The 70,962-nt window shown below is 42.4% G+C and overlaps 6 protein-coding genes across 7 annotated transcripts in view; 3 read left to right on the top strand and 3 right to left on the bottom strand.

The window, feature by feature from the left end:
- igf1 (insulin-like growth factor 1) overlaps window positions 1-10,493 on the top strand; it is a 15,687-nt gene extending 5,194 nt beyond the window's left edge. The window contains 3 exon segments of the mRNA XM_084038884.1: window positions 5,790-6,046; window positions 6,959-6,994; window positions 8,147-10,493. Coding sequence (XP_083895010.1) covers window positions 5,790-6,046; window positions 6,959-6,994; window positions 8,147-8,206 — 353 coding nt within the window. The 3' untranslated portion in view covers window positions 8,207-10,493.
- Window positions 10,494-17,437: 6,944 nt separating this feature from the next.
- Window positions 17,438-19,022, top strand: pmch (pro-melanin-concentrating hormone; the record flags this gene model as incomplete). The annotated part of the gene is made up of 3 exons (XM_084038766.1): window positions 17,438-17,683; window positions 18,698-18,782; window positions 18,900-19,022. The coding sequence occupies 3 exons, from the start codon at window positions 17,438-17,440 to the stop codon at window positions 18,947-18,949; spliced, it is 381 nt and encodes a 126-aa protein (XP_083894892.1). The 3' UTR covers window positions 18,950-19,022.
- Window positions 19,023-19,337: 315 nt separating this feature from the next.
- On the bottom strand, window positions 19,338-31,676 carry parpbp (PARP1 binding protein). Its single transcript, XM_084038655.1, has 11 exons — window positions 31,631-31,676; window positions 31,019-31,174; window positions 30,128-30,364; window positions 29,908-30,012; window positions 28,628-28,798; window positions 28,331-28,485; window positions 25,766-25,949; window positions 25,425-25,606; window positions 24,550-24,631; window positions 20,851-21,037; window positions 19,338-20,331 (listed from the first exon to the last, which is right to left on the bottom strand). Exons 2-11 carry the CDS (start codon window positions 31,166-31,168, stop codon window positions 20,009-20,011), a joined length of 1,776 nt encoding a protein of 591 aa, XP_083894781.1. The 5' UTR covers window positions 31,169-31,174; window positions 31,631-31,676; the 3' UTR covers window positions 19,338-20,008.
- Window positions 31,677-31,951: 275 nt separating this feature from the next.
- nup37 (nucleoporin 37) lies at window positions 31,952-45,178 on the top strand. Of its 2 annotated transcripts, none has more exons than XM_084039015.1 (10): window positions 31,952-32,028; window positions 32,760-32,957; window positions 33,041-33,162; window positions 37,542-37,614; window positions 37,812-37,906; window positions 42,668-42,758; window positions 43,753-43,934; window positions 44,029-44,079; window positions 44,797-44,890; window positions 44,971-45,178. In XM_084039015.1, the coding sequence occupies exons 2-10, from the start codon at window positions 32,802-32,804 to the stop codon at window positions 45,082-45,084; spliced, it is 978 nt and encodes a 325-aa protein (XP_083895141.1). In that variant the 5' UTR covers window positions 31,952-32,028; window positions 32,760-32,801; the 3' UTR covers window positions 45,085-45,178. The 2 variants fall into 2 exon arrangements, with proteins under 2 accessions (XP_083895141.1, XP_083895140.1); XM_084039014.1 differs by having other exon boundaries at window positions 31,959-32,086.
- Window positions 45,179-49,474: 4,296 nt separating this feature from the next.
- On the bottom strand, window positions 49,475-54,043 carry th2 (tyrosine hydroxylase 2; the record flags this gene model as incomplete). The annotated part of the gene is made up of 12 exons (XM_084038781.1): window positions 49,475-49,682; window positions 50,201-50,334; window positions 50,428-50,523; window positions 50,898-50,954; window positions 51,040-51,109; window positions 51,200-51,335; window positions 51,920-52,065; window positions 52,162-52,212; window positions 52,297-52,364; window positions 52,456-52,544; window positions 52,700-52,874; window positions 53,813-54,043. 12 exons carry the CDS (start codon window positions 54,041-54,043, stop codon window positions 49,517-49,519), a joined length of 1,419 nt encoding a protein of 472 aa, XP_083894907.1. The 3' UTR covers window positions 49,475-49,516.
- Window positions 54,044-54,830: 787 nt separating this feature from the next.
- Window positions 54,831-69,303, bottom strand: pah (phenylalanine hydroxylase). The gene is made up of 13 exons (XM_084039211.1): window positions 69,217-69,303; window positions 67,829-67,951; window positions 62,486-62,669; window positions 60,464-60,552; window positions 59,886-59,953; window positions 58,877-59,073; window positions 58,582-58,717; window positions 58,428-58,497; window positions 58,069-58,125; window positions 57,316-57,411; window positions 56,731-56,864; window positions 56,510-56,625; window positions 54,831-55,389 (listed from the first exon to the last, which is right to left on the bottom strand). The coding sequence occupies exons 1-13, from the start codon at window positions 69,286-69,288 to the stop codon at window positions 55,346-55,348; spliced, it is 1,386 nt and encodes a 461-aa protein (XP_083895337.1). The 5' UTR covers window positions 69,289-69,303; the 3' UTR covers window positions 54,831-55,345.
- Between the last annotated feature and the right edge of the window lie 1,659 nt (window positions 69,304-70,962).

The raw sequence follows: 70,962 nt of genomic DNA, 5'->3' as shown, positions 1-70,962 counted from the left end.
CCTACCCCGACAGAAATGCTAAATAGTAGTTGGTGGAAATACTTTTTCTTTTTTTTTAGGTAATGAAACAAATTGTGGTCTATGAAACACACACAAAAAACCCTCCCCACCACTGTAGTCAGTTTTTCCAATTATTAGCCTGACCTAGAAATCCTCCGTCTTTGTAATGCTTTAGCAGGCAGGACCGTGGGGTGATTTCACTGCGATGTTCATTCCATGAATCAGATCTGTTATGGGAGTTTTTTGGCTAAAGTGTGAGTGCTAAGTGGCTCCCAGTCCTAAGTCACTTCATATTTTATCAGTTCATGCTCAAATATTCACATTTATACTAGAGTGAGTGTATATATATATATATATATATATATATATATATATATATATATATATATATATATATATAATCTCACTGTTGATTTCTGTGAAATGAATGATGCGTGGACTCGACAAGATGGAATAATCCATAATTTTTGGCAAATATGAACCGTGGTGAATGTTTTTAGGTGTTTTGGCTTGTCCTGATGGAATGTGGGTTGAAGGGGGGAGAGGGGGAATCGCTTCTAGCAGCCATTGATGAGACTTCCTCGCCAGTGTTCGTCCCTCTCAGTTTTATTCAAAGCCACTGGAGCTTGGAGAGGGGTAGAATGTGCAAACAGCACGTCACACGTGTGCACACGCACACGCACACACTCAAACACACACTTAGCTCGGCCTTGTGCCTCAGCAGCAGGGGATTATGTGGATTACAGGATGATCAGGACACCCCCCACCCCTCCCTCCCTCGTTTTACACTGGACCCGAACACACAGCGAAAAGGCACTGAGATCTGAAGAAAGACCTCCTGTGTCCTCTCCATCACTGAGAGAAAGGTGTCGTTTTCCCATTAAGACTTGAACTAAAACTCTCTGACCCTTCTGTGAATGACTGCTCTGCGAAACAAAGAGGCGTCTCATGAAAAGGACAGGCAGGCGTCCTCCAGATTTAGATCTGTGCATTAGCTGAAGTTGAGACATCTGAGGACACCATGGGACTCAACAGCTTTACGTTTGAAACTCTTCATCAGTTTAATCCAGTCACATAACGTCCTCAAAGAAAAGGACAAGGATATATAGTTGCGGGTATCAAGGTTCATGGTTGATATCCTGGGCTTTTCTGGCATTAGGCGGTCTCATAAATTCTCTTTTATGTGGCACTCCAGTGGAAATACACCAAAGAGACCTGCACCTGATCACTTACGAACATTTCAGCAAAATTATGAGCGATGACAGGGGCAACACTGTCTGAACACTGTCTGACATATCTCATGATGGATAGCTATTGGCCGCTAAATCATCTGGGCACAATTAACCTTAATTACCTTTTTACCTTCGTCAGGTATATGAGTGAGTGTGCAGGATTTCTTGGTCCCTTCAGTCAGGGGCAACCCTGTCTAGCTTGCATCGATTCTGACATTCATGAAATCAAAGAATGCCATACAGTTGTTAAGCCATCCCAATGTATTAGTTTCAGCAGATGCACGGGGATCTTCTCTTTTTGGCCTCATTTTCTTATTTCTAAATAATGTCTCATAATAAATCCATTTTAATCTATATTGATGATGCTGTGACACTTGGATGTAGTGGCGGTGCCTATGGATAGGATGCAAGTGGCACTTCAAATATACCATAAACTGGTTGTGGTACCAGTGATAAAGAGGTAGTTTCCAGTACTTTAGCAGCTCTTATAGTCCCTGCCCAGCTGTAAACTCCTTGACACTTTGCAGGAAGAGCAGAGCACAGGCTCCAAGAATCCACTGGTTTTTATTGACCATGACCAAGCTGTAAAACTCAGATACTTTCTGTGCCACTCTGGAATGGGGGAAATCCAGATTGGCGCCGTTCCTTGGAGGAATGAACGCTATGTGCGCTGAGGCCGTCAAACACCAAACCAAAAGATGCGAGGTGAAGCGGCGCAGTGGCATCTGATGAAACACTTAGTCAGCACTAAATTTGACAGGTTGATTACAGTTGGTGGTGCTGCATAGTTCTCTGGTACGAAGGATGCTGGCGCAGCGCTCCAAAGGAATGTTCTTTCGGACATCACGCACTTGGAAGGTGGTTCGGAGACGTTCGTAACCTGCTGCAGTCCGTTTGGATCGTCTGGCGCAATGCTGCGTTGGACAATCAAATGCATTCGTGTGCACATCCATGGTAGATTAATTTGTAACTTAGAACATTTTTCACCATGATAACTCTCCAAAGCTGTAAAAGCTTTTCTCATAGTATGAAAAGGCACAGTACAGTTTAGTTCTGAAAGTAATTTTGCGTGCAATAAGAACGCCAGTCTTGCTTTTTTTTTCGATGGCATTTTTCCACCATGATGTTTGTACTGTCTACAATGTAACACTGTGAACAAGTGGCGAATGTGAGACAGACCACCCATGGCAGCTGGGATAGGGGAATGGTATGTTAATGGGGCAAACAAACACAGGACTTGCAACCAGGAGACCCGTGTTTGAGACTGGTGTCCCAAAGTGTTTTCTTTATTTTTTTAAAGTTACGGTCGTGAAGTTTGTGACTTCCTGTTATGTTGTTACTGTAACCAACCCAGGATGTTGCCTAAGCCTAACTGCGATGGCGTTAAATGACACCGAAAAGCCGCTTTACAGCGTTAACCCTGTGGCTTATAATAACATCCGAACGTGTTATAATGACCCGGCGAAATGTCCCACGAGATCAGGTTGGCAAAGAAGCAAGCTATGAACCCTTTACAAACAACATTTTAACCCTGTAAAAGGCCGGTATGTTCCTTTCCGTTAACATTCTCTAGCTGGTCCACTAAAGTCTTTGATTTCTTACATATTACTGTAAATGTGCAGAAAGTGTATCTTCACCATTCCCCCCCTCAAATGAAGCTCATTTAGACATAACAGCACTCTGCATCCTTGATCCAGAGGGCCGCGAGGCAGGAAGCACTGGCAGGAAAGGTTGTTTACCCTTATTTGTTTAACAACAGTCACAGAAAACAACTCTTTATGAGGGATTACAGCAGCTATCCATGGAATTGAAGCATTTAAAATCTTCCAAAGCTTTTAGACCTGATTATTATATGCGTGTTTTTCCCAAACCTGCCCGAGCTGATTATCCTACATGTTACAACCGGTGCCAGCTGATTTTTCTCTCCCTTCCAGCTGTTTGTGCAGCAGGGTTGCAAGCTATTTTCAGAATAATAGCGGATGTTAATTTGTGAGGCTTTATTGGGAAGGATTGAAAAACAGGCCAGGCAACGAGGCACGGCCCCTCTTTTGGCTTTCAGCAGCAATTATATAATCGCCAGCCTGGCCTGGACGTCATATTTCTCTTTTTCTAAATTTCTTGACATCAGGTGTTAGAATAGCAGCCAAGGCCGGTCCCACTGATGATACACAGCGCAGGGAAGAAAAGGCTTGTTTTTTGACTGAAAGGACCAAAAAGAAAGAATTAGTAAAAAAAAAAAAAAAACGTGCCTATAAAAGGTGTAACTGAAAATAATAAAAATGTAAATGCCAGAAGTTAAATTAAGAGATTTGTCATCTACATATTTCATTCAACAAATCCCTTTTGCCAGTTTGAAATCTGGTTTGTCTGTTGCCTAAATAATACAGGTGCACGTTGTATTTTTAGCATCATTCTTACCTGATGTGCAACATGAAAGCCTCCTTATCGTCCCCACCCCCTTTTTCTGCCCTCTCATTCACACCCCCATTATCTTCCACTCTGGTTTGTGTCTGGGTGTCCGAGGAGAAAGATGCTGTTTCTGAATGAAAGCTGCTCTCTGTCCAGAACAGCATTGTCAGGACAAGGCAGACAGAGAGCAGAAGTTAATGCACTTTGTCAGCACTGGCAGGCTTCTGAGCCAAGAGCTATTAACTCTGAGAGGGAAAGGCATTTCCTCCTTGTAAATGCCATATTAAATTATTATTATTTTATTTGGTAACAGGGAAAAGCCCATCAACGCTATATTGCTCAAGTTGAGCAGGGAATTGTTAATGGAGAGACTGCGTTTTTCTAAAGGCCACCAAAAAAGGGTGGGTTTTGGGGGGTAAGGGAGATGAAAAAGGAAGTGAGTATTGGCATCATGGTAACTTGATGTGGTCACTGAGTCAACAAGCTGAGTATCACACCTTTAAATAATGTTTTACCCATTTATTCAGTGTTAATATAGACTACAACATTTCGTCCTCACGTCTACTGGCCTTACTCGCCATCGCTTCTTGGGTGCATCGTGCCGCCATCTTGAGTGTCGCTGTTCCCCAGGGTGCTCAGGCTTCGTCCTAATTGAAATGTGAATGCACAGTGGGTCATTGCCAACAGCAGTGTGGCCTCAAAGCCTGGCCATTTCTACAGGTTGATGGGGGCCCAGAGGGCCTGTGGTTTGGCCTCACCGGACGGGCCTCCGTGTAAAAGATACCTGGGCCAAAATGGCTGAGTGTGATATTCTCCACGTTTGGTTGACTGCGGCCCCATTTTTACAGGGAAGCAGCTGCCAAAAATGGTCCATAGTGTGTAATGTGATACACTGTTAATTATACACGGAAATCCATGTCATTAAGGCTGTTCATATACCATTGGAATCAGACCCATAACTTGGCCCTTATCATTGCTAACAGATTATCACATTATAACAGATAAAGCAAAGAAGAAAAATCTGATTTATATAAATTGTATTACCTCTTTACTAAACACCTCTCCCCTTAGTTACTGTCACTATGCCTGTCTAGCTTTTTGTTGTCACACTGCACATATATAGCCTACAATGATGAGATACACCACTCTAAAATCTGAGTAAAATTCAAAACAATGAGTCATTCACTTCAGAAATAGGAAGACAAAAGCAGGCTTCATGTGTAGCCATTGGTTAAAGTACCTATCTAATTGCTATCTAATGGGCTGCTGGAACAATGCTATGGCATTGGCGTAGCAGTGGATTCCCTTGTCATGACATAACCTGTAACGCCACAAAATAATGGAGTAAAGGCTGCTTTTCCTTAGAAGTAACAGTGGGTTTCTACTGTAAGCAGCATGCTAGTTAGCCTGACATGCTAATGTTTCTGGCTAATGTTAGGGCAGTTAAACACACTGTTTGATCCGCTCCTAGAACTTTTGCTCTCATATTTTTGGTTTTGAGGGCCAAAAATATTTAGAAGAAGAAGACTGTAGAATTTTAAATGCTATTTGTTTGAATAATGAAAAAGCAGCGCTGGAGGAATTTTTAACCCAGAGATTCAGCCGAGAACTGGATACAGCTACTGGGGAAGGTGCCCAGTTAATTCCTATGAAAGTTGGTCAGTGGCAACTTCTGAGTATAGATAAAATCAGATACAATTATCCAGATATTCTGGCGATCTTCCGCATCTATGGCCCCATAGAGCAAACGGACTAGTGTTTCCTTTAACCCCGCCTCTCAGCCCTCGCTTCAGCCTCTCGGCCTCTGACACATGAACGGAGGAATTGGGCTATTAGTGCATTTTACAACTGCTAGGATTATTCAAGATTTCGTATTGGGAAGTTGATTCACTCAAAATAAATTACATTTACAGACTCTTCTACATTTACAGAGATCTCTTTCCCAATGTAAGTCTATGGGGAAAAGTCTTTTTGGGCCCAATGGCGCAAAAAGTGGCCCAAAAGTGAGGGACCCAGAGGTTGTAATTCCACTCTTATGTAAAATGTCAAATCTTTTTCAAAGTCTGGCGATCTTTCTTTGGGCTTGGTAATAACCCCACGTAGTTGCCAAAACTAACTCCTCCTCCTCCTGCTGTTCCCCTTAAACAGGTAAACCAACAGGCTATGGCCCCAATGCACGGCGGTCACGTGGCATCGTGGACGAGTGCTGCTTCCAAAGCTGTGAGCTGCGTCGCCTGGAGATGTACTGTGCACCTGCCAAGACTAGCAAGGCTGCTCGCTCTGTGCGTGCACAACGCCACACAGACATGCCGAGAGCACCTAAGGTTAGTACCGCAGGGCACAAAGTGGACAAGAGCACAGAGCGTAGGACAGCACAGCAGCCAGACAAGACAAAAAACAAGAAGGTGAGCACAGCACCAAACAGATACACTCTAAAAAAGAAACAATTTACTCATCAGGAAATGTGTAAGAAAAAACAAGGGTGGGATTTGTATTTTGGTAGCTTTTGTCAGAGCATGCATGCCGAGAATGACAAAGAAGTTGTTGACATTTGTTCTCTTGCTGAGGGATTAGATGGGAAGATTGATACCACACTCATTCAGTATTAAATTAATGCAAACGTATGAAAGTAAACCTAGCATAAAGACGGGGGAATCATTTGGGGACTGTTCATTATTCCAACTGCCCATTATTCCAAAAACCTCAATAGTCCAAAAAATGTTGTGTTGGACAGAAAGCTTGTTTGTCCCGTCAGTTGAGGTCAAGAATATCAGGGTAAACCAACCAAAGACAGAGTAGATTGGGCCATGCCTTCGCTATGGTAGGGAAAAAAGGAATTGAAAGGTCCAATTATGTCATTTTGCATAATACTTAGCCATGTGTTTCGGAGAGTGTGTATTTTCGGAACAGTTGTAATTTGTTTTTGGGATAATGGGCCGTTAGAGAAAGTATCTTTCGATCCAAAGGGCCATCTTTCGACTGTTTTGGGGTGAAACAATGGCATGGCAATAATCAGACACAATATAAAATGTGTTAACTCTGTTATCATTTTGTTTGAGTTTGTTGCCTCTAGACAGAGCCCGACTAGCCAAAGCTCACCAATTAACATTGGGCACTTTCTGATAAACCAAGGCTAGAGCTTTTCCCCGAATCTTGATGCTAAGTTAAACTCACCGGCTGATAGCTGTAGATACATGGGAGTGGCCTCAAACATTTCATCCTATTAAGTTTTTTAAGGGGTCAATAGGCTAGCAGTTTACTGTATATTAAGAAAAATGTATCCATCCAACTTAAATGGCTTAATTTTCCTCCTGCAGAGACCTATACCTGGACATAGTCATTCATCCTTCAAGGTATGTATGCCAGTGACACTTTTTTATTTCAATGTATTGTCAGTTTCAGTTTTTAGTAATTAAACCTCTATAAACCATACCATCTCCACTCTGACATCCTCAAGAATTTCAAAAGCAAATTAACCTTCATTTTGTAATGAGAAATTAATTTGAAGAATCTTTGTTCTAACATCTTAATCTCTTGGCCAAAAAAAGGAAACGTAAGGTCTAAATGCAGACTCAATTTCATCCTAGTATGATCCTTTTAAGATTTGACCGTGTGCTTTTTACCCTTCTCTCAAAAAAGAAAACCATTAGCAAGAGAAGGAACTAAGTGGTTTTTGTGGTAGACCCAGTGGCACTCCTGCTCCCAGGGCAGAATCTCCACTCTGCTACTGTACATTATGTGCTGAAATTCTGGCATCTCACCATAACAGACTGACACGTGCAAGATCTGGAAATGAAGCGTTCAGTATTTCTACGTGTGCAGTGGCTTTCACATCACTAATACCATCATTAATGTGTGGTGCTATTGCTGTATCAATATTTCCATTTTCTCTATAAGTCAAATGGAAATATTAAGTCATTTGGTTCTATTTTTCTTTCACAAAAGAAGACATTTTTGGACATGCCAGCATTTTACATCAACTTGCATGTCAATAGCTTGGCCTACGAATGTTTAGAAGATGATCTCACCTATTTCAACAAGCCCACATTATTGTTAGTGATTTAATACTATCCCTTTACAATGTTTAGGATACTTTTCTGTTAAGTTTAAGTATTTAAATCTGGAAGTGGGAGCTAGCAAACTAGGCTAACTAGCATCTACTTAGCTTTCTAACTGTAGCAATGATGTCCACTTAATTGTTCATGTTATTTTAACATCTAACCATAACTAACCTCTGACGAGAGTGTGTCAAAGCCCTACAAATGTTGATACAAGATCAAATTACAATGACTGGATGATTTGGAACCAAATATTTATGCCCATTCATGCCCCATAGGGGCAGCTGTCTTTAAGTGAGTAATTACCCCTCTGACCAAGTTTTATTTTCACCATCCAAAGAACGCACATGCAGATTTCCCAAATCTGTCCCAAAACTTGCTCACTTTATCCTGTACCCTATATGTGTCTCTGCAACATGACTAAAATGTGTTTCTCTATTATTGCAGGATGTGCATCAGAAAAACTCAAGTCGAGGCAACACGGGGGGCAGAAATTACAGAATGTAGGGAAGGAGCGAATGGACAAATGCCCAGCGACTTGGGAAGAGAGAAGGGTGTGGCCTTACCTGGTACCCCTGTGGAATGGTTCACTGTAAAACAAAACAAAGAGGATGCTAACAAAGGTCCGAAAAGCTCTTCAAAATGATTGAAACCTGAGAGCTAAGTGGTGTATAAGGGTTTGATGAGGGATCTTGTGATTATTTTATACACTGCACCATTCCATATCGGGAGGAATTCTTTGTTAATGCAATGTAACAGACTAGTTTAGCTGCTAAAACACAAACAAGAGCTTATTATACCTCCGTGTGAGAGCGGCAGCATCCCCTGGCTCCAGGAAAGGTGGGAACCGATCTGGGCTTCAGCCAATCAGAATCAGAGAGCGGCAGGCTGTATTTGAGATTGAGTGGTCCATCCTGTCCCCTGGACTTTGCGGGGGTAAATCCTTTTACTCTGAGAGAGTGGATTAATTCACTCCTTTGGCAAGACAGGATACGTTGTCACCAGTCCCATACAACAGTTACTACCCCAGTTCAAATCTGATCATGTGACCTTCAGAGTTTGTTTTTATGCACCATGCATTACTGAGGATATTTGTAAAGGTTTGCTTTAAAGATCGGGTGTTTTATTATTAGAATTTAAACATTGTTTTAGATATTTTACCTTGAGCCTAGATCCAATCCCTACTTTTCATTGACACCTGAAGGCAGCGTTCTCGTGGAAGTGGAGTCCCATGAAGGTTTGAGTTCAATCCAAATCCCTCTTAAATCCCAGGAAGTGTTGATAGCCTGAGGTATGAGTCTACAACCCAAACACTTCTAAAGCAAAAGATCAAGCACCATTAGAGGGCATTTTCAGGAAGGTGGGAAGGTGGGCCAGTCAGTGCATTGGGCTTGTTTGGTTGTCAGCAATGGGTCATTCAGTGGATTCAAAGTACATTTGGCATATTTCAGTGGAATAAGACACATTGCAACAACCAGATACAATGTTGTGGCCAAATCTGATTTTTGTCAACAATCCAATCACCGGTGATCAACATTTGAGTCCGAGTGGAGGTCTGTGTTCAAGGTTGAGCGCAAGTCATGAAAGTTTAGTCATGGCAAGTCAACAGGGCTCTAGGAAAAGTCAAATATTTTTCTGATTCTCTTAAACAACTAACAATATGTTCCCAAATCTGTCACCACCGAAGTTTGAAGCGAAGGGAGAGGCTCTTACGATAGCCATGTAGAAGTTTAACGTTTGATGGATCCATCTCTGCCCATTATATTTGTTGCTTTAGGGAGGCTGAAAACTTTGCTACTTCAGTTGTCGCTTGGACTGCATTACTTGCCATCATGGCGAGAATATAACCAAAACCCCACAATAAAGTCCACCGGCAAAAGTGCAGATGAGACAATTTGGTAACTATTGCAAACCAAAAGTCTTCCTGGAGATTTTAGATAGGGCACACATGTAACAGAACACAAACACGCATACAAAGCACCCACAGTGTAAATGACAGTTGTGTAACTGTGAGCAAGGGTCAAGCACACACGTTTGATGAAAAGCCAGTTCTGAGAAGTCCTTGCATGAGGACTTGACAGTCACGGCTGTTTGTTCAAGCCTCCATGCGGATTTACATGTCATGTTAATCGCACAAACCGCCCAAGACATCTCATCTCTGCCTCTGCCTCCTCTGCCTGTGTATAATCAATCAGTACTCCCATTTATGTTAACCTATGCATTACTATCATTCATTGTACATGATGGTTTCATATAACAAAACTGTATTAAGAATCCTATCCACTGTATAATGGTGCTATTTTGTAGTTTGTTACTTGCAAGAGATGGCTAAGTCAGACAGATGGCAGGGCTTACATTGGAGGTCTTCCCTTTTGCACAGCCTTGTGGCCACCATTTTAATAGTGTTTTTATTTGTAAGCTGTTTCAATAAGGTAGTAGTGTAAGCGAGTAAATGTATCTGTGTGAAATCTGTGAATGCATGGAGATAAAACAAAAAAAAAAAAGAAAAGAAGAAAATACCATGTTTTGGTCCCAAGAAGGCAAAATGCTATTTTTTCTACTGTTTTTGAATTATTTTCACAATATAGATCCCTTATGCCAAATAACTTGACAAAAGTACTGTGAACTGTGATTCTTCCAATTGTATTGAGATTGTTGAAAGTCATGGTGTGCTCTTGTCTGTCCTGAGATGTGTGTGTACACGCACTTCGCCGGAAGCCAAGGTAATGATTATTAAACACACTTAACGCGAGACTACGTAACCTTTGCTGAACAGCGGCCACTGTGGCTACAAGTGGTAATTGAAAAAATATGGAATATTAAATTAGCAGACACCATTAGGGTTTATCAATAGCCGTGTTTCTATTCGATTGTCAGGCGAAGTTACAAAATGTGGCAAAGCAAAATACGGATTAAGGCGTTTCCAAACAAGATGCCTTGGCCATCAAAGCCACCTACAAGAGAGTTTTAAATGTTCTTTGATTTCATTAAGTATTGGCTAAGTTTCAAATTGAATAAAAATATATATCCAGGAAGAAGCCAACAGTCAAAAAACAGCTGTTCAGTCACGTGAGTTAAATAACATATTTAGCGCATCAGTACTTTTTCGACAAAGGCAAAAACCACCTCAAGTGATCATAAAATCTTCCTAAAAATATGTGAATGCAAACACGGCTTGCGACATGCTAACATGTAGTGTAGAATAATAAGGTTGGTAAAATAAATATCGCACAACATCTGACTTAAAGGAACAGTACAACATTTTGGGAAATTCACTTTCTTGGGAGTTAAATGAGAAGATACCAATAGCAATTTCATATACTTCCATTAAATACAAGAGTTTAGCCAGCAGCCAGTTAGCTTAGCTTAGCACAAAAAGCAAAAATGCAAAACAGCGTATTTCCCTAACACCTCATTTCCACTGCATGGAGCACCCTGTTTATACTCAACTCACTTCTTGGTACCAGGTACCTTTCTGAATATGTGTTCTACCACAGATAGCACCCACTCTGTTTAGGCCAGATTCTTAGCTGATTGACGTAGAGAGGCCCAGGTGCAGGATTGTGGGTGAGCCTAATGTGCCAAGGCCCGCCAATTTGATAAAATTAACATTTTAATACACAATATAAACAGAAAAATGTCCCCTTTCTAAAAAGTAAGAGAAAATATTTATTAAGTTACTATCACATGTGTATGTCTGGACCAGTCACGACAGACATCACACACTACAACGTTGGCTGAGATATTACTTCGTCAAATAAAAAAAACATTTTTTATCCTTTCATGCTTTCAGGCTTTTGCCTAGCATTCTATGTTGGCTTTAGTTTCTAGCTGTGTTAAGAATGCAATTGCGGTTGCTCTTGATGGTAGCTTGGCTATTAAAATCAATTCTGGTATCAGATAAACTAGTTTGAACTTCAACCGAGCTGGTAGGCCTACTTAAAACATACCAGGTCAAATCCAAAAAAGAGTGAGTTGAGTTTAGAAGAGGGTTGCCGTGGAAATGCAGCATAAAGGTCATACTATTTTTGGCTAACATTAGCTAACATTAGCCTGCATAAGCTACCGGTCATACCAGACCAAATAGGGCTGTAGTGATAAAAGTGTATTGAATTCATTTTTGTTGCTTATGAATTCAACTTTTCATTTGTAAGAGGACGAATGTGTCATTTCCTCCGAACGTTACATAGTCTCACTTTAAGAATAAGCCAGGAGTTTAATTTATTTTGACCAAAACAGCAGCTTTTACTTTCACCGAATAATTTAAAGTGTGCTTTTACACATATGTACTATGTCTCTTCCTTACAAATTGTATTCAGTCGACCTGGCGGCTGATTATGGAACAACGCTGGTTCTCCCAGATTTTCAGATATACAGTACAAACCAAAGACTTTTTCATGAGAACAAAGCCTAACTCAGTGTTATTATGCCATGGACTAACTCTATGACCGGATTACTGCACTTCAGCTACAAACCCCCTTCACACACTGTCTCTGGTACCTGAAATACAGCTTAGAACGTAATCGTGAGCCAGACAAAAAATCCCTCTGTGTATCTGGTATATTTGAAGAAACCTGCATTCACGACTGTGAGGTGTTTAATGAAGAAAAACATAATTTCCCGAAGCTAACTGTCCAAGAAACTGTTTGATTACAGCGCTGTTATTTATGGTGCTCGATTGCCTTCTGTAGAAAAAAAATACTGACAAATTGTTCACCATTCCTGCTGAATAAACCACTTGTCAACATCACAGAAATGGCTGGGGAGTTTTTTTTCATGCACGATCCAAACGCACTACTTTTTATTATTATTTTTTTTTTTTACTTTTTTTTGCCAATTTATAAAGAAAAAAAAAAAAAAAACACATTGACACTGTTTTCAGACCCTTTGCTGTGACGCTCAGGTGCTCTCCATCCCCCTTGATTGTCTGAGCTGTGACACCCTAAATTGGCGGCCGCCTGTGGTGAATTCAACTGATTGGGCAAGCACACACCCATTCCTATAAATGTCTCTCAGTTTTGCTTAGTTCAGCTTTCTGCAGAGCTTCAAGGCAGGATTGTTTTGAGTTAGAGATCTGGAGAATGTTTTTTGAATTATATGTACCGAGGGGAGAAACTTCAAACACAATCAAACACTCTGCTGATTGGGGACAGAGAGGCCAAGCAGAAGCTTCTTCTTTGTGAAATCCTGCTTGAAATTTGAAAAAGAAAGCTGTGCAAAGCTGGTTGTTTCTTACCCCAATACTAAATACTGAATTAAGGGTCTGAATACTGTCAATGGGTTTTTGAAACTCTTGGAAATAAATGTGCAGAAATCTGAAATGTGAAGGGGTTGACTACTTTCTGAATGAATACATTTAAAGCTACTTCTGGGGAAACCTCGTTCTATAAAGTGAACCTCTTATGCAACATTACACTGGTAAACTACACTGTTTTATGAGGAACCCTGTGGTATCAGACTAAAACTGCAGGTATCTGCAAAGCAGAGGGTTTGTCCCATAAGCACATCTTTTAATGCATTTTGAATATCGATGAAACTGAAGCTCGGTGCATAACGCAGTAGGAAACAGAGTGTGTGTGCTGAATGACAGAGTGATACTTCCCAAGAGGTGGCGGGGTCTGCCAAAACAAACGGAGCGGGGCGTGGTGCTCCCCGAGGCCGGAGCTGCATGTTCAGCTCTTTGGAGGATGCTTGCACTGACAGTGCCGAGCTCTAACTCACTCACTGTCAGCACTTTTTTAAACGGATGTACGTGGGACCACAATCAAACCCGGATAAATTGTCTCTCTGGCCGGTGTGCAGCAGACGCTGGAGATCACAATGTGCGCAGCGAATGAGCAGCAGGGAGGTTGGCGAGGTCCCGGTCAGCGCGGCCATCCTGGATGTTATTTCATCCGTCTCTATGACTAATACAGAATCAATTATCTCACCCTAATGGTCCAATTGCAGGCTGCAAGCTTGCAGGATTTAGAGTTCAAATAAATCAGAGTGGAGCTGTGTGCAGAGAGGCCCGGGCGGTGGCAGGTAACCAAGCCATCACAAATAAGCCAATTATCAAAGTGAATTCGGATGTACAGGATCATCCAGTTGTAATTATTATAAAACACTAACTTCAGGATGTCTTAAAATGCTCTGTTTATCCTCTGATATGTGCTAATTTTGGATTACATGATGACTCAGGGAGAGCAAGACGGAGATGTTTGAACAACCTCAAGAACCAGGATGGTTCTGGAAAGAACACAATCTCTTTCCCATTGATCCGCATGCACTCGGGATCCAGTGCATCTGAGGACACAGATTTTGGACTGAACCCTGAAACACAATATCTCCACACTCTTCAACTCCTCATCTAAAGCACACAATTGTCTTTTGAATTACCTTGTGGTCTGTTTTACTACACTCACCAATTTTACTACTTATTCTACTGGTTGTACAGGAAAAGTGGTTGTAAGGCTTCATCAGTCTTCAACCATTCATTTTTTTTTCCAGGAGGACACACAGGATTTCACTGTGCTGGGGCTTAACTTTTGCTCCCGCTGTTGTAAACCCATCATTCGTTGTCACTAATCCCAAATATTCTCATATCCGGAGGCTAGGATCCAGTCTTGGCTTGTGATGAGTTGATCATGACACATTTACAAGTAGCCTTGTGTCACATTTTATTGTTGCCGTGAGCCAAGGCCAGATGTAAAAGGAAATAGTGCACCATGAGCCTCGCACTACAACGGGAATGTTTGCAGTTAGATTAAAGCATATGTAAGAAAAAAAAAGAGAGGAAAAAAAAGTGTCTAAACCATTGGAGGAGATTCTCCCTCTTTCTCAATTTCAGTCGACAGTGGAAATTCACTGAGGCTTGATTATAGCAGGAGAGAGTGTTGGCTCAGCTGTGTGCTTTAAGAACCCATGATGTCAGAGCCTTATTTTCCTTGGAGAGCCTCTCATCAGCTGCATTGTTCCAGGAAACCATGGTCTGTTCTCTGGGCAACAAAAAAAAAAACTGGTTAAAACGTGGTCCCCCCCAGTTTGCACCCGCACCTCTGCTGAATGCAGCACGCCGGCCCCTGGCACAACTCGAGTCTGTGCAGCACAAACACACGGATATCAAGCGTGGAGCATCATCACATTTCCTTGGAACCGGAGCCTCCCCCCCTCCGCTGCGACACTTTCCTTTCCTTTATATTTTCTACTAGAAGACGAGTGTCGGTGATGAAAGGCAGCGCATTAATACAGGACGAGGAAATAATGTGTTGGCCCCCGGAGGATTATAAAACAATGCTGCTACTGATGTCATAGGGCCCAGACTTCTGAGGCCTCTTTATGCACAAAGCTGTAGGAGGTGTGATTGAAACACAGCACTGGCAACTGACAGGTGATGCAAGCGGCCGACAGAGCTGATGAAAAAAAATACTCCGCAGCTTCCTCGAGTTCAAAATTTAAACCGTGCACAAAGTCGAACCGAATCTGGAAGCAATTACGATTGCATACAACAAACAAGACCAAATATAAATCAATGACAGTACAGTGAGCAGTTGAATAAACTTCACTGGCTTTGGCTGGAGATTTGATTTGGTGAAAACAAAATGATTTACTAAATGTTCATGGATTTCCACTGAATCACATCTGGTCCTCATAAGATTATTTGACTCTTGACTTTTTTTGTTTTGTTGCTAATGTTCTTTGTTAGATAATTATGGTAATGATTTCTTAGAAATGCAGACCAGTGAAACAAATCCCAGTTACCAGATAAAGACCTTCACCAGGGCTCAGAGTTCACTGCAGCTTCCCAGTGAGTGCCAAGGAAGCTGACGGAGCCCAGAAGCTGTGGATCAGGTGGCATTGATTTGCAGAGTGTATACTGTCCGTAAGAGCACCTTCATGCAGCCTGTATCAGGAGGGATATGGGAAAGGGAAGAGAGAGTTTATCAGAGAGAGAGAGAGAGAGAGAGAGAGAGAGAGAGAGAGAGAGAGAGAGAGAGGTTACAACAACAGAGCATGAAGCTCACAAGTTCAGTTGTGCTTCTGCTGGAACGGCCGTGCCCCTGTGGACAAGTTCAGTCCTTCAGTAGAAGTCCTCGCCCTCCAACAATAATACTTACAAAATAAAGGCTGACCGCTCCAAGTAAAATCACTTCAGCTGAGTTCAATAGCTATTATTCATGTCCCGGCCCTCCGTACCCCGCACTACGGCTCCTGTGATGTTAATAAGGTGAGCCTTTTTGAGCCGAGAAGAGCTATGTCAACATGAAGGCCCTTTTGTGTTTGCCTCCGCCTTTTTATCGCCAGCTAATGATGGTGTGGGTGCTTGTCAATCAAACGCTCCCAGGGCCTGATCACAGAGCTGTGGCTTTCTCTTTTTAAACCAATAGTTGGGGAAATAAATGTTTATTCTCTTTCTTGTTGGGAGTTGGATGAGAAGATTCTTACCACCACTCTCATATCGTACTGTACTGTGTTGTTTCTGCTAACCATGGATACGGGTCTGAAAAGTGAAGCCAAAGCTAAAGTGCCTTAAACTTGCATTCTCTCTACTCGCCATCAGGGGGTGACTCCTCTGGTTGCAAAAAGAAGTATGACTTTAATTAAGTTCTTCAATACAACATAATGTTAATTTGAACATTTATGGTCAGTTAAATATGCCCTTTTCAGCATTTGGTTGTACTTGCCAAGATGACAACAGCCAACATGTCTAACTGAAGGTTTCAAAACGGGAGTCCACAGACAGATGTGTGATGTCATGGTGACTACTTCCATTTCTCATATACAATCTATGGTGGAATGTCAGCATTTACAATGAGTTATATCGTGAACGGTAAGTAGGAAAGGAGCTGTATATGCTGTCATTATCAATGTGGTGGTAATTAGCATATTTTCCCCAATCAATAAATATATTCAAAGTATCAAAGTGATGGTATATAATGCTCGGTTAGTGACCATCATTTAATCACTACTACAGGATGAATTGTGGGATGCTTTGAGTCCACTATATTGGATAGGGGACGATGAATTCAATAACAGCTTGAGATACTACATCACTTGCTCTGACCAAAATACAAGAAGGTCGACATTCAACATATCTGTGCGGTAATGAGTTGGAACAGCAGTGCTTTAAGCTAAATGCTAACAGCATTGCTAACACAGCCACAATGACAAATGTGCTGATGCTATTCCTCATTCACCACCGCAGTTATTAGCATGCTTACCCTCCTCACAAACACGTTTATTTCTGTCATATTACCATAACCTGAGAGTGTGTTGTTGTTCATACATGTTACTGACCTTTGTCCTTCATGACAAGCCACTGATGCCATTCAAAGCCATGACGCACGCTAACGACTCAATGGAGACCTTTCATTTCTCTGTCTTCTTACCTGCTGGGTTAATTTCAGTATGTGGATTTTGAAGCAAAAGATTCCTGACCCTTTAACCTCCTGTGAGCCTTCTCGATGCCCCTCTGTGATGTGATGGATCAAATAAAATAGAGCCATTCACCTTCCTCTGTACGAAAAGGAACATTGGTGATGGAATAACAGCTGTGACTGTAAACTTCCTGTGACCTTCGGCCTTTCAGATGGATACACCCCTGCGGGACCCATGACCCTTTCTTACATTAAGCGGTTTTAAGATGTAAGCACAATGCCCTCTCTCCGAATATATAAGACGGTCGTGATGCCCAGTCAGGACACTTTTCAGCTGAGAGCCGATCACTGGAAGACGGGAGAGCCAAACACAGTAGATATCATGGTATCGGTCTACTCCGTCCTGTATACTCTGGTGCTGTTCTCCGAGCTCAGCAGCCACTTGGTCACTGTAGCCATCCCTGCAGCTCAAGTAGAAGACGGCATCCTGGAGCAAGATGGCCTGTTTCTGGGGGACGAGCCAAGCGTGGTCGAGCCCGCTCTGGTTCCCTCTGCATACAGACGAAGCCTTGTGCTGGACACCAACGCGAGGGACGAGGACGGGAGCCCGAAATTCATCGTCATCTCGGTAAGCGTCACGTTGCAATTTATTTAGTTTGCTTAAATAACGAATACCTTGTATTCACGGTTAATAAATAATTTACTCATGCTTTATAAGCTATTAAAAATACGTTTGGGCTGCAGTCAAAACAGCATGTTTGTTTCCCCGAGGATGGAGAACGTGTCACATTTTAATGCTGTGAGCATCGTTTTCTATTGTGCCATTTGGATGAAGCAACCCTTTAAAATAGTTAGCTCCCCAACAAATTAATTCAGTCTAATGTTACCAGCTATTTGGACTACACGTAGTTACTCAATCCCAATATCTGGCTAGTCGCAGTTATCGAACTCTGCCAATAACAGTCATGCATCATAACTATTCATTGTATGAGATTTCTTTCCATAAACAACCACAGCTAACCTCGGTTCAACAACAACAAAGAGCACATTATCTCCATCCTGTGACGGAACATTTGATCCCTTTCAATTGGTCACCGTCCTCGTGTCTACTGTTAAGTCAATATTTCATACACATCTATGAAAAACTTTTACGGCAACACTGGAAAACCGGGAAATACTATTAGCGGAAAGGTCAGATGATCGCGAGCCTATAAAGATTTATTGGAATCACAGTGGGAAGAATGATGATGTATCGGTGCTCCCTTAAACGTTTGGCTGCGATGAGCAAAGAGTTTATCTGGCGGTTGCGTCTCCTGTGTGTCATGAACATGGTGGTTATCTCTGCGGTAATGGGGAACAGGCGGCCATGTTGGAGAGAACAAACCATCCGGGTGAACCCGGGGGAGGGAGGAGTGGAATAAAACGGGCCACTTTGATACAATAAAAACGTGCAAACACATTTCTTCCATCTCGGGGTTCCTGTGGCTTGGACCAGGTGGGAAAGGCAGATCCAACACCTGTGCTGCGAGTGAAAAGATATTCTTTGAACGCTGTTGCGATCCAGAGTTCAGATCCTGCCGTATGGAAAACGTATGTGGTCTCACGGCCTCGCTTGTGATCACTGATCGATACTGTGTTTCAGGATATAAGGCCGAGAGGACACGGCGCTCGTGGGCTGAATCCAGCTTTCAGCCAGAAACTTGATCGCAGAAACACCGACATCGAAAGTAAGGATCTGAAAACACGTTTCTGTATAACATTTTTCTCCGATACACACCTGACCTCTAAAGTAAATAGTATATTGACTAATGCAGGTATTCTTCTTCTTCATCCTTTCCTTCTAGTGCTGCGGTGTATGATAGGAAGAGTGTACCGGCCCTGCTGGGAAATATAAAGGTTCCCCCGATGCTGCCGTCCTGCCCTGAATGTGCTGTAAACATTTCTTCATTATAGACCCTTTTACAGCGACGTTTTGTCCCGACCATACAAACGAGTTAGCGAGCTTTTAAAAAAAGAAGTTTGTTTTTGTAGCCATTTTAAAACTCACTCTTTGTCACGGTATCCAGCATCCCAAAGAGGATGTAATTGTTAGCATCTAGTGATTTGTGTTAAGTTAGTAACCAACTACATGTATCTGGCCATCATAAAACAGACTCGCTCATGTATTGTCTCCCGTCACTAATCGCCAATCATTGTTTACAGGCTGTAAAAGGGTCTATATGTGTATGACACTGAAAAGCATTTCCTTGTAAAAAAAAGAAAAATGAGAGCTCACAACCATGTAAAACAAAATAAAAGTTTATTAAAAGTGAAAAAGTCTGGATCATATAAGTCATATTTACAGAGTTGATCATCGCTGTGGAATTTTACAGGTTGAATAGGTGAAGACAACTGATGATTAAATACATTTCAAGTCGGACTTGCCCTGATGAAAGGAAGTGTACTGACCAACTCTCCCAATGATCTGCCATGAAATCCATTCACGCTGCAGCCGTCCACATTTTCTACACTGATAAATGGCTTAATTAGTGTGGAAACAACAAATCCCATCGTTAATCAACAGAAGATTAATCTGCAATCATTATGATGAAGGGATTCACGGTTAACATTCATTTTTAAGAAAAAAAAAAGAGCCGTTTCCTGATTTTGTGCTTTTCAACCACTATCTGCTGAAATGAGATCAAGTAATTAAATGAATAGACATTTTGAGATATATTGTAGAAACGTATTCACCATCTTTGTGAGAGTTAAATGAGAACATTAATGCCACTCTCATGTGCTACATAGGAAGCTTAGCTTAGCATAAAGGCTGCAAATCAAGGTTCCCCAAACTAAGATCTACACTTTTACCAACTGGCTTAGTATATGTTGGATTGCAGAGCCAGACTAGCTGTTTAGCTTGGCTTTATGCTAAGAATAACAACATGTGTCAGTCCATCATGTGTAGAAACCCTTAGACTCTGAAGAAGCTGGTCAGCTTTCCCTGTCCAGCTATCAGCTTCTTCTTACTCGAGGCCTTGTTGGCATTCTTGCCAGGCATCTTGACCGAGACGCTGGTGAGCTGTTTCTTCTCCGGAGGCTCGTTCTCTGATCCTCCGTGTTGGTCACAATCCACCTGCTTCCTCTTGTTGCCCTTTCGCTGCGCCTGAGTGCCAGTTTTCTTTCTACTGCCCGGGACTGCGCCTCTGTTTTGGGCATTTCCACTTGTTGGCCCGAGAGCAGCCCCCCGCTGCACGCCGCTCTGCTCCTTATTCTGGCATTCAGATGTAGACTTGGCTGGAAAGATTGAAACAAAGTAAAAGCAAGTGTGACAACCTGGTAGGAAAAAAAAGGGGGAAACGTTGTGACGAAATTGCTGACGTTGGCTGCTATGCGAAGCAGGCGGTGTGTTTATTCTATGAAGCTGAAGTTTAATGTAACCTGATGGAGCCGAGTCTGAATTCCCACGGAACAAAAGACAGAAGGGGAAATGGGCAAAAAGTCTGTGTGAGTGTGTGTAGTTTTTACTACAGATGTGGGTGTGAGCAGGTTTTATAGAATGGGGATTCATTTAATGGCTGATGGTAAGTACCAGTCCCAGGGCTGGGGCTGGGAAGGGTTCAGGGCTGGAGCTGAGAAGGTGTGCCTGGGCCTCAGTCCAGCAGTGTGGCGTCAGAGGAAACAGAAATCTACCCCAGCAGAAAGAGAACGCTGCACCGCTTGTGTTGACATTATGAGCTTTTCACTGCATTCAGTGCAAAAAAATAAAAAACAAATTACCGTCGGATTTGCTGAAATTAAAAGTTGAATCTCTACCTTTGGTCGTCTCCTCGTCATCAGAGCTGTGCTCTTCAGCCACGGCTGGGAGGGTTCGGGGTTTGGGTGCTGGGTGCACACAGGAAGGAACCTGGCTGCTGCTGGGGAACTCCAGCACACGGTTGAGTGGCAGGTCTTCCTCTTCGTATGTGCACGCAAACTGGGATCGAATTCCTTTGTTTTGGTCCTGGAAGAGACAGAAAGAAAACCTTTAATCCGGCTGATGGTGACCAATGCTGATTATGGGCCGATACCGACTCAAACCGCTGGATCAGGTACCGGTGAAAATGGTGTTAACATACTATATACTTTATATACTGGAATATCCTGTTTAAGTTTTCACCAATTTGTTGCAGCATTTATACATTTATTTATTGTACATTTATGTCTATGTTTTTATTTGTTACATTTTGTAAAGCAGTGTTTAAGTCAAGCTTGATATTGCCTTGCACAGAAAACAATTGATGCCAGTCATTTCCACACAGTGAGGCATACAGCTCCCTAATTAAACACTGGTTTCGGATCGCTACGTTACTGGCTGATACACAAAGCCCAGGTATCAGGACTGGAAAAAGTGAGATCAGCGATCATTAATTCCTAGCCTTTGAAAATAGACTTTCTGAAATTCCAAGAACGAGTGCTCTCAAAAGGGGAGGAGGAAAGACAATGTCACACCCAAAAGCGAGGCGTTAGTAGTGTTTCAAATCCATCTCTTGTGCTGTGATTAGCTGAACTACATGTGATTTTTTTATGAGGTGAGTTTGCACAGACCACTAATGACATCACTTATCATAAGACATTAGGTGTCTGAGATGGTAGAGCAGCACCTCATTAAAAATCCTTTGGACAGCCTAGTCAGTCTTAAGAAAGTGAATGATACTGAAGACTGCAATCCCGGCCCTCGGGCACATGGATCCACAGCTTTTCATCCACCGTTTGATCTACGCCTGCTTGGGATTATCACAATCCAAAGATTTTGCCCTTCAGGCCAGTGGGCCACAGAAGGGAGAGAAAAAAAATCAGAGGGAAAAAATACAGGGAGGAAAGCTGGGTGGGTCCGTAAATCACAAAGGGATCAAAAAGCCTTTGTGCTTTTCAAAAATAACTTCTTAAAAAGGAGAACTTGAACAACAGCAACACAAAAAGAACGAGGCACGCTTCAATAAAAGGGAGCTAAAAATGAATGCTGCCCTGGTTGCATGCTAATAAAAACCTATCTGAAAGGCCCCGGAAACAATGGGAGGGGATGGGAGAGTGAACACGGCCAAACGATGACTGACGGATGACGTCTAATCCAATTACAACAGGTGGGAGCGCAACATGGCACCGTGTGGTCAAGACGGCCCTCATTCCTCCCAAGATGGCTGTCCTGAAATAACCTCTGCACACCGCCTGACCCGGGGACACCTGACCCAGACATTCCTGATAGTGCTTCCAACCGCAGGTGCAAGCAATTTCTGCAGCTTCGCGTCTTGACACGCAGGTGATGGAAGTGAGAACAGGTGCACCATTAATATTATCACCGCCGGAGAGCGATACGATCGGTCTGAAATCAAATCTATACGCTCAAAGTGTTATCATCCATCTCTTCGCAGACATCATCACCGACGTCATAGAAGACGGCAACAACAAATTATTTCTGTGTTTGGATCATCTGTGGCACCGGGACAAAGATTTGGAAGCGTCCCAAGAAGCAGAAACTAAATCTGTCCATCTCCGTGTGTGCCAGTTGACGTCAGTGCATGATGAAACCGCTGGAGGAGTCTGGGATAAAGTCATTCGGCAGACAACAGGAAACAATAACCTTTCAAGTTTCCCTTGCTAGTCGAATTACGCGACTGATATGGCATCTTCAAAGTGAAATTGATGCAGAAAGCTTCCGCTCGCCGAGTTCAGGAAGCGGTGAGCTGCCCAGGGACCATTACAGCGCACTCAAACAGGAAGGCAGCCAGATTGTGGGGAGCTGAAATGACATCTGCTAGCACAATCAAATAAAGGAGCCATTTCACAAAATGTGTTTAGCATACATGTTAAAAAAATAAAATAAAAAAAGGAGCTCAGACAGTGGAGCTGCTTCATGTTAAAAAGAGCAGTGCAGCCTCAGAATCTAAAGCTGGTCAATGTTGTTTTGGGTGACTCAGCATTTGTGGAGTCTATGCAGTGGTGGAAGAAGGACCACACTGTAAAAAGTCCTGCATTCAAAATGGTACTAAAGTCAAAGTATATACAACCCTTTTTGAGAGTGATATGTGAAATATGATATCATTTGATTATAAATGAATTTATTATAAATGTAAGCATGATCAATACTGGATTTTTCAACCAGATAGTGACGTTGGTATTTGGGAGTTAAGATGACGGTAATTTTTGATTTAGTTTTGCGCTCCGATGACACTGCGAGACTCACAATGGACACGTTTGTTAAAGATGGTAAAATATTTGACACAGTCAACCACCAAATCCTCCTCTCCACCCTGGCTGAACTTGGCATCACTGACTCTTCTCCCACCTGGTTCACATCATACCTGACCTTTCAGGTCACACAAGGAATGGCTCTATATCCAAACCCTGTTCTCTGGAAACGGGTGTCCCTCAAGGCTCAGTACTGGTACTCAGTACTTATCCTTCCTTGTCACAAGCAGGCGCCTACATTACCCACAATGCAACTAAACCACTGGCAGATTGGTCAGAGATTTGGGTCTACATCTCCAACCAAAGTGACTCAAGTGAGTCAATTAATTAGACTTGTGCAGCTCCTGCTGGAGCCACGAAAGGTTTTCTCCGACTTTATACAAAGAATTTAAAACATTAAATATGAAATAATATGGTGACCAGGTTGCATGCTGATTGGGACATTTTACAGCTGAACAATTGACTTGGCACAGGCCAAGGAAGAACCCACTACATTTTGGAGCGGATGCGCATACACGCATTATTTTTGATTTATGGAAACAGCCCTCGCGGAGGTCTGCATTCTCCGATCGCCCTTCTCGTTTACGCTGAGTGTTTACATATGTATCGGCCTCAAAAATCCAGTGCCGGTGGGGCTTAATGGTGGAGTAGAAGTGTAACGTAGCAGAAAATGGAGATACTTAAGTAGTAGAAGTACCTTAAAAAGTGTTAGTGTATGTTATGATAACAGCGAGCGCTAAATCTCGACTCTGATGAAATGATCCTCTTCGCTCTCCATAGATTAAACTGCAACAGCAAAAGCTCACAAACGGTAAATCCGGCATACTAAAGGTAAGGCTGCATAATCACTATAATGTGACGGATTCTCTCACACTGACCAGAGAACAGAGCAGCTGAACTCCTGCCAGGAAGAAGGAAAAGAGATATTGATGTCAGATATACAGTGTGTTATATTGCGCATCGTAAGCACCTGGACCTGAGCCCAGACAATAGGATAACTTATCATCAGGACTGGTTAATGGTTTGAATCCCCCACGAATAAGTCCTTCTATGCCACGGATTTGAGCAGCACCCTCAAACCAACACTAAGAGCTAAAACACAGCTGTGCAAACGGGAACGGTGGAAGTCAGTTAAGATGTGAGCTTCAGCTAAGCAAATAAATAATATAATACCAGGGAGAAATTACAGGATGTAAAGACATTATTTTCAATGTTTGTACATCTGATTCAATTTGAAGTAACTGATGGTTTGGATTTGGGGCTCTTGGATGAAGGGGCCCACGTTACCTTGGGTTTGAGCAGGTCTAGCCGGCTCTGGACTCGGTTCTTTAGAGGTTCTGGAGAACATCCAGTAGACACTTCAGGGGATCTGAGGGGCGAGCCACAATGAGAGGCAAAGACAAGAGGTTTAAATTAAAAAAGCAAGAAAGCTTACATGGTCACACTAACCAAGAAATCCACCCACTGCTGTTCTCTCTTTGTTGCAGCTTTACATAATATTTTCAAGATGTCAAAAGATGTTTTCGTTCACGTCAGACTGAGCTGATGTTGGGCTTTTGCAACAAACTGGATATCAGCCATTCAATGTCATGCACCTCCGACATAATGTAGATCCCCCCCCCCCCCCCCCCAGACCACAGCCAGTGGCTATTTTTTAATATTATTATTTTTATTTCAGATGTTTGACCGGAGAAATTGTTCCAGTGTGGTGTGGGAGGATTTTCCTCCATATGGTTTGGGTGGAGAGTTGCACACAGTCTCATGCTGGTCTAATTGCTGTTTCAGGGGCTTTCCCACTCCGACTGAATCCTGCAGGAGTGAAAATAATCTAATCTAATTCAAAGCTCCCAGACTTGTTCATAGTAAAATATTTCACTTTTAATTTGCCTGTCTTGTACATGACCTCTGACGGATGTAGCATATGTTAGCTTAATTTAAGACCATCAGAGCTGGCTAATCCAGTCTAGTAGGATAATCATCTGGGGATCCATTTCAGTGGCAATCTGTCCAATAGTTGTTGAGATATTTCAGTCTGGACCAAAGTGATGGGCCCTAAAGTCACTGCTAGAAATCTGCTTAAAATATAAGTATCACCCTTAAAGCACATTCCCTATTAGAAATACAAAGACATTGTCCGATCACAGTTTGTGCTGCAAGACAACCTGAACAAGTTGAGGACGCAGGTCCCCTCTGCTCCACTGAGGACGGGCTGGTCCTCAGACAGCAGGTCCGCCTTGTTCCGACACGGAGGATCCAGCGCTTCTTCATCCAGCAGAGCCATCAGCACCTTCACGGTGTCCCGACCTCCGTACGCAGTGCAGTGATTGACTGCGTACGCCTTTGGCTGGAGAGCAACACAACTACAATCAGCGCACTGTCGGCTCACATGGCTGACGTTTCTTTTTGGTGGTTGAAGTGGGTTTTTGTGTGAATGTATGGACTTCTGGAGAGAGGCAAATGCCAAAAGTGTAGCTGTCTGGCTGGAGCGCCGAGTATACATTACCCTGGCCGGGCTTATCCCCGTAACGCCTCCATTAGCAATCTGTTTCTGGATCTGGTGGAGCTGGCAGATCCTCTCCTTCAGCTCCTTCGTCGTCTCCTCGGCCGCCGCGTACACCGCGTCTTCGCTGCTGCGTCCCTTCACCAGCGCCGCCCTGATGGCCGTCACCAGCCTGGCTCCACACACACTGAGGATCAGACATGACGGTCACAATGACATCTGCTGGGAGACGGCATTGTGTAGGTAGAAAACCCTGCGTTTGTTTTGGAAAGCGATCGACTCTTCTGCGGAACACACATACAGGTTTTCATCTGGTTGGAATTAATAGTGTTCAAGAGTTCAGCCAATATTTGCCAACATGAATAACTCTCTCCTAAAACTGAAAAGCCAGGCCTTAGTCTGAATGTCTTCAAGAGATATACTGCAGCTTCACTTTCAATTAATTGGACACTGACTTTAAGGGCTCAGAATAATTGTTTCGGTGTTAACATCCAGTTGAGCTTTATTTCACTGCAACGTGCCTTTGCCAATGTTAACAGTTGTGAAGCAGAAAATGTGCTCCAAATCCCTGTTAAAGTCACCCTGGGCACAGTCGCCGTGCTCACCGATGGACTGTCAGCAGACAAACTCCAGGATTTTCCTCTTTATAGTTTTGGGGGGATTTTCGCCCCTTGCTCGCACACAGTCTGCGGCCGCATGTCCAAAAATCATAGCAACATATCACCGCTGTGAGTTCCCAACAGTGTGCTGCACTAAAGCATGCGCGAGGAGATCGCCGTAAGGTGGAGGAGGCGAGCGGTCCAACCCTGACCCGGCTCTGATGCGAGCGGGGCTCAGTAACAGAATCATTTGGGAAAACAGATGTTCGTTGAACAAGGGGCCCTGAACTCTCCATAGAAGGTGTTTGTGTGAGGAAATACAGTACTCCACCGAGAGCGCAAAGGCACTGCCTGTTGAAAGACACGTGTTGGCCCAGTTCGTCGGTGTCTCATCAGACGCGGAACGCTCTCATCGGCTTGGATGAACTGAGAACCCTCAGAAGAGCAGCGAGAGACGATTCCGCTACTACACAAACATCACGGTGTGTTGTTATGGCTCGGCCGAGCGGAGCGAATGTCGCTACTGGGACCGCTACAAAGGGTGCCTTCAACAGCTTCACCTCATATGCTCGAGCCTCACATGATTGAGCGGCTAAATCATTTCTGATAACCGCTTCTGTTGTGGTGCCAAATGCTCCCACGTCCAAAAATAATCTGTCATGGTATGGAGAATGATCTGCGGGGCCTCGAGGTTTGATGATAATTCATCAAAGAACAAGGAACAAGTTACTTAACAAAGACGGGCTTTGATGTGGCAAAGATGAACATGCTTTAGCAATCCAAATGTTATCATGAGGAGCTTAGATGGGAGTCATTACGGGGATTTGAAAGGGGAATAATAACGAGCTGCAGTGGGACAGGTGGATTTTATGATCACAGGTGTGATTCCAGTGCACAGGTGCCAGGCTGTAAATATCCCTCTCAGTAGCAGCAGCGAGGCCCCCCACTGAGTGGAGATTATATTCAATTCATAAGAATTGAATTGGCCCCACCAGAGAGGAAACCCAATATAACAGGAACTTGACTTGAACGAAGAAGTGAAGCAATTAAAAGAAAATCCCACTCAGTCATAAATCACGAGTTTCAGTGTGTTTGACCTCGGTCGCTGCCAGAAACCAAAAGCATGCTCAACTTTTCTTGGAATCTATTCCACTAATCAGCTCAGGATGATTTCTCTGGAAATTGAATATGTGTAGATGAGTATAAGGCTACAATAAAGTGAAGATGTTGCAATGATGCATTATTTGAAGTGGGAGGCTGTACTAGCATGTTTAGCTACTAGGAACAAGCGATTCATCCCAGATTGAAGAATGTGATAACTTTGAAACTTAATGGATACATCTGGTCCATATTTCTCTTATTGTCATCAAATTCCATGAAAATACCAAGTTAACAATAAATTGGCCCCAACATGTTTACTTCCTCTGTGCCAAAGAGCTCTATTGTTGTCCAATTACATGGGTGACATGTTCCTGCATTACCATTTCTCTAATCAATTGGTGCTGTTGTTGTTTTTTTTACACATTTGATTTCATTGAAAAAGTGAAAATTTAAGAGAAAACCGTTTATAAACCTCAATACCTTAACTTTTTAGTTGTGAATGCCTTTTGAAATTGCGTGTCAGACTGGACCACAGACAAGAAGATTGACTCTTAGTGGCTTGACGGTCTCCTTCTTTAGCACGAGGATCAGTCCACCAGAACGAACCTGATGAGTTCACAGAACTTTCCATGCGCTGTGGCGATCCAAAATCGCCGTCTAATCTGGTCTGGATTTCAGACACAATTATGACAAAGTACTGTAGGACCACCAGGACCGCAACCAAACAAAAGAATATAAGATTTACAGTTCAGCCCTGAATGGAGGCACAGCCCTGCCTCACATTAACAGCTGATTCTGTCCCAGGAAGGGAGGCGTTACCTCAACGGTAGGGAGCGAGTGGAAGCCTGGATCAGGCTGCGTTGTGTACCTTGGGTCAGGAATCTCCCCCAGTATTTCTTCCAGGTTGTCTAGAAACTGGACAAAGTCAGACAGGCCTTTGACGTGCTTCCTCAGTGGGTCAGACTCAGCTGGAGCGTAGCCCTTCCCTCCGAGCTGGATGGCCCTCACAAAAGATGTCACAGCCTGCAAAAGCATGAAGGAGACACAAATGTTTTACCGGAGAGGATTACTCCACTTTTAAACGTCACAGTTTTGGTTTCCTATGTGATGTAATGTGTGAATACATTGTCACTAAAGCATGTTCTTAGTGTGGACTGTTTCGTACCAGGAAGAGAGAAGTGTTGCTGCTTTGTGCCGTGTGCTTGAGGTCGGTAAAAGCCTGTCGTCCAAGAGTGCGACTCGGGACGTCGAGGGTCTGAGCCACGGCCATGTCGTTCTTGGCGTTCACGAGCAAATTCAGGTAGGAGCAGAAAACCCGTCTCACTGCCATTTTCACCTGTTGATCATGAATAGATTCAACGTAAATTGTTACTAATACACCTTTATCATTTTTGGTAATTTGGGAAATATGCTTATTCACATTCACAAACACGGCTCTCACATCAATCGTTTAACTAAGCTGCACACGGTTAGCTTAGCTTAGCACAAATAATGTAAACCGGCTCAAACAGCTAGCCCAAACCCCGGAAGAAAAAAAATCTATCACCTAAAGCTTATAAATGAACATGGTTTAGTTTGTTTAACTCCAACAACAACAATAAATGTGTGTAAAAAACAACAATTCAGGGTCATACGAGGGGTTATCTGCCACTTATTTGTTGGCTGGAGCGGAGACTGCAGAAAGTTACTGCTCCCACCCAAGAAATAGCACATTGTCATTGTTACACTGGATTAAATAAACGCTATAAGATGTGATAATATGCGAGACTCATAGGAGTTTGAAGGGGGATTTTGTTACCTTTGGACATAAGCAGGCTAGCTGTTTGAGCCCGTTTCCAGTCTTTGTGCTAAGCTAAGCTAATGAAAGACATCAGCGTGGTGGTGGTTTTCTCTAATTCACCACCAGAAAGCAAATCAACATATTTAGCTTCAGTAAAACCTTTCAGGTTACATTTAGAAACTACTGAAAATGGACAGTAGCTTAACTGCCTGAGTAAAACCCTTAGAAACTGCAGCTGACAGCTCGTACTAAACTCCAGAAATTACATCACTCTAGCTGGTAGCGCAGCAGCAAGCCTCCACCATAAATTCACAAGTGACAGAGAAGAGTGGAGGAGAGAGACTCTGTTACAGAAGCTCTTGTCCAGCCACACATTGTGTTGCTTCAAACATCTGCCTGGTAATTGAATTCACATTGCGCTCTTAAATCGAAGTGATATGATATGGAGTTCCCGTCAATGAGAGTAGGATGGATTCCAGACAGAAATTATGTACGCTGAAGACTGGGGAAGTAAATGCATGGATGATTGCCAGAAGGACAAAAAACACTTAATTTTCCTGAATTGTATATAGGGGAGAGGGCAAAGTGGAAAGTGTGGTTCCTTATGGTGGTTTATGAAGTAAGTTGCACCTTTTATTAGTGTGTGAAAGCAGAACTAGGCCTACCTGTGAGCTGCAGCGTCTGCTTTTACTGGACGGAGTTGATGGGACTGAAGATTCTGGCAACCCTGAGACATCTAGGTTTCCTGATAAGAAGTCAAACATCTGGACCTTTGCAAAAGAATACAAGAAGTAATTAGAGAGATAAAATGATCACTAACTCAGTAGCCAATCTGATCATCCACAATCGACATCATCAGTCTGATTTCAACCAGCTCCTGCTCACCGGGCTCACAATCTCCCCCGGGTCCGAGTCCATCAGTCTCAGTTGTTTGTACATAGAGAGGATATCAACCAGGTCCACAGTGTTGGAGCGTTTCAGGAAGGATTCGTATACCTCCAGAATGAGATCATAGTTCTCCAAGCGTGCAAAGTTGGGGGTTGGCAGGTGAAGTTTGTCTAACAGTAAGTGTTTCCAGGCCATCAGGACATCACTCAGAGCCACTTTGAACTCTCCGCCATGCTGTCACAGGAAGAGAGAAAACAGTGAAAGCAGCAGCCATAATTACTGACGGCCTGGAACCAATCAATTCAAAAGCAGAAAGACCTTCTCCCCGAGTCCAAGAAACGGGCCGTGAGCGGTCTCGGCCGGAAATCTGTGGTAATGTCATCAGTTATAGACGTGATGACAGTCAGCCTGATGGTTCAATTGAATTATGCCATGATGATGATGACGTGAACTGGGCTCGTACGGCTTTGTTTCTGGGATAACTTACAGCAAGAACGCAGAGAATACCGACATTGTTTTATTGCTCGTCCATTGAAAGTATTTTAACTTTCAATTTTATTTGTTGGTTTACATTCCTTGGCAAGGTGATGCTAGCCTCAGCTCTAAAATTAGCAGCAAAGCACAGACATGTCTCACACAGCTTAATACTGACTAATTCCCCAAAAATGCATTAATCAGTGGCCACACTTCATAAGGTGGGTTTGCCTCACCCCTAGATAAATGCACTTGCACTTTCTTAATTAATGTCATATATTTTGAGACTGTTTTGTGTTTGTACATTTGTGATTGCATGCTCTTTTTTTAACCACAAATTGCACCTTGAGGGACGAATTAAGTATTTTGACCTGAATCCAATAGTAGAGGCTGTTTCAATAAAAGCACTGTTACCTGCTTGTTAACTTCTGCCATGGACAGCTGCAGCAACATCAGCATGCCATCAGCTCCATGAATCGTGGTCCTCTCAGAGGGTAAAACCCTGTGGCACTCTCTCCTGAAGGTTTTAACCATCACCTTCAGCCGGTCTCCTAAAGCCTCCATTTCTCCCTAAAAACCAGCAAAGGAAAATACTCTCTCAAAAGCTGTGAAAACATGGCGTTAGACTCAAACAGAGATATTTAATTGTGAAATCACTTTACTCTGGTTTCTCTTTTACGTGATGTTCAATACACCAGATTTTAATGGAGACAGAGGAATAAAACCATAAAAATGTAACCTTCATGGAGCGAAATGAAGCCACTGAAATTTCATGGAAACAAAATAAGTTATTTATTAACAGATTACAAAGAATTACTTTCCTTTTTCATTGAAAGGAAACCCTTCAGATTCGTTGGTCTCGGTGTATAATGGTAACGTTACCGAAAATAATTTACTATTTATTCTAAAACAACCATCAAAATGTGTCTTTTTGTCAGTTCTCCTAATATGTATGGATACAACACAGAGTATAACATGTTCATGGCGACAGTAAATCATAGACAATGTTAATTTAACGGTGCAAACCTCTAATATTGTAGTAGTCTCCGAGATCACACGTCCACGACACAAAGCTGTTGTTTCGAATTTTTAAACTGTCGATGACGCATGAACCTCCCGACCAATCAACTTTAAGTACACAACAATGGTAGAGGTCGACTAAAAAGTATTCTCTACTGCATTCATTTTTTATAGTTTCTTTGCAGAAGATTATTAAGTGTTATAATATAGATATTTTACGCTATTCATCAACAGTATATATACCCATATATTGCGATGTGGTTTAGATGTCTTCATCTGCGTAGAGCGAAACCCCCCTTAACATTAGTACTCAATGGTACATTCCATGTCATACCCGGAAACAGCTTGAAAGCACCTCAAACGCGCGCACCATTTGATTTAAGGAAACTCTTGAAAATAAAGTGGTAAAGTATACCAGTCTGTGCTGAGTATTGAATCGAACAAGACTCCCATAACCCATAGGTAGTCATAACATTCTCGGTCGGAGCGTTTACTTATTAAAAACGTGCAATGTTAACATTTCTTTAGCTGATTGCTAGCTTGCGATGCTCTCCGGGACAACGTTGGTCGTTCACGTTTTAGCTCCTTGTCCGGAGACGTATTACCGTTATGTGTATCGTTAGTAACATAAACACGGGAGCTGTGATTGTAACGTTAGCTCACGTAAACAATATAGCTAGCTTTCCTTGTAACGTTACCAAAACAAACCAAAATACAAGCCGTTCATTCTTTCCCCTGAAAGGTAACGTTATCTTTACCTGCCTGTCAGGTTACTTGTGGGAATATCGGTCTTGACCCAAACTAAAGTAAAGTAACAGTCCTGGTAATTTGTCAAATAAAGCACTACTTTGTGTGTTTTATTTTCTGGATTGAAGCCTGTGAAAATGCCCATATATCCTACTATCTTTGCATGCCTGCTTGAATCTATGAAACAAGCAGGTGTTTGAATGAGGTTATATTGATTTATCACAATCTATTAAAATCTACATAATCTCATGACATATATTTAATCTACGTTAATTCAAGTTAATACCCAGTGTTGTGTGTGAGTTATTTGTCAGGCGTTGCTCTTTTCACAGTGGTAAACAGCTTTTAGACTAATGATTGTGTCTTTTTGTCTTCTGGTGTATTACAGTTGAAGTGCTGACCTCAAGCCAGCTTTACCAGGACACCCAGCATGCAGGAGGACTCCAGCCGCACTCCCAGTTACACTGTGGCATGTGAGGACTACGTTCATGTGGTTGAATTCAGTCCTTTCAGCTGTGGTACCCCTGCCTCTCTCCTGGCCTATGGTGGAAACCAGTATGTGGTCGTGGGCACCTGTTTATTCCAGGTTAGCGTGCAGCTGCATACAACCATATTTACCTACAGTAATGCCATGTGTCTTCGTTTCTGAATACATACTTGTTCCCACAGGAGGAGGATATGGAGATCGAGGGAGTTCAATTCAATATTCTTCGAGCTTTCCATCATGAATTGCGTGTCGATGCTCTTGCCTGGAGCCCAGAGTCACGGCTGGACAGGATACCCTCTATAAGGTACTGATCATTTTTGGTGTGGTGTTATGTGCCACCAAGTTGCGTGGCGCTGGACAATAAGCATAGGGCAATCAAAATTTCATGTCACAATATATACGGGTGATTCACAATTGCGATTCACAATATTATCCTGATAATAGTCAAAATATGCTTAAAACTCTTAAAATGGCATTAAAGCGTGGAAAAGCAACATTTTTATTAAGAAACTCTTTTTTTTTGCGTCAAATAATATTTTTGCGTCATAGATATTTTTTGTATCCTGTATTTATTTTTCATATTTATTTTTTCTTATCATTATTTTTATACAAAAAAAAAAAAAAATCTTTAAGTGCTGCACTGTGGTGTAGGGGTAAGTACTGCCACCTGACAGCAAGAGGGACTGGGGTTTGAGTCCCGGTTTGGGTTCCTTCTGTGTCCAGTCCAAAGACATGCAGGATGGGGAAAGGTAGATTAATGACTCTAAATTGCCCGTAGGTGTTAATGTGAGTGCGAATGATTGTCTGTCTTTCTGTGTCAGCCCTGTGATCGTCTGCCTTTGCCCAATGTCAGCTGTGATCAGCTCTCCCCCCACCCCCCCTGAACAGGATAAGCGGTGATGATGGATGGGTTTTTTAAAATCAGGCTTTATTTATCACTTGTCTATCATAATAGCAAACTAGACAGCTTTTTCAAGTTGCTTGTAACAGTGTTTACGATTATCCCAATAATTGTCTTGAGTTGGTCTCACATAGCCCGACCTAGCTCCACTAAAGAATAGTCCACAGTGGCCTCGCACACTAGAAAGCAGAAGGGGTTCCATCATTTAAGTTAATATAGCAGCAAGCAACTATTGGCTATATAAGGATATAGAGTGGAGTAATGTCAGTGAATGAAGTCACTCTCCCTCTGCGTGTTGTAATCAGGCAGCAACATCTGGTTCTGAAGCCTTAAACCTGCATTCTCTCTGCTGGCCATCAGGGGGCGACTCCTCTGGGTGTAAAAAGAAGCCTGATTACATAGAAGTCAATGAGAAAATGGTTCTATTTCTCTCTAGATTCATCATCTCTGTAAACATTGTAAACATGATGTTATGGTCTCAATGTCTAGTTTTAAGTCTTTGTCAATACAGCAGGTTCATTTAGTAAATTATGGTCCATCTAGAGTCAAATAGACCATAAAGCAGGGGATGCTTTAGGGCGGGACAATATAGAATTTCTTCGAGCATCAGGATAAAAAAAACACTCACTATAATCGATCATGTGAATTCCCATTATCGGGATAAGCATAATTATCGTCACGATTGACTTGTAAAAGCTGTCTAGCTTGCTAACATGGAAGAGATGGAAAAATTGAGCATGATTTAAAAAGTACAGGATACAAAAATAATATCTTCTAAGAAATGTGTTTATGCAGGGACACCATATGATTCATGACCATCTTATTTAAGATTATTTGATTGTTCACTAAAAAGGATGTTCAATGAAAAAAGTTGTCTCATCTGTGACACAATAAAAATAATTCTTCCAGTATGTTTTAGTGGCACTTTTAGGGTTTTGAACATATTTTGATGATTTTTGGGATGATATCGTGAATCATAAGTATTTTGGCAAAGATAATCGTGATATGACATTTCCATGTCGTCCCGTGTAGCGTGGCTACATTGTGATTGACAGGTCAACACGGCTTCACTACCGTCGCTACCATTGAAATTAAGATGACTTTAACACTTAGCTGTAGATTGATCTTGAATTATGAAGCTAACTTTGTTTACAGCTTCACACCAAAAGCCAGATGGATCCACATCCAGTAAGGTTGCTGCTCAGAATGCCGCTCTGCCGCTTGTGTTCCTCAGATCCACCCGTCGCTCCTCCACAGTCCAAATTTGGTCACTTCTGTTCAATGGTTGCAAAAATTCCAAGATTGCGACGGACAAAATACCAAACCAGAGCTTTGACATATAGACATACGAATGTCATGCCCCTCTCCCAGATAAACCATCCATACATTATCTGAAGTGGAACTGACATTTGCTGATTAATCTGTTCAAGTAATGACCTAATTACAATTGGCTGTTTTTTAATGTTTTTTTTTATTTTAATTTTCTTAATTTTTAATGTTTTTTTATCTGCAGCTCTAGTGTCTCTTTTTACGTAAGAGGTCATCAGACCTGTGTAATAGGATTAGGAGGTGTCAAGGTGTCATACTTCACTCCAACAACAGAAACCTCCGTCTTTAAACACAACAGTATAATTATACACAAACACTCGTCAATTGACCAGAACAAGGGGCAGTTGTAGAGAAAGAACAGCAGCAGTCATGCTGTGTGAAAGTAGTCATCACCGCCTCTCACTGTCACGCTGCAGCTGCCAGGATGTGAGCCAAGTTATTTCAGGTGGCCTTGGACAGGAGGGAAGTAGCCCAACTGTAGATTGTTAGAAAGCAAGAGTTTCCTCCTAATTGGAGCGGTGGATGGGAAGGTTCCACGATCCGCCCGGAGGTGTTTAGGCTTTCTGTAATTGAAAAGGAAAAGCAGCGATAATTCCTGGCCTTCTGTGGTTTACTCCACAGGGCCCTCGAGCCAGCACTGTGACGTGCGCACATGTTATTGCGCTGATGACTGCCCACTCGGGTTCCATCCCTCCCTTCGATCTGCACGTAGCTGTGCCTTCCAGGAAAAGTACAACGTTCTCACGGGCCTGCCTGAAGCAGGGGCCCAGAGAGTGAGCGAGACGAGGGGAGGAGAGGGGGGCTCCAGCTGCAGCGCTGCCACCATCCACCACAACAGCTTGTAATGGGAAGATGTGAAGAATAATGAATCCTACAAAGACCAGACACACCGCACAGAACTACTTACTTCCACCCAAAACACTGATTTCTCAGTCTTTACAGTCAGAAAGAAGCACATATTATGTGTCGTTTCAGCATTTACTTTGCAATCTCCAGACAAGCAGTGTCATTCGATGCAATCCAATTAAACAGATCAAGCCCACCATTGTGCACTAAATATACCAATTTTCTGCTTATGTAATTACATTTTCTCTGCTATAACGTGTGTGTCTGCACAGCAACTGACCTTTCTGTCTTTCTCAGAGCAGATTTGTTCAGCGTAACACATAAAATCAAGCGAACAAGGAGTGAAGAAGAGCTGTTGTGGAAAGAAAATGTTACATCTGGTTTTTGGAAGTATTTTGTTAAAAAAAAAAAAAAAAAAGATGTGGAACAACAGCAAGGATTTTTCCTTCCGTCTGAATGGAGGTAAAAGGAGGGGGGCACTCGTATAGTGACATGGATAAAATCCTGCACTGGCTTCCCTCCCATTCATGCAGTAATTGGGGGTTGGCGCCCAAACAAGCTGGAGATGCAGCTACTGGGATTCAAACCCACCACTTGTCTTTTAAAGATGTATTTGAAAAAAAAAAGTAATTCTTCAGGAGTCAAATGTTGATGCAGCTGAAGAAGTCCCACACTTAAAGTTATTCCCTTCCTCGAAAAAATGTCCCATTTCACATAAAATCTGGGCTAACTTTGTGTTTTCAAGTCTCTTGGTTGAGGAGTAATTTGCAGCGACAGAAAGAGCACACTCTAGTCTCCAAAACCATCTCTCTTATACTAAAACAATAATCACAGTGCTCATGCAACAAGAACAAAGCAGAAATAAACTGCTGCTGGAATTCACTGGTGTTTCCCTTTTTAATAGTGACTTTTATTGTATAACAGAATATTGTTGGAGCTCAATAACGACGACGGCTTTTACATTTAAGGAGAAAAGACAGAAGATGCCTTCTAACCCTACAAATTAGTGTTGTAATGAGTAAAGCATGGAACACACATGCTTTGCTCCGAGTACAACACTAATTTGTAGGGTTAGAAGGCATCTCCAAGTCTAATCTAATCTACTGTAGCAGTAATATCCCGGAGCACATTAAGGCTGTTTGTAATGACATCATGCCAAATCCATCTGTGCCTGCGACCGAAAATGTGTGAACCGCTGTCTGTTTATCCTGGTGATATGTGTGTGTTTTTCTTGTCATAAGTGAGTTAGTGTAATTGTGTGAATAATTGCAGGCACTGGTGTATACTACAACTGATTAGAGGGAAAGTCCTGTGCACAGGTTCTCAAACAGAGACGCAAATGACGTGAGGAATCTTGTTTTTCCCCGTGTTTTTCTTCGCTTGCAATTAGAATCTCCTTGGCAGCGTTTCTACTGATCCCCGTCCAAGTTTCTACCGCACACACTGGCGCTCTGATCCCGAGGTGTCAGTCCAGGCGGTCGCAGGCGTGCATGTAGGAAGAGACGTCGTCTGTCATTGGGTCTACATGGTCCGACTCTGTTTTGATGTTCTCCCTTTTGTTTATTTTTCTATCCTCCCCTTCTTTTCCTCTTCCTGTCTCTTTGCAGATTTTGCACCGCCGCAGCTGACAGAAAGCTACGCCTGCTGACTTCTGATCTTCAGGATAGGCATGAAGTCAAGGTAGTGCAACATCTGGAGCACATTGGCCACAATTGCGCTTGTCAGTTAGCATCAAACCTTCTCTACTTAGCACTGACGTTTGGTACTTGGCGATACAGGAAATGTAGGCGTTTGGTAGAGAATGCCTTTTTAACAGTTTATTAGCCGTGCGTTCCCCTATATTTGTTTACATATTGTTTTTCTGTACTGTTTCCAAGGTGATGGCGGGCCACACCAGCTACATTAACCATTTGGTGTTCGAGCCCACAGAGGGGAAACAAATTGCTTCCGTCAGCGATGACCACACTTGCAGGTCGAAACCCTTTTATTTCTCCGTTTTATCTCTCTCTTTCTCTCTCTCTCTCTCTTTCTCTCTCTCTCTCTCTTTCTCTCTCTCTCTCTCTCTCTCTCTCTCTCTCTCTCTCTCTCTCTCTCCCCCTCTCCCTCTCTCTGTGTTTTCCCAGCTTCTGATTTTCAGTTCTGTTCTCTCTTAATGGTGCAGAAAGTCCTGACTGTGTTTCCACAGTGAAACTTGATGCTAAGCACAACATGCTCTGGTGTGACTGTGCGTAAGCACAGAGCTGCTTTGTAGCTTTTCTAGCTAATTGGTTAAATATGGAAATCCAATTAGCTGCAGAAAGTTTTTCCTCTCTAAGGGAGACCTATAACAAGCTCCCCAATTTTTCCTTTTCAATTAATGCTTGAGGAGGGGAAAAAGCGTGTCGGTAGCCAGGGGTCACCTCAGGGTCACCCCCCATTCTGATAGTTTTATATTTCAACCAAAATGAAGCAGGCGTTGCTTATCAATTGTTTTGACTAATTATTCTGAATTTATTTGTTAGAAAATAGTGGGGAAACATGCACAGTTTGCCAGAGTCTAAGGTGACTTCTTCCCAGAATGTCAAATATATTCAGTTTACAATGATCTAAAACAGAGTAGTGGCATATTCAGAAATTCAGAGCTAACTTTAAAGTCTGTTTGGACTTTCAAATTAAAAAATAGTCTTGAAGAATGCAACAAAAAACACAATATAATCCAAAATCATCAATCAAACTTTGTCCAAGTCGCCAAATTGTAAACGACGGTAGCATCCATGATGATGTTAGCTCCATCAGTGTCACCGACTGGATTATTGTCCTGTCCTGCCACATGAGGCCATCTGAGTCTCCCCCACTCCCGTCCACTCTCCTCCTCCCCCCCCCTGCCTCCTCTGACCGGCCAGAGAAAACAGGAGTGTGCTCCATCTGCTGAAAGATTTAAATTCTGTCATGTTGAGAAAATATGGGACGCGGGAGGAAGACAGGGGCGGAACAAGGGATAGATCAAGTTAACAGAAGAGGACCTTCCAGTCAGCCCACACAAACTGAGCCTCGATACGAGAGGAGGAAACTAGTGCTGCAGAAAGGAGGATGGGGAGTGTTTGCCTGCATGTATAGGCTCATGACCTCTCCATCACTCTGTTAGGTTTGGCAGCCTCGCTCTACTATAAGTTTGCTGAGCTTTGTCATCACTGTCCCCTGCAGTTGTGGGAACTCTGCTGTTGCCAACATGCAACCTGACGCTGCAGCATCTAGGTGGGGAACCAGACTCCTCGGCCTCAGGGGAGTTTGCATTTGGTTCATGTAGTCTAAACCGCCCATGATATCAGTATAGATGGATCAGGGTCCGTCTGTGGGGAAATGTGCCACCTAGAGATCACAGGGGCACACTGCAGGGGATTTGGGGTTGACTGAGTTCGCAGATGAACTCAGGACAAAGCACACCTGCTAGAGCTGCATTATGTGTATGGTTTAAAGCATTTTGTCCTCTTCTCAGTGTTAATCTGGGGGTTTTTCTTGATCCCTTATGTTGTGTAATGGAAACCAAACACAACAGCTTGACGTCTAATCTATGCCGCCGACCTATCTGCCATTCCCAACCTGACGTACCCCCACAGCCACGTCAGATGAGCTCAAGTACCCCGTCATCAGCACCACCTGTCGTGTTCTGAATATGTTCTTAGGAATAGATTAGAAACTGGATGGTATTTAACACTATAAGGGATATTTAAAAAGTAGGCATTGTTACAATAGTTTCTCATACAATTAAATTGTCATTGTTAAGGTTTCAACTGTTAAGCTATTACATTTAGCTATCTGGTTAAACCTTTTTTTAATGTATTTTTAGTGTATAAGTGACTACCTTTTTTTAAAATGAGTCCTTACAAAGTCCATCCGCTAAAAATGTGTAGACACATACATGGGAATATTAGGTCCAGGTTAAAATATCGTTAGTTACAGTTACACTGTAGCTACTTTCATCTGTCTTCTTTTTTTTTTTCTTTTTACATATTCTGTCTGTTTAGTTATTCATAGCAACCATTTATTCATTACTTTCAGCTTTCAACTTCTCTGCTCCCCTCTAACCGTTATTCACACACTCTCAATCACACGAGCAAGCCAGCCCAATAAATATGTCAAATGGTTACAGAAACCTTTCCAACAGCAAAAACAGAGCATGTTAGACCGTCAAAACTCAACGTGGAGCCGGCCCTTTTCAACCCGATGCTGATGCAAACACGGTGCACCTCGACCAGAGTGAACCTGTGACGCACTGCGAGGGGATTATATTGTTCTCCCCCTCCAGAGAGTCGCCTCCGATTATTTACTCTACTCTCTACAATAAATCACATCACGCAGCGCTAACGGCATTTCCCATTTCCTCCACTTATGGGAAACGTTGACATACCGTAATGCTCCCGCCACGCTGTTTTCTCACTTAGATAACACAATAGACGACTTCAGATGTCCTTTTCAACCCTTTTGTACATGGAAGTGTGAGTGTTATTGCTTGATTTAGCGTTATGCAATTACACAGTGTTTTATCAGAGGCGGTCACGCGTGTTTTCGCGTCTCATGTCTTTCACCTCGTTTGGCGAAGGCTGTGTTTTTTTGGGGAGCTGGTGCTCTCCGTTTGAAGGGCAGAGTGGTTGACCACACTTTGGCCGTTGGTGGTGTAGCGTGCAGTTGAGCTCTGCTTGGCTAGTGGTCTGAAAGAATAGGGTTTAGTCGTTGTTTTCCCGGTATGGTCTAGGGGGTTTTCTTCTTCGTCTCCTTTTTCTTTTTTTCCCCCCCTGCTCAGCCTCGCTCATGCTCCACGGTGGAGGCTCTGGCTGAGTCTGCACATGGGCAACAGAGAGAAGCCCAGATTCCCAACAAGGCTCTGTCCTGCTGCAGGGGAGATGAGGCAGGAAACGTTGAGTGTTTACTGAGGTCTTGATCTGAGACGGGGCATATCCTCCCCTTCACCGCACCACTGAGGACATCAATCTCTCCAACAACACGCTTGACATTTAGATGGTCTTTGGAGGTACTTTTTGGGCTTTATTAAATGATGTCTTCTGCATGACCTCATCAGTCAGCACCTTCCCATGCTTCACAAGCATTTGCTTTATATTCCCAGAAACACTTGTAGCCCCCCACCCCTCCGCCCCCATCCCCACCTTTTCTTCCCGTTCAGGATCAATCTGATGTGGTTAACCATAGATCCAGGTCTCTGGACCCGCAATTCTCTCCGTCCAAGTGATTCATTACATCCGTGGTCTTTCTCAGCTGCTTTTGCTATCATAGGTCTTATTTAGCTTTAGAATGGGCTATTATTTAAATGAAGATTGGTCAGAACCCTCACACGAGCATTCTTGGTTGGCGTTTGCCATTTTGTGTGCACAAAGTAGGATGCTGTTCAACTTCTCTCCGCCTCTCTTCCTCAACTGACGTGCATCCTGCTTCTCCACAGAAAATGAATGGCAGCGGGCCGCCCACAGCGAAACATTTTCTGTAATGTGAGTGGAGCGTAACGCCGACTCAGGAAAGGGGTGATGGTTCTCCCCCTCCAGCCCCTGCTATCATGGCTCAATGTAATGTGAGGCTGGCGTTTTCCCCGAAAGAGGAGTCCAGCATAAGTCTGTCTGTCTTCACTGCTCAGGGCCCAGATCTGAGAAAAGAGCCCTTTTCCCTGAAAAAGCATGAAGAACCCTGGACATCACTGGCGCACAACAAGCAGACGTTGGATCAGTTCTAGACATCTCAAACATGAAGTTGGATGAGAACATGTCGTTTATCATTGCCCGCACCGTGGGCCATAAAAGCATCATAGTCGTGTGTCTTGTATTGAAAAGTTGAACTTGAGTTATTGTGCCCTCAGCCCCCTGCTGTTTTTCCCCTTTACTCTCATGACTGCACGGCGACACAAACTTCAAACACAATCTTGAAGTCGGCAGACAACACATCTGTTGTGGGGGACGTAGGTGTAAATATTCACAAGGACCTGGCATGGGCTAGCCAGATCACAACAAAAAAGGCCTAACAGCATCTTTTCGGCCTCAGGTGCCCTTAAAGAAATTTGGCTTGAAGTCCCAATTCCTCTGGGCTCTTGTCGGGTCTCTATAGACAGCCTCCTGGGAAGTACAGCACCCCCAAACCACTGCTTTATCCCCCAGGCCATGAGGCCCCACACACACACACACAGTGAAATCTCTTTATTGTCATAAAGAGTCATATTTGTATCGCTCTTTTTTTCTTTTATGGATCCTCCCGGTAAACGCATTTCACACAATTACTTTTATAATCAGAGTGATAATAAGCATCTTGAAACTCCAGCACCACAAAGAAAGAAACCTTGGGAAGGTGAACTCTTTTCAGATATTATGTAAGCCTCTCAGGGTGGCTCAAAAGCCGATGCTTTTTTTGGAACTCCTCTAAAACCCCATCTTTGTTGTTAATTAAGAGGTAGTGGATTTTGTTTTGGATTTTAAGCCAAGAGCGGTTCACACATCAAGTCGAATCAATCCCTAAAATTACTAATGAGAACTGATTAAAAGTCTTGTGTTTGTTACCCCCCTTCACAATAACCTGAGAACTATATGTGTTTTGCAAAGAGTTCCCACATCACTTCATCATCACATCAGTTTATAAGGGAGTAGTCACACTTTTATGAAGTGTTTGCAAACGCACTAAAAGCACACTAGATCATACAATTACGCTTGTCTCATCGATTATATTTGTATTTAAATGCTCATCTTAATTTCTCACACAGGGTGTGGGACCTGGATGGAAATGAATGCTCTACTCTCAGACTTCGCTCTCCTGGCATCAGTGTGTGTTGGCACCCAGAGGAAGCCTTTAAGGTAGGGCTTGGTTCAGATGCTGTTTTTTTTTTCAAGCCAATACTAAAACATATTGTGTTTAATATGATATAGATCAGAGAAAAGAAAGTAATCCATTTATCAATGATCAAAATAGTAGATTAGTCTACTAATTCAGTTGGTAGTCTAAATACAATGAAGGCAGGTGGACTGTAACTTTAACCATCAGATGTCAGGGCAGGAGGTTTGTCCATCACGGATGAATTTTCAGCAGCAGAGCCGTCGACTCGCCCCGTGGGGGGTTTGAAGCACCTTGTTTAATTGCCCTCCATTGCTCCTGATCTCATTCAGGCGTCCTTAATGCTCACCAATAAACCTGATCATTTTGTGAGAGGTCAGATGAGCCTAAATAAGATTCTCTCCGCCATGTTAAATATCCTCGAACAAAGTGACGAACTAAGAGCTTGAAACCGAAGCCCCACCTACTTTTTCATCTCCACACACTTGGAGTTACAGAAAATCCTGGCGTATTCTTACGTTGAGAGGTTGTAGAGAGGTTCAACCATTCCACAAGAATTTGGGTTGAAACATACTGAGCCCTTTAAGTATTGATGGAGTGGATGCTGCCCAGGATGTTTCCCTTATCTGTACTGTTGCATGCTGGGACAGACTCTGTATGACCCTGACCAAGAATAACTGGTTATTAAAAATACATGGCTGAATGCGAATAAGATGAAATAAGACGGAAAGTTTATTTATCCCGAAGAAATTGTTGTGCAACAGTCCAAGTAGTATTAGTACAAGGTAGGGAAGAGTACAGTTATACAATCTCAATCCATCAAATACAAAAAATACAAAATGGCAAAAATATAAACGGGCTTAAGGTTGCATCTTGTTGAGGTCGATGATCTGGCACATTATGGCCCATAAAGCCGTGCCATGTTGTAATGATTGTAAGCCAGAAGAGAGCTGAAACCCCATAAAAAGCAACATGAACTACAAATATTGGTTCAACCAACCCGTGTGTCCTCTCCAGTTAATGGTGGCGGAGAAGAAAGGAACGATTCGCTTCTACGACCTGGTGACCCAGCAGGCCATCCTGTCGCTGGACTGCGGTCAGTCACCGCTCATGTCAGCTGACTGGTGCCTCACAAACACAATCAAAGTCGGTGCCGTGGCGGGTAATGACTGGCTCATCTGGGACATAACTCGCTCCAGGTAACCGGGGGAATGTGGGTCATATGCTACTGATGCTGCATGATGGGTTGATTTATGTCGGGTGTGCTTTAATCCTTATTTCTGCTCTTCACAGTTACCCACAGGAAAAAAGGCCAGCGCACATAGATAAAGCACGGTTATTCAAGTAAGAAGAATTACTTTGTCTCATTTCCATCCCTCCATTCTGCTGATCCAAGGTGAAGGTCACCGTGACCTCACAAAACACACTTTTGGCAGAACTCTATGATATAATGACCCGACTTCTCACTTGATTTATTACCTCAGTAAACATCGTCAACATGAGTTTATGGTCTCAGTTGCTAGTTCCAAGTCTTCTTCAGTACAGCATGATGTTCATTTAGTACATGATGGCCAATGATGACCATCCATGACCTTGTCCGGACTGGGAGTTACCTGTTATTGTCGTTGTAGAACTTTAGCCATTTTACATCCTGTTTTCAGTTCATGAAAGGTTTTGTTGCCTGAAAATGTCTTTCAGTGTTTTTGTTATACTTGGCTCCGCCTTCTCATGTCATAACTTTCTGCAAAAAGCCAAGATGGTGACAGCCGAAATATTGAACTTGAGGCTTGAAAAATGGCAATAAGAAGAGACATAAGGGTCACTTCATCCATATTTACATACGCTCTATGAGTTCTGGCCATATCTCAAGAATTCATATGGTAAATATGAGAATTTCACATAAATGATACATGTGTAAACATGACTAGTTGGCGGAGGTGAACAACTGTGAACTGTTTTTTTTCTCCTTCTGATTTTCACCTGAATTGATTGTCCTAATGCAGTTTTAGGTTTGGTTTAATTGCGTGATTGCATTTAAAGAGCTGTTGCCCCTCTCCTCAGGTGGTCTCGAGCCAATGAAAACCTCTTCGCCACCACTGGATGTCCAGGAAAGATCTGTAGTCAGTTACTCATCCACCATCTTGGCCACCCACAGGTGAGCGGGTTACTTTTCACAGTCCGGATCATTGTTTTTGCACAGCTCCTGTCTCATATGACATACCGATGTCGTTACAGCCGGTGATGATCGGATCGGCCACAGTAGGATCGGGTCTCAGCTGGCACCGGAGGCTACCGCTCTGCGTGATTGGTGGTGACAGGAAACTTTGCTTTTGGATGACTGAAATGTAGAAATTTGTACTGCACTTTCCATGGTGGATAACGAAGTCCAACTAAGTGTTTCTATTCTAGTAAATGTCCAATAAAATAAATATTTTTCTGAGTATCTGTTGAGGTTTGAACTGGGTTTTGATTGAAATTGGCTGCATGCTTGAGCTTTGTTCTTTTTCATTTCTGCCCACCAATTCAGGTCGGCTGCAGATAAACAGCGTATGCCGGTTGGGTCTCTGCAAAGAGCTCGTTTTTCTTTTCTCTTAAGAGTAAGTTACATCAGCCGCCTGTAATGTCCTGCCAAGAAAGCTGTACTTCAAAGGAATGCGTCGAGGCGTCGGTGCCAACTCTCCACTTCACCAGTCAACGTGATCATCGTACTACAGGTGTTCTCCCTCTGACTGTTTCTCAATGTTCTAGCTATCAATGACACACTGAATCATGTCAATAATACGTCTTTGTACGGGCCATTCCACCTGCTGGGGTGCACGGAAAATCCACGGGAAGGTTAAGACGAGGAAAAACTAGGAGGTTTGCGGCCGTGCTCCAGCTGTTGGACGAACCCTGCAGGGGAGACGCCGGGGTTGTAAGTTTAATCATAGGAAGAGCTTTGGGAAGCATGGGAGCCCGGGGCCACTTCAGGTCATCTCCAACTCCAAGACTTACCTTACCTTGGTGAGTAATTATCAACGCTCCACAGACCAAACACTGATGACAAGGGATCACTTGGCAAGGACTTGGAAGTGCTGTCGCAGGAATGCCACGTGTGGGAATCCACCGTCTCCATTTTCAGCACAGCCGCCAACCTGCAGAAGACACTTTAATTAACTTGATCTTGAGTCATTTTAGGGGACAGGTGATCACTTGTTTCCACAGATGAGCCTGATCTTCAAGGTTGGGTAAATGTGCGTTCATACCCGGGCGTCTAACAGCCGTTCATTGCTCTCCATTAATGTAAATGTCAGCTGAAACACTAGTTTGTATTGTATTGCAGCTCCTCGGCACGACAGAACACAGCGAGTCGATGCCGTGGAGACCTCCATCTTTCAAACCAGTTCGTCAACCTCGTATATTTCTTGGACGGGACGCGGTAACCGCCATCCGCAAAGCATAACATGCTACCGCTCTCCTGCTCTGCACTTTTGTTTGAACAAGTCCAATGTGGTCTCCACTCTCTACGTTTGCTGTGCTTTAGGTGCAAGTGGTGCCGGAGCAGCTGCGTATAACACAGCAGACGTCAAAGTCAGATGCAAGGAGCTGCCATTTTCATCTGTGCACACTCTGAACGTCTTCCAAAGAGTATAAAAGCTCCCTTCGAGGGCACTGGAACCGCTAACGGAGCCACTTTCCTCTGAAACATGAGTCATGGATCTCAGTGGCTTCAGGAAGCCCAGTGACTCAAGGACACCATCTGATGGCTGCGGAGCAACATGGCGTTGAGGTTTAATTCTCCTCTGTGAACTGATGACTGCAACACATCTTGAAGATCTTACAAACTCACCTCCTTCCTGGAAGCTTGTCCTCAGGTGTCACGTCCCCGGGCCTCCGTGTTTCCTTAGATGTAGGCTGAATGAAGCTATTTTGCCTCACAGTTCAGATCTCTCGTGGTGTGCGTGGACTAATAAACTGTGAAATGGATGAAAGACTTTCAAATCCTCACCAACTTTCTCCTAATCTTCCCCCCTCAGATAATTCTTCTGCGGCCCTGCCAACTTTAAGCCTGGGCTCAGCAAAAAGGAGAGCAAATAAAAATAATGAGGCCCACAATATGAAGGGAAACAAAGAGAGAGATTAGGGCTCTTTGAGGCCGGTGTATGACTTAATCTCACGGCTGGTTTGTTATGCCATGTTTTTCCCAGAATGAAGCGATTATGTTGATCTTGATGAGAAGAAGGGAGTTAGCCAAAGAAAGGTGATCCATCCCTTCTTTTGAGTAGTTTTATTGATCAACTAACAGTCAGCTGCTTTGTCGGTACAACTTTTTAACCTGGCAAATGTAACCGATGGCTTTGTTGATGAATCATTTACTGATATTTTATGATTCAGACACAAGTCATGAAAAAGGAAAGAAGGTCCAGCATGACCGTTTGATCACTTACCTCCTGGAACCCTGCAGCAGAGGTCCACAGATATAGATATCCTTTTCATATCGCCTTGGTGTCTCACCAGCATTCAGAACCGCACAATAGGATGACCGTTATATCGACCAACCATTGTTTTTATAGTGCTTGGACTTCCAGATGGTGCAGCGTTCGGAAAATGGCTAATTTTACCTTGATATTCAACTTGTATCCCAATCAAAGACGTTATAAGTGGAAGTGGTCATTGTGACATCACCCATGGGTTTGTGGACTGTGGTTTTGAATCCTCGAGTTCGGCATTTTAGACGTCGCCATCTTGGATTTTTGCAACCAGTGAACAGAAATGACCATATTTGGACTGCGAAAGAGCGACGGGTGGATCAGCACCCTTACTGGATCTGGATCCATCCGGATTCTGATGTGAAAATGTTAATATTAGATTCATAATTCAAGGTCAACTTTACAGCTAAGTGTTCATCTTACTAGATAATAGCATTGGTAGCATGGTAGCAGTACCTTTTGGACTCACTATCTGGCACCTGGTTGCTGCGTTTTGATAGATGTTGACACCCAGAAGCATCCTGAATACAACAAAAAGAAATGAGGAAAGTCAGACACAGACGCCCCCACACTCATAAAATCCCATGGAGTATCTCAGGCCTGAGGACAAAGTGAACCCCGTGACCCTTCCTCCAGTCCGGAGGAGGCACCCAAGCCAGCGCGGGGATGGGAAGGCCCTGACATCAATAAAATAATCACTTATGGTTGGAGTCAGGATGATACAGCGTTTCGGGATTTGCGGCGAGTACTCCAGGCACAAGAATCTAGCTGGAACCCTGACAGGTCGCCCTGGCAACCTGCTTTTGTTTAGCGCTCAGCAGATTCTGATCCTGGCAGCCGGTATCGTGGGGGATTTGTGGATTTGAGAGTGCTGGATCCAGAATGAGATACAAGAAATTATAAAGTGTTTGACTTTTGCTTGGAGAGAGTGTGTGACTGTGTGTGTCCCTGCACACTTGTCAAGCAGTAGATCACTCTTTCCCTCCACTTGCTTTACCCCCTCTTCCTCCCTCCACACACACCAGTTTTTGTACTCCACAAACACAGGGTTTCCTTGGTCGAGCAGGGCTTGATTTACTGTGGAATTATGGGAAGGGGAAGCTTCCCAACACAAGGTGGCCGATGGGAGGGTTTGCCAGCCACCGTGTTGATGGCGGTGATGCTTATGAGTCCTGCAGATGGAGATGATTTGTTTTTCCTGTTTTTTTTTTTTCAAGCTTTGACGTGCGCGGCTCTGATATGCATTGTCGCCTGCGTGGAGATCAAAACGCTGGACGCGCGTCAAAAAGGCCCGAGGGCCAAATTTTGCAGTTGCTCGGAGAAAGAGAAATAAAGAGAGAAGAGCGTCTGTCAGCAGTGCAGCCCCGCGGACCGTGCTGTGGTTGACTGTGAGGTCCCGGTGACCTGGCCCCACTGATGTGCTGGGCCGCAGTGCTGGTTCTGGCCTTGACCAGCACAGGGAACATGATACTTAAATCATTCATAATTAGCTCCTTCCCTTTTGCTTAATAACACATGAAGATAAATGGCTTCCAAGAATTTTCCAAATGGAAATAGTTGGTTTGGAATTAAAAGCTAGAAAATGGCCCACAAGCTCTGTATTGTAGTGGTTCTCTCTCTCTCTCTCTCTCTCCCTCTCTCTCTCTCTCTCTCTCTAGTTCCTCCTGCTGGCAAACGCTGAATTGTCTTCAGCAACGTTTCTGTCTCATACAACTACAAGTACATCTTGTAGTACATGATGTACTTTGTACTCCACTACTTTTATCTGACACTTTACTTACTTTACAGATTACAGTTGTTGATCCCCCGCCTTACCCGTGAAAACCAGGTATCTCCAGATGTGTTGATGAGGAATGTTTCCTTTATGTGAGGAGAAGATTCTCCTACTTCTTAAGCTAAAGGAACTATTTTTCTTATTTTATTTATTTATTTTTTATTTATATATTTTGATGATCTTATAGAATATGACACATCACCGTTGAATAGTTAAAACTAGCACAACATACAGCAAAACACTGATTGCAGGAGATTTACTTGTAATGGAGTATTTTCACAGTGTGATCTTAATGCTTTAAAGTATATTTTATGTATTTTAAGTTAAGGTGGAATGTAAAACTGAAATTTTGAAGACGTTTTCCATGAAAAATATATGTTTATTCATTTTTACATAATTCAATATACACACAAACAAATGACCATGTACTTTATGATTTCCTTGTTCATAACAGCAGATCGTATATACAATGTTTGCACAGGCCAAATGTCCATCCTTTTGGTTTCTCTGTATGACTTTCTTCTCTCCGTTCCTGGTCTTAAGAGGAGCTGAACTTGTCCAAGGCGCTGTGAAGGATCCTCAGGTCTTCTTTCATCTGATGCAGAGTGTTTTGTATCTTGCTGGGCTGATCCAGAACCTCCACGCTGCAGGTAAAGGGGTCGTAGCGAACTGCAAAGGGACGCTTGATGGTTGTAGAGTATCTCCTGTGGAGGTGGATTCAACAATTATTATTGTGTTATCATTGAGACATAAGAAACAAAAAGTTACACTTAAAGTCTCTCACTAAAGTCTTCCTCAAAGTAACGCTGTTAAGATTTTGACGTCTAGTCTCTGTTCGTTCCTCTTGCAATGTCCGATTAAAGGCAGAGAAGAAGACGACTGTTGGCGGGTAAACGAGGATGTAATGATGCAAGTTTCAAAATATTCTAAAATATCAGCTTTAGACCTCAAGGATACACACAATGTATTTTGGAGAGGGACACCGACTCCACAAGATACCCTTAATTCAGAGTTCCCCTTAATCTGCCAACATCTATATATTGAGTACTTGAGTCCTTTGGGAGATTGTGTTGCTCGAGCAGCTCGGTTGCATAAATCATGAAACCAATGAGATAATTAGAATCCTATAAAAGGCCTTTAGCATTAAAGTAAAGAAGAGTGGAACATTGTTTAAGGAACTACTATACCAGAAGTATAACGTCAGTAAGTCCTAAGTGAATACCTCAGCTTATTCTTTGCGTCTTCAAAGCTCTCGGACACGAAGTAAACGGGCTGGTAGGTTTGGTCCTGATACGGCTGCACCGCCGCCTCCTCTGCGTTGAACGGCTTGTACTCCGGCTCGTTAGACAGAGCGTACTAGAAGTGACAGGTCAAAGGTCAAAGCCCGTTGCTGCAACCAAGCCACAAATAAATGTGCTGCAGAATATAACGCAAGAGAATGCAACTCACAACAAGCTCTCCGTAAGACGACAGCAGTCCGGCGCCGTACGCTTTCACCGAGCCGTTCTGCTTGCAGAGGCCGAACTCCACGGTGAACCAATATAACTGTGGAGAGAACACAAGTATTAAAATAAAAGGCAGTAGATGTGATCTGGAAGAGAGCAGTTAAACATAATGTGCAGTCATTTATTCTGGCCACTAGGTGGCAGCAGAGAACTGTCAAATGCACACAAGTGGTTAGAGCCTGTTCCCTCAGATATGAATTTTATTTATTGCCAAATCCAAGGAATAGTATTGCAAAAGCCAAGAATCATACATAGATAGATACAATAAGACATGACAAATATTGTTTTAAAAAAAGGTGGGGGGGGGGGGGGGGTTACACAAGCACATCTGTCTGAATATATTTAAATAACACTTCAGGTACCTTTTTTAAAAAAAAGTCTCATTTAAGGTTTAAAATCTTCATAAAAACGTACCGTTGACAGTTTCTCAATGTCTTCATCTGTAGCTCCAAGCGAGGCAAGTCCGATCTCCTGAAATCATTAACATAAATGACTATTAAAGGTAATCAAACGATGCACAATGACCAGTCGAATCGACCATCACATAGTCCGTTACCTGTGAGAACTGGGCGAACTCTTTATCCGCCAGCATGGGGATGTGGCCCAGGAGTTCGTGGCAGCAGTCCCTGTCAGAGCGGACGGAACCGAGTCAATGCCAGATAACAAGCAGGTGAATACATAAATGTTAAGTCGGGTCCCAGGAAACGGTGACTCACGGCTCAGGGGAGTGCATGGGGGAGGAGGAGTGGCGGATGTACTGTGTGCACTGAAACACCCTGAAGGCCAAACTGGAGAGGAAGTCTCTGGCCGACAGCAGGCCGGCTACTGGGCGCAACTGGAAACCAGTTTTCTCTGAAAAGGAGCACAAATGCCGTCAAACACACTGTGATGGAGCTCAAAGGACGAAGAGCCAAGAGATGCTTAAAACTATGGAGTTGAACATTGACTAAGACTACAATGTCATATCTTTTGGCATTGTTGGTCCATATTTAGTCATCTTTTTAAGCCCTCCATTCCTCTCTCTCTACATTTTGTCATTTTATTCTAATTTATCTAATCAGAAAAACTTCATTAATGCCTGGGTAAAGTTGCTCTCATATATAAGCATAAAGAGATATCAGGAAAGTATGACTGTAAATACGTTCATAATGCTACAATATATTGTATATGCAATCATGCAGACAAGTAAATAACATTCGACCAAAGTGTAAATAAATAAATAAAGAGTGCTTGAAATGTACAGTACGGTTGAGTTATTGTACAATTATGATCCAATTTAAACGGCACATAGGAGGAATCAGAAGTAAAAGGGAGAAATCTCCCATAACTCTACTTCTTCAGGAGCAGAAATGTTCATTTATTTGACCGTTTTTCAATTTGTATGATCTTTTGAAGCCCAAAAGCTCTCACAATTCTAGATCTATGATCTGTGTCACCTTTCAGGAAGGCAGAAACGTCTCTGAGCTGAGGGATGCGGTCGCCTCCGTAGCCACACTCTCTCTCCAGCTGCTGCAGCCCGTCCAGGAACTGCCTGCAGGCCAGACTGGGATAAATACTCCGCAGCTGCTGGTAAACCTCCCTCCTTTTAACACAACAACAACAACACATCATACTTTAATCATCGTACTTTAATCATCCCCCAACATGCATCTGCATTGCTCATGTGCTTCATTCTCACCATGTGGACACTTCTTCTGCTGTGTAGTCCACCGTGGGCAGCTGGTCCCCCCTGTGATCAACACCATTCAATTATGAGAGGAATATTTGAATGAAACTCGGCGCTTAGTGGGGATTGGATGAATGTCCGACTTACTCTTTGTATCTGAAGGCAAGCTCCGAGATGAAAGCCCGTCTTTTTCTGTATTCGGGATCGCTGTATCCCTGCAGAAAAAGAGGAGATTAAATTCCCATAAATAGGCTGTATTTCGTTTGATATCTCGTATTTCTTTGCAGCAGATATGTAAATGCTCACCGGGTGGTCCTGGTCCATGTCCGGATCAAATTTGGTTATTAACATGTTGCATCTGTCAAGGTCTTTTATCTTTCGGGGGAACCAGGGAACTGTGATGTTGACAGGAGGGGGAACAAGGTTAATAATTGCCTTTGTAATTGGCTTTATTATCATAAATCACAACTTAAAAGGAGCAATAATGTGATTCAATAACATTTCTGATTTATGTCCTAACATCAAGGCCTTGTAACAATCAATCAGGGACCTTTTTCCTCGGGGATGGAGCGAACGTCGTCGACCACTCTCTTCAGGGAGTTGATGAACACGTCCAGGTCGGAGCTGTGAACTTCACACTTCATGAAGAACTCCAGGTCCGTCGTGCTGTTCTTCGACTTCCTTCCCGGTCGGCTCTCGATGTGGAGGAGTTTCGCTTCAAACGTCTGTGAGGGAAAACATCATTATTGAAATATCTATATTTATGCATCCATATCTGCAGTTTAGGATTAACAACTGCCTTCATTTAATAATTGTTGACCGAATAATATCAAGTCCAATCAGTTAGATGTTTATTAGCGTGGATTGTTGGAAGTTAAAGCCCTCGGAAATATGAAATCCCAAAAAACACAAATCCAAAATACAATTTGGATTGGAGCCTAAAAAGATGGTTAATTAGGGACTTAAATCTATTATTATCAATGTTATTATTATTATTTGTTCTTTAAGGTTTGTTTACACGTGTAATCATTAATTTATTATTATCACATTTATATGATCAAAATTATGATTTATCTGTTATTCAGTGTTAGTATTACAAATATGAATCATATATAACGGGACATGTGCAGTACTGGAAAGTACATTTACTCAAGTAGGCCCACTGGACTTAAGCAGTATTTTGAACCACTTGTACTTCACATGAGTACTCCCATTTAATGCTACTAGCACTCAGAAAAATAATCTAAATTTTATACTGTACTAGTAATATATCAAAAACATAAATATAAAATGTGTTGAACTGGCACCACATCGACCTCAGCTGTAACTGCTTATTAGAATCACCACTTACAGTATTACGATTATCGATTAGGGTCCATTTTCAGCCCCCAAAAAGACAAATAGTTAATGATTCTGGCTTCTCAAATGTGAGAATCTGCTGCTTTTCTTGATCTTTTTCGATTAATATCGGTGAAATAATCCGATTAATCGATAGTTGGAGCCTTGCGCCGGCCAATACAGGACAAATCTGTATGACAGCATCATTAATGATGATAGATCATGCAGCCGACAATAACTCCCAATATGCATCACTCTTGAAACTAAGCATATTCCTTGTGGTCTTAAACTCTCGTCATAATAAAAAACAGAATCTGAGGCTCACCTCGAATATCTTGCCGGTCTTGAAGAAGCCCGCGTTTTTCTCGTTGCTGAGGCTGAACAGGACGTTGAGGGTGACCCTGCCGTCCTTCTCCTCGAACACGAAGCCGTCCCCGTACCTGGAGGGCCCCGGGGAGCCGGCGGAGCCCACCGAGCCGCCGCTGCGCTCCCTGCGGGCGTCCTCGATCAGGCTCTGCTTCCTCCCAGTGAACGTCTGCACGCTCTCCGTCTTCATCGTTCCGGTGCTGGTCTAACCTGCTGCTTGTGTGCCACCGACACCTCCGCGGGCACCTTTAAGTACCCGCTCGGTGTCCGCTCATCCGGGGCCTCTATGGAGACGCGTGGCGCACGAGCGGCGCGTGCGTTTGTCTTCTGAGGCCCCTTTTGCGTCATGCTGTTATTCCATCTCTTTATGGGACAGAAATAGTGTCGTCTGACGATTTTATGAATCCCAGAGGCAGTCAGGCAAAACGGGTCATTGAGGTTACATAAATGTGACATGGTTTTATTTCTAAAAGTAGGCCGAGATCAGAGGGTTGAGTCTGGGGCCATGGTGATGGGGACTTCACTCTGTTCTTAATGCAACATGTCAAAATATTTGAACACAATGGCAAACACCAAAAACATGTTATGAATAGTATTATGTTTTGACTTTATTATATTATAAACATTCAAAGTCTATAACCATTTGTTAGCATCAATTATGACTGAAAATATAACACATGACTCTTCTGTGTATTAATGTGCAGAACACTTCGAACTGCTATGAAGACATATATTGCATATTTGATATTTTTGAAAAGTTTTACGATATTGTCATTATCTGTTCCCACTTACAGGATGAGTTGTAGTTATTGGCAAACACAAACACATTATCAAACACTAAACATCCCATTTTTTTTCTCTATTCCTTGAATTTCTTTGTCATCCCGACATAGTTATGAAAGATGCAATGGTAAAAAGTATTCTGTATACAATTATTGAATGATATACCATAAGGAAAAACATGAATGACAAAAAGAGAGAGGAGAAATGTTTATTTGTTTCATCAAAACATTTCATGCATATACAAAACATTTAATTTAGCCAAGCAAAATGAAAGCTAGTGACAAAAAGTATCTGTCAGTTTAGGGTTTGAAATGAATAGAAAAACAAATCAGTTTTTTACATCATATTAGACCCAAAAGCTGATGTTAATTATATTTTTAAATGCATCAAACTCATTAAAAAAATGCTGATCGACAAAAACCCTTTTATTTTGAAAAACACGTCTCTTAATAACACTTATACTGTGATAAAACTGACAGCAACATCTGAGCTGTCACAACCACATTATTATCCTACACTCGTTACAGGCTACACTTTATTGACTTAGTTAAAATACTAAATTGATTACAATAACATTGCCATTATTTGTCTGTTTTAATACAAAGAAAAGCAAGCGTGCTAAGCAGAACCCCAAGCAGCCCGATAATAAACCGTTTCACTGACGAGATGAAGAGAGTCTTCAGAGCTTCGGCTCAGATTATATGTGCAGTTAATCCAGTTTCCGCAGGGCTTCACACAGTTTCCCCATTTCACCTGAAAGAAGAGTAAAGAATATATATATATTAACAACTACGTGGTGCAGAAATAGCCCGTTATGTCGTCTGTGACAGGTTGGGGGAGAGCCCACTGTGTTGCTATCGACTGATGAAGCTCATGCCATCATCCACTCATAACACTCATCCTTAGAATTATTGCATAACATGAGAGTTGTCTTTTTAAATGAGTGGTTCCCCACCACTCAAGATAATTCTGAGGGGTGATTATGAACAGAACATGGAAAACCCACATGACCTACATTCATGCTTCACAAAATGATGCCTATTTAAAATGTATTTTTTTATTCTGACCCCTTTAGAGCCCTCAAAATGATTCAGAATAACTCAGTGTGCCTCTGCTAACACAAAAACATGTTTCTGTTGTGTGACTGTAGTTAATATTAATGTACCAGAGGAAAGGGTAAATAATATTACTGTATTTATATTCTATATTTATATTTGTTTTGTCTGTTCAGTCCTCCAGCCTTGTGGTGAAACCGTTTTTATAATCTACCAAATAATCTTTTTTTTTGTTATTTTGGGGGCTTTTATTGCCTTTACTTGACAGTGATAAAAGGAAAAGAGAAGGTGAATGACGCATTCAGAAAATAGTTTGGCCAGCGAAGAATCGAACCGATGACTCGTTGCTCAAAGAATTCATGCCCATGTGGTGTGCACTCTAATATTCCAGTGTCGGTGTGTGTCTGTCTGCCACACGGCCTCGATATCTCTGAGGACCAGGTAGGAATGTGTATAATCTTTATGATTGAAATTACAACATTAAACTCGGAGTCTTATTCAAACGTCTCCACAAAAATTCAAAATCTCCACAGGCCTGTCACATGACAAGCGTCATGGGGAAATATGTGTTGTGTTGCAGGAGTTTTTCTTAGTTCATCTACTTACCTATAAATAAGGAATGTTATGGTGAAAGCCTGTCCTATACAATCCAAGTGGTCTATAACAGCTTGGTCTCTTTGAACTGATGATGATGGATCACAAGTGGAAGGAGATACAAACCAAAGTTTGGCGCCTGCTTTAAGTGATGGATCTAACCGATCAAAGAAAAGAATAGTGTTGTGCTGAGAGAAATCCAACAACGTGGAGAGGACACATACCGCTGATGCTGTCGGCCAGGTTGCTGAGCTGCTGGGTGTTGTCCAGCACTTCGATACTCTGGGTGTAAGGATTGTAGCGCACCGTGAACGGCCTGGGGATGGTGCCTGCAAACTTCCTGCAGGTGGATGGGAAGGAGGGAAATATGTTTAGCATGTCACCATAACGGACTGTGAATAAGCGGGAACATTTCAAATCAGATGGGAGGACTACTTTTCCTTACCTGACTTTCTCTTTGGCGTCCTCAAAGCTCTCGGCTACGAAGTAAACCGGCTGGAACTCTGTGATTGGGTATTTCTGGAGGCAGGTCTTGGCGGGGTCAAAGGCCAGGGTCTTGGGCTTGTCTGACAGGCAGTACTGGGAGAAAACAGCGTGACGAAAGGATATGTTTAATGTTTTTGTACTACCATTAGGATAACAGCGTCTCAATGAGGGTGTCTATTCCCATCAGTACAGTAAACAGGAAGTGCAGCATGATCCGGGGCTCTGCCTTTCTGTTGACGGGACTTGGCAGAGTGCACATCCTCTGCTGACAGCGCCTGATGTAACATGTGACCTCGTCCTCCCTCTCTCTGCCGCCACTTACCCACTGAACCACTTCACCCGCCGCCCCCCCGCCGGTCGGACAGGCTGACTCCCCCAGTGACACACAAAACCAGAATCTGAGTGGACCACTAACCCACTGCCTGCACCGCCGGTGAATGTGTATTCATCTTGCTGCTGCCTCCATGTTTGCTGAACGTAATTTACCGATTGTCTGGAGCCTTTGACTCAAACACATGTTGCCCCCCCCCCCTCCCTCCCTTACCTGCAGCTCTCCAAACGATGAAAGCAAGCCAGCTCCGTAAGCTTTGATCTCCGAGCCCTGCTTGCACAGGCCAAACTCCACAGTGAACCAGTACACCTGAGGACACACGTAAGGGCCATAAAATTATGAAGAATTCATCGAACTCAGACAGGAATTCACAAAAACAAGGGAGGCTTCCTTCCAAGCCCAGAGATCCCTGAGGAGATGGGGGTACATGTGATATTTCTGCTGCTAAATCAATGCAATTTATTTCTGCTCTACATAACAATGACAACTGAAACTGTGCCCCTTTACGGAGGGTTAACCCACAGAACCTGCACCTGTTTCTTTGGTAGATATGTGTTCAAATCAAAACGGTTAATAACGTCCGATGGTAGCAGAAATCTCAGACACAAATAAACCTCGAAACCTGCACAAATAAAACCAAAAGTAGCTGCATTCTAGAAGATTTATTTTGGTAATTTAGGGAGCTGTCCCTTTAAGGCCCTCAAAAATACATCAATCACTACATACATAGTACGAGAGATACATCTTTGCATACAAACTTGCATACACTATGTTGTACATTATGTTGCATTGCTTATCTCTGTCAAACAAACCGAAATAAAACAGATGATTATCCCTGAGCAACATTTAGGGGTTCCTAGAAGCAGTTCTGAATGCAGCCTCGACTGAGAAGCTTCCTGTTGATTAGTTCATCTGTGTGATCGTATTACAGATGATCTATATAACTGTCATGTATGCAGAACTCACAGTAGCAAGTTTCTCAATGAACTCATCGGGGGCGCCGAGGGAGGCAAGACCGATCTCCTGCACAGAATAGAATCAAAGCATAAAAAGTTACTGAATCACATTCAAAACACAACTCTTCAAAAATATAATGAAATGTATTTATATAGAACCAATAGTGAACAGGATGAGTAGTGATTGATTATGGATGGATGAAATATCATCATATAGAAAACTGTGTCTGAACAGTTATTCTGATAGAAAATTGATTTTGGGTTTTCTGGTCAAGAAACATACATTTTCTTGCAGTGAAACTATTTGAAAACTACATATTTACTATCATTAGAACTAATCACGTCTCCTCTGACAGGACGCTTAGTTACCTGTGAGAATTGGGCGAAACTGGAGTCAGCAAAGAGAGGAACGTGTCCCAGGAGCTCATGGCAGATATCCCTACATTCAAAAAATCAAAATGACTTTTCAAAATCAGACAAATTATGTATTTTGCCTCCTTTTCTGAACAGGTTGGACACTCACGGTTCAGGTGTGTATGTGGGCTTGGAGCCGTGACGAATGTACTGCGTGGAATGGAAGACGCGGAAGGCGAGCCCCGCCAGGAAGTCCCGGGACGAGAGCAGGCCGGCCACCGGGCGGAGCCGGAAGCCCGTGCACGCTGCAGGAAGGAGACGCAGGCGTGAAGGAGGTGAGTGTTTGCTTGTGTTGAATGAGAGCAGTCAGTGAAGGGAGGGAGGACGGTTCGGCCTTCCACATTCAACAACAAAATGAAACCTCAAGTGATGAAGATCGGGGTGGATGACAAGGCAGGACTTACACTGCAGGAAGCGGGAGACGTCCTCCAGCTGCGGGACGTTGTCCTGCCTGTAGCCGCAGTATTTCTCCAGCAGGGGGAAGACCCGGTTGTGTTCGTGGCAGGCGTGAGTCGGGTACAGGGTCTTCAGCTCCTTGAACACCGTCCCCCATGTGGCCTTTTCCTCCTCAGTGTACTCCACCCGAGGGATGATTTGGCCGCTGGAGTAAAGACATGAGCTTACTGTATGTTTCTGCTGGAGCGGTGTGTATTAACATAAAGGCCGTTTTAGGAACAAGCAACACAAACTTAGGCTACAAGCTTTTACATGTTTAAATGTTCTTGTTAATCTGTGTGCCATTACAACATTAAGATCAAGGTATGTACATAATCGCTACACATATATACCAGTGTCTGTTTTTATCAGAACATTTGTGATGACTTTATTAAAATCTATTATTTCAAACACTGAAAACCAGGAAACATGAATTATTATGCCTGAGTCACTGCAATGATAATGAAACGTAAAGGACCAGTCTAAAGGATTTAGTGGCATCTAGTGGTGAGGTTGCAGATTGCAATCAACTGAATACTCTGTAGACTTTCTTATAGAGTGTAAAGTGCCACAATTTTCACTTTATATTTATATTAGTACCATGTTTCTATGGAGCCTTCAAAGAAAGTATTCCTGTTTCTATATTGCACTATAAACTGAATTCATTTCCAAACAAAGTGCTGATATATAATCCAACAAACTGAGCACAGCACCTCTTGGACATTTGTTAGCATCACAGTATTACACAGCGCTTTGCACTCTTTGTACTGCTTGTGAATAATACTTCTCAACAGTACACACAAAGACCAACATCTATAAATTCACCATTGACTGCCTAGAATTTGTCCCTATTTGTTTATGATCATTTTCAATGCAAAGCAGAGAAAGAACACTCAGATGTGTATATAATAATTTCATCCATAACTTCTTCCCAGGCTTTAAAACACACACAGGATGAGATGTTTTATGAGTAGTTACTGTCTGTAGTTGTAGGCGATGTCAGCAAACTCCTTCCTGCGTTTTCTGTACACAGGATCTGTGAAGCCCTACACACACACACACACACACACACACACACACACACACACAAAGGAAAGCCATGTTAGATCTCATAATCGCAGCCTGGCCACTCACAGCTAAATCAAAGAGTGGAAATCCTCTGCTGAGGCTAAACCCTGTGGCCTTTGACAGCATTATGCCCTCCGTCTCTAATAAGAGCATGCAAATACATATTCAAATGAAGCCTTTGTAGAGGGTTTTTCAGCTTATGATGAATACATTTTGCTTTAATGGCGGTGGCAAAAGGGAGCAATTATCTATAATTATAGGGGCCAAATTAAAGCAATGACATCAATTTGTGTGTCTCGATAGTTTCCATTAGAATAGACGGCAGAGTGCAGCCTGTCATCTCTGCAGCCCCGGCTTTCATGAGACGCGGGGGTGTGAGTGGACACGTATTCACACACACACACACACACACACACACACACACACACACACACACACACAGAAGCAGGATGCGGCACACAGACAGTGATGGATGAGTCAGGCCGTACCGGGTGATCAGAATCCAGCTCGGAGCCGTAGCTGAGGATCTGGTTGGCAAATCGGTCCAAGTCCTGGATGTCATTGGGGAACCATGGCACTGGAGAACAGTAACAGTTATTTAATGCTGATAGTTTATATGTTTTATTCAACATTCAGATTGTAATACCACAAACACTGCCTAGAGCTAAGAAAATATAGAAATTCAGGATATTACATGGAATACATTTGTGCTCGCGTCACTTATCTCTGTGGTCATTTGTTTTCCTAGGTTTTAACAATATGTAGTCCTAATTTAAGCCAAATAATTCAAATGTGTGGTCCCATCTTGTCATCTTGGACTTGAAAATCTGTGACGCACAATAATTGTTTGTTTCAGCCTGAACCTTGTGTGATTGTTGACTGATATACATGAGTAAAGTGCAGATTTATTCACGTTGGTTATGCCTATATGATTTTTTTTCCAGCACCATGCCATTTTGACATTCAGCAGAACAGTAATCAAGGGTCATCTGCTTGTTCATATGGATTTATGACACTCAAAAACACTGGGGCCCACTCATTAATCTACATTTGTGCAGTGTGGTCCAGCCCGAGGCCCCAGGAAGACAATGTGTCCCTGCCAGGCTCCTCTGTAAACAGGCAGTCTCCAAAACAGGCCGTTAATACCCCCCAGTCCACTTGACCCTGACCACCAGACCACAGTGTCTACTCCGAGGTCAAAGGAGGATCCATGGTGGCCCTGTCTGTCTCCGCCGGCCGCGACCTTGGCATGTTCTCCTCCCCTGTGTTAGTCTGGGACCAGGACACAGGGCTCCTCTGTTCCTGGTGAGCCTGTTGGTCCTCAGTAGCTAAACTAATGTCATTCTGGAAACAACTAATAAAGGGGTCTCGATGTGGGCGATGAGCCATCAGTCTCATCGGCGACGCTGGTAGTCCATTACCCAGTCTGGCTGGAGGGCCATGAAGCACCACCCAGCAGCCAACACTGTACTGGCTTGATAAATGGACCGTTTCAGATGGATTGATCTCCTTTTAATTTGATTTTTTTAGCCACGCTAGCTGTGTGGCTCCAGGGTCGGCAATGCTGGTTGGTGCGTCTCCCACTTTGGCCCAGACCAAAATATCTCAACAACTATTGGATTGATTGTCATTCAAATTTGTACAGACATTCATCATCCCCAAAGGATGAATCTTACTTATTTTAGGGATTCCCCAGATTTTTCTTCATCATCCTGAGGTTAACATTTTAATTTACTATTGCATGGATTGCCATGGAATTGGGTTTAGAAGTCATTGTTCCCCATAGGATGATCCCCAATGTCTTCCCTGACCCCTGCCTATTCCATTAACACCACTATGAGGTTTCACCTTAAAAATATCTCTACATCTACTGGACGGATTGATGGAACACATGTATGATCCCCAGAGGATGAACCCTGATATGGTGATCCCCTGACTTCTGATGTCATCACAAGTCATCACGTTTGTAGCAAAATATCTCTACAGCTACTTGATCGATTAGCACAGAATCTGATCAAAACATTCATGATCCCCTGAGGATGAACCCGAATGACTGGTGGTGACCAACTGACTTTATCTCTAGCACCACAATGAGGTTGACCTTAGTGTTTTTTATTGAAATATCTTGACAAATTTGCCATGAAATTTGTTACACACATTCACGTTCACCGTAAGATGAATTGTAATAACTCCTTAACTTTCCATCCGGTGTCATCAGCAGGTAAAAATGGACCAAAAACCTGCAAAACTTATGAAATTCCCACCAGCCGCACTTTCAAGTTAAGGGACGATTTGGGACAAAATAATTGACAAGATTTGTATTTTTATTATTATTATTATTATTATTATTATTATTATTATTATTATTATTGTTGTTGTTGTTGTTGTTGTTGTTGTTGTTGTTGTTATTATGTTGTTGTTGTTGTTGTTAACCCTCCTCTCACAACATAGTGGAGCATGCTATCATATCATCATGTTGGGGATTCATGCAAAAACACAACCTCACTAACCTGTGTCCTTCTCTTTGTTGCGTGACAGCTCGTGCACGTGGCCGCTGATTTGCGTGCGCAGGCCGTCGATGACCTCATCCAGGGCCTGGGAGCAGGTGGCGTCCACGCTGATGAAGAACTCGTACTGGTCTTTGTTCATCCGCGACGGGCGGGACTCGATGTGCGTCAGGTTGATGCCCTTCTCCTGAGGTGAGGCGGGACACAATGGTGACACCTGTGATCTGAAGAGCTCGTTGGTTTCATTCACAGTTTCATCGTAGAAGCAGAGTGGGGAATTACAAATTACATGCTTGTAAGATAAACACGTAAACAACTGTGAATGGCGTTTACTGCAACAGGCTGCAGCACTGGCTTTGTCCCACCACTAGAGGGCGATGTGTTGTTACTAAAATGACGATTATTTAGAGTCAACTGCACAGTAAGGACACCTTTGTACGGAAGCGTATTGCATTCACTTGAGTAATTTTTTTTGGTTTGTTTTTTGGAGTAATTATTTCTGTTTTTCTGAGTAATTTATTTCTTTGGTCTGTTTTTCGGAGTAATTTATTTCTTTGGTCTGTTTTTCGGAGTAATTTATTTCTTTGGTCTGTTTTTCTGAGTAATTTATTTCTTTGGTCTGTTTTTCGGAGTAATTTATTTCTTTGGTCTGTTTTTCGGAGTAATTTATTTCTTTGGTCTGTTTTTCTGAGTAATTTATTTCTTTGGTCTGTTTTTCTGAGTAATTAATTTTTTGGTCTGTTTTTCGGAGTAATTAATTTTTTGGTCTGTTTTTCGGAGTAATTTTTTTGGTCTGTTTTTGGAGTAAATTTTTTTTTGTCTGTTTTTCTGAGTAATTTTTTTTGGGTCTGTTTTTCGGAGTAATTTTTTTCTGATTTTCTGAATATTTTTTTTTCTGAGTTTAGACAGCATTTGAAACAATAGACGCATTTATTCCTTTGTGAAAGCTCGATAATGGAGGCCAACATGACCGACTTGTTTAGTTTGATCAAGTTCTACTTTGATCTGGGATTAAGACACTGGGAGATAGTCCTGTCTTTGAGTCATATAGATGGTATTACCATAAGTGTATCCACTTTACGCAGGCACCTGAGGACTTTGCGGCTGAATAGCTGAAGATGGGGCATGTGTATGCAGGAGTCACTACAGGTCCATGGGAGTCACTTGCAGGTTGGAGGTTCTCGCGGGAGTTCGAAGTATCGCGATAATTCAGAAAAAAAATTACTCCGAAAAACAGAAAAAAAATTACCACGAAAAACAGAAAAAAAATTACCACGAAAAACAGAAAATAAATTACTCCGAAAAACAGGAAAAGAATTACTCAGAAAATCAGGAAAAATAATTAGTCAGAAAAACAACCAAACAAAAAAAAATTACTCAGAAAAACAGACCAAAAAAAAATTACTCAGAAAAACAGACCACAGAAATAAATTACTCAGAAAAACAGGAATAATTACTCCAAAAAACAAACCCAAAAAAAAAATTACTCAAGTGAATACAATACGCTTCCGTACCTTTGAGTGGTTTGGTGCAACACTGTTGAATAAACAGGCTGCTCAGGCTTTTGTCATGTTGCAGCATGAACACAAAACCCTCGGGATGTTTCTAAACTCTAAACGTTCTTAGTGTCCAAAACGCAGCGAGGCTCCAGCTCATGCTGGAGAATATGACTCTCTTTAAGTGGTAATTAACACCAAAGATGGATTTTTTTGTTGTAACTGTGGGGAGGGAGAGGGTGTATGTTGTTCTCTGCCTTCTATAGGCTAAGTAAAGAGGAGGGCGTGCAGCAGGGGAGCATCTGGATCCCATTCCACAGTGAATAGCTGATTTTAAAGACCACAGAGATGACCAAAGACTGAGTCCAGGTTGGCATGCGAAAAAAAAGGTGACTCTCTTTTTGTGACGTGCCGATGTCTTGTAGCCTTCTCAGCAAATCGGGTGAAAAACAACAATTGTCCAATTGAAATTCTCAATTATTCAACACTAATTGCTCTAATTATCCCTCATAAATTCAATTATATGGTATAAAACCATCATTATGGTATATATTATGCAAACATGACATTTGATTTTGAAAAAAGTTTGCAAATCGATTTCCCTTTTATGTCTATCACAGTTATTAAAGAAGGCAATTGAGATTTTGAGATTGAGATTAAAGCTTTTGGGATTGATTTAAAGTTTCTACACTCATGTATGTTAAGTATGACGTGATGAAAAGCACACAAAGTTCAGTGATGATGTTGTTTCTGCACACAAAGGGGAAACGCTTCAACATGTGGGCTATTGGCGGCCTGGTCCGGCTTAACATAGCCAAACCCAGAATCCTAAAGCCGGCAGCACGCCAAGGTCGTTCAGTCAGATTTCTGTACCCCTCCGAGCCGTCGCTCCACAGTAAGGAAGGTGGCATTAACCCTCCTGTCAGCCAGACTTAGGCGCGAGGTCAAGGCCGGCTCGTGGCTCCGACTCGTCACATGAAAGGCACGTTGCCGTGTCACATGCGCCTGGCAGGCGGTTCCAGTGTGCAACTTTCTCACTGAAAATATGGAGGTTAGAAATTTACACGATGAAAATGAACACATGATGAGACGTGCTCGGGCTAAACGCTAGCACATGACTTGGCAGAGTTCAAAACAAGCTGGACGTGCAGCATGCTCTCTTCAAGATGTGCTTCTAGGGGGGCTCGTGTGTTCGGTTGGAGGAATAGGAGGGGGGTATTGATGGTTTTGGGGGTAATTTGGTCTTTTTCAGAAAAGCTGGAAAGAAGAGGAGGTTAGAGGGAGGAGGGGGGTGGAGCAGGGGGAGGATCCGGAACGTGGGAGCTCATAGGTTCTAAGAGGATCCGAATGTTGACGGCCACATATGGGGAGCAACATTTGGCAGATACTTGATGTTGAACAGTCAACCTCTACCTCCACCCCCACAAACTCACAAGTCCAGAGGAGAGGGGGGAAAAGTTTTTTTTTCTTCTTCTTCAACCTCCATCATCATTTGTTTTGGCATGTGTTGCAAACTTTGGAACAGTTTTCCTGCGAAATGTTCGGCAGACCTGTTTTGGCAGCAGGAACAGCAAACTCGAACCTTGATACGACGTCCGCGTGCAAGATTAAACAACGTAGCCGCTGCCAACCAGTGTTTACTTCAAGCGTTGCACAGTCACGTAAGCACAGTCACGTACGCACAGTCACGTACGCACAGTCACGCACATGTTATTTTTTGGGAGTTAATGTTAATCAGTAACAAAATGATTGAGATTGACCTGAGATAGTTTCATCATCGTCTGTTTGGATCATTGTTGACATTTGGGGAAATACGCTCATTTGCTTTCCTGCCCAGTTGGATGAGAAGATTGGCCCTTTGTAAAGTACAAAACTATTATCAGAGAGTAGAAGCTTTTAACTTACTAAATTATTACTATTATTATTATTATTATTATTATTATTATTATTATTATTATTATTATTATTATTATTATTATTATAACTATATTATAGTATACAAACCAATTATATGGGATTATTATTGCAGATGTCTGTGTTTTAAAGGGATGCAGGTCCTCATGTTTCTACAGAAGCCCAGAACGGACAAAAGACTGGAGACATTCACGATTCTATGATACCTCCAGGCCACCGTAGTTCTCCGACACACTTGTGAAATTGCATTAACGCGAGATGCAAAGTAGGACAAAGTGGTTCCACCAGTCACTGTCCGACCTCTGCGTCTCCTGAAGTAGTCTTATTATGGGATGGATGGCGGTCTGAGTGAGGCAAATGCCGTTACCATGGTTTTCAACTTGCGACTGGCGTTACCTCAGTCATGCAAAGGAAGGAGTGAATGGAGCGGTATTCAGTTGGTTGTATCTGCAACCGCATCACTAGATGCCACCACATACTACACGCTGTGCCTATTGAGTTGCATTGTGGGAAATGAACAAATCATCCAGATTAATCCTAAAACTAAATGTTTTGATTTTGATTTTTTAAAATATTTAAATCTGCCTCTTATGAGTCCCCCAACTTTATAAAAGTCTCTTTAATATTGCAGCTGGTTATGAAGTGGACTTATTTTGATCTATTTTATAAACCTTTGGTATTTTAATCTGTAACAATTTATCAATTCATAAAATTATCATATATTTTGATTGTAAAAATCTAATTTGAACTGTTACAAATATAGTGGATTAGTATTTCGTGGTAAATAAAAATGATAAAGTAAAGTACAATTATTACTAAGTACAGTATTTCATGGCAAACTACAAGGGAGAGACTGTTAGTACATTTCGTGTAGGCCGATGTTTGACTATTTCATTAGAGGAACCCTGGAGGAGGTTGGTTAATGGATCAAAGAGCCACCTGTCATGTTTGCACTGGACTGATACACAAACATCTGTGATAAGCTGGCTTTGTTTGTTTAGTTTCCTTCTTTAAAGGCTCAAGAGGAAAACTACCGATAATTATATTTAAATATACCAAATCTCCTGCTCTCCATCCCAAAACTATTCAGATAAAATGCTATAACGACGCAAACTAGAGAACTAGATCTTGTAATATGGTAATATATCAATATATCAAGTTTTAAAGAAACTTTCTGTTCATGTAGCTTATTTTGTTAAATGTTAATCAGTAACTTTTGAAGATAAAAGACCGCAGGAAGTTTCATCATATCCTCATCATGTCCAGCTGTTGGGATCAGATCATTATAGATATTATACATACGAAGGAGCAGTTTGTCATTTTAACACTTATAAGTGAAATTTGCCAAAAAAAAATGTAAATTTGCCATTTTACAGGGAATCATGTTCCTGATTATTTCTTCTTTCTCGACACCAAGTCTTTTTAATTATACCGATCTGACAGAACTGAGGAGGAGGAAGAGGTGTGTGCTCCAGATCTGTGATGTCACAGACACTACGTGAAGTTGCAGATTGTGACCAACTGACGGCCCAATCAAGGGCCAGTGTTTGGTTTGTCTGTTGTTGGCGACTGACTCCGTGAACTGGACCTGCTCCCCACATTCATATAAACACAAGCACAAATTGAAGCGAATGGTTTCCAGGTGATTTTACACTGAAGGAAACATACTTAATATTATATTGAATTTGCTCCAATGGAAAACGCCTTAAATGCTACACACTGTTTCTTTAAAACAAAGGAGTTGATTTGTCGAGGTTGGATGTGCAGTCGATCTTAGCGACTTGAAGAAGGAATAATGTGTTAAGTAACATTCCTGCAGGTTCTGCTTGGTGTTAAACTGCAGCATGATCACATCACATGCAGCTATTTCAGCCTCAGGGTTTGCTGTGTGTGCTCGTTACCTTGTAACTTATGTCCATCTGAGAGAAAAGTTTACCTCAAAGAGTCGCAGGCCCTTGGCTAAAGCTCCCACCTCCTCTTTCAGGGAGAAGATGCAGGAGATCACTTCGGACTTCTTGCTGGTCTCCTCCTCCAGGTACATGGAGCCCCTTCTCCTTCGCTGAGAGGGACACATAATTTATGTTTTTTTTTTATGTGCTTCAGGCATTTTTATGACACGAGCAGACTGTCTGGGGGAGCAGCTAATACTACATTTACTGTGGAAGTCCATGAAAGTTATAGTTTGTTTTCATCTTCATATGATCTTTATGATGACTTAATCTTACTCAGTTCCACTTTTTAAATCAAGATGGTGTGTAAGCCTCAGTTTTTCTGAGATATTCTCATCGATATATTGCTGACTCATCTGCGTTTCAACCCCAGCCACATGCTGGAGGAAGTGCATTAAATCTAGTTGAAAGCCATGACATTCTGCAGACGAGGTGTCTGATCTTGTGGCTTGAAAACCTTCATGCTCTTTAACCTTTTTCTCACACTTGCAACTGACCATATGCTCCACACATTTTAACAAATGAGATAACACAGTGGGTCAGAATTACAGATGTAGGAAATCCTGCCCAGTCCAGATAGTTTTTTTTAATTAAATCAAACACTTCATATAAAGCCTCAGCACAGTCTTTACATTTGAAATGACTTGTTATATTGAGTTAAAGGCGGTCTTGACTGCACAGGATTGTTTTCTTCTTTAAACTAGAATGAGTACTACAACTAATGATAGTATTCACTGTTCATTTATCTACTCTACTCTTATTTGATTAATCATACTGACTATAACATATAAAAAACATAATTTGCCACAATCAAAGGTAATGTCTTCAGATAGCTTGTTTTGTCAAAAATAATAACCCATTTATAGATGTTTAACTTGGAATTGACATAAGACAAAGAATTTTGAAAAGCTGTGACAAGGTCATGTTTGGCAAGTTTATGCTTATAAAATAGTTTAAAATTTTTTTTCTGTTGATCTCCTAAAGATCTCGCTTTTATAAGATAACTGTCATAATATTATTTTTCATCCGGACTGCCAAAATAACTATAGATAATTTGTAATTCGTTTTTGCCAGGGCTAGGGGGTCAGGGAGAAGGGCTATGGTGTCATATTTTTTCTGGTGTATGATATCACAATATTTCAGTACCATCAGCTGTTTTTTGCCCATCTGTTCACTGAGGTAACTTTCCCTCCTTTGTCTGCTGTACTACCTGGAATATTCCTGCTGTGACTGGCTCAGTCACTGTTGTTGCATTAAAAACAGACTTTTTTCTGGTTAAAATTGCCATTATAGGAGGAGGAACAAATAACACGCCAAGGATGTTTAAAGTGATACAGCAGGTATGGTAAGGTAACATGTCAGAAATCAGATTTACCCCCGTCTCTTGGTCCTCTGTCTCTGCCTCCGGCCCGTAGTTTCCATTGACTTTCTTGTATGCTGCGTCCATCCTCTTGCTCTTCAGGTGAACAACCTCTGTGTGCTGATGCTGAGCTGTGATAGACTCTGTGTGTGCAGCTCTTTAAAATCTCTGCTTTGCAACATCGGCCCACGTGACTCCACACCCCCCTCTGCAACGGTATGTTATGTCACGGGACGGTTGTTGTGAAACAGAATTAGAGTGGCACATCTGGTTCTTGTTGTCCAGCGCTGTGTTGAGGTTGCATCCTGGACATGCGCTGCTGGATTTTCACCTGGATCCTTTGCCGCTGCCCACATGCCTGTTTGTGTTTGGGAAACCCGACAACAAGTTAGGTAAAAATACTTCAAGATAAGGGTCTTTACTTTTCAGAAGTTTTTGCAGTTATTATTTAGCAGCAATTTGTTCTGTTTTGCTATTATCCATACAATGATAATGGAGGTGAGAAATAGAGAAACTGGCAGTTAGCAGGAATGTATCATCCATGGATGAATAACCTTGACCTACTGGTATGTGTGAAGGTAATCAGACCTAAACAGGGTCAAAGGTTGTGGGTCCACAGCAGGCTTTGAGTGAGGGCAGATGGGGTTAATACTACATGGAGAGAGACAAAAAATACCTTTAAAACAAGTGCAAATAAACTTAGACTTGAGGTTTCTCCAATATTAGTGACAATGAGTTTTAAAGAACAACACTGATTCAAGTTTAGTCTAAATAGCCTATAGCTTTAAATATGTTGAATAGTGAGTGTTCAGTAGGCTAGATGTCAAATGTGATCTAATTTAAAATGTTTAATTGATGAGCAAAAAACACAACATAGACAATAAATAACACTTTATTGTCTACTGTTTAAAAGTCAATGATCCTCACGATGCACCACGAGTCTCAATCACAGCCCTCATTGTTCGTTTTACTTACTTGAGTAACGTAATAATAATAGCCCTTATAATAATTTATAAAACACTTTTAAAACAGCAGTTTACAGATTGCTTTTGACATAGCAGAATATACATACACGGTTTATACACAAATACAACACATGAGCAGAGCAGGAGAAACGGAGTAGAGTTTAAAAGTTAGGAATGGGTAAAATAAATAAAATGTTAAAACATCACATAAAAGCAAGTAATAAGTGTGTTCTAAGAAGTAAAAGAATCACTGATTCTTCACGGGACACACTCGATACCGCAAAAGTGATTCATGAAAAATTCGAACTTATCAGGCGATTCGTATGACGTCCGAAGCACTCAACTGCTTTGGACGTCACGAGTCACGTGACCGACCCACGCATCGGCACAGTGGTTCGATACATTAGCTTTTATGAGCTACACCGCACATGTGTCGGAGCCTCGGGTGTCAGAGGACCAGCACTAACAGTGGGTCAATTCTTGTTCCACTGAATTGTATTTGTTATCCTGTCAGAATGTTTTTTTTTATTTTGTTAGTTTCAAACAGGACTTTTAGCATTGAACATGAAGTCTTGAATTAGCTTATATCAAAGACTAGCCTACGTAGCTTAGAGCTGAACGCTGACTTGAGCATGCTAACTTTTAGCCACAATGGGAGTGCTAGCATGTTTATGTTTGGCAGGTATAATGGTTTATAATGGTTATCATGTTAGCTCCAAACAAAAGGACCTATTTATTACACTTATGTTAAAACCTTTAAAGTGAAAGCTCTGCATCTACTGTATTTATGTCCTTT

The sequence above is a fragment of the Eutrigla gurnardus genome (assembly GCF_963514095.1).
Source record: "Eutrigla gurnardus genome assembly, chromosome: 21".
Taxonomy (NCBI): Eukaryota; Metazoa; Chordata; class Actinopteri; order Perciformes; family Triglidae; genus Eutrigla; species Eutrigla gurnardus.
Note: the sequence above shows the minus strand (reverse complement) of the source record. Positions and strands in the feature narration are given on the sequence as shown.

Bases quoted from the DNA above. Each gene is read 5' to 3' on its own strand.
- parpbp (XM_084038655.1), bottom strand. From the start codon at position 31,168: ATGGAGGCTTTAGGAGACCGGCTGAAGGTGATGGTTAAAACCTTCAGG. The intron at 24,632-25,424 runs GTTGTCTTGCAG...CTCGCCCCTCAG, and splicing joins TGCGTCCTCAACTTGTTCAG to ATCCCCTGAAGTGTCTACTG. The intron at 21,038-24,549 runs GTAACGTGGGCC...TGTCTCTTCCAG, and splicing joins TAGACCTGCTCAAACCCAAG to GACCAAAACAAAGGAATTCG.
- pah (XM_084039211.1), bottom strand. From the start codon at position 69,288: ATGGACGCAGCATACAAGAAAGTCAATGGAAACTACGGGCCGGAGGCA. The intron at 59,954-60,463 runs GTACGGCCTGAC...GTGTGTGTGTAG, and splicing joins AGCTGGATTCTGATCACCCG to GGCTTCACAGATCCTGTGTA. The intron at 58,126-58,427 runs GTAACTAAGCGT...TATTCTGTGCAG, and splicing joins GTTTCGCCCAATTCTCACAG to GAGATCGGTCTTGCCTCCCT.
- nup37 (XM_084039015.1), top strand. From the start codon at position 32,802: ATGCAGGAGGACTCCAGCCGCACTCCCAGTTACACTGTGGCATGTGAG. The intron at 37,615-37,811 runs GTAGTGCAACAT...ACTGTTTCCAAG, and splicing joins AGGATAGGCATGAAGTCAAG to GTGATGGCGGGCCACACCAG. The intron at 37,907-42,667 runs GTCGAAACCCTT...TTTCTCACACAG, and splicing joins AGCGATGACCACACTTGCAG to GGTGTGGGACCTGGATGGAA.